This window comes from Urtica dioica, chromosome 6 (genome assembly GCF_054948205.1).
Source record: "Urtica dioica subsp. dioica isolate 48M chromosome 6, U.dioica_male_clone48M_v1_H2, whole genome shotgun sequence".
Classification (NCBI taxonomy): Eukaryota; Viridiplantae; Streptophyta; class Magnoliopsida; order Rosales; family Urticaceae; genus Urtica; species Urtica dioica.
The window spans coordinates 15,393,676-15,465,764 of record NC_142761.1 but is presented as its reverse complement, the minus strand read 5'-3'; the positions used below and the strand labels follow the sequence as shown (position 1 = coordinate 15,465,764).

The following is a 72,089-nucleotide window of genomic DNA, read 5'->3' as shown; positions in this document are numbered from 1 at the left end:
GTGAATGGCGGCGTGTCCTTTCCGGGGGCGAGTCGGGAGATCGTCAGGCAACGGTCGCAAGATCGACACGGAATCCGGAATGCCATATTGCCTCCTCATGCTCGCAAAACTAGCAATCGAGAGCGAACTCGGAATGTCAACACCCGAGCAATCGAGGACGCCACGTATTGCCGACTCTCCGGTCGGGAAAGATAGGGCCCGTGCTTCCTCCCACGTGGTTAAAGAAAGCATCGCCGCAGGTGTGGCGCGACGATCCGACGACTCGCTCGAGTGCTCGACGCCGGGGGCGGTTCTCGGCTCGGCGAGTCCCTCGTGGCGATCGCCCGAGCCGGCCGGCCGGTCCATAGCATGTGTGCCCGGCCCGGCGAGCCTTGTCTCCCCCGTGGTCGGCCCGACAGCGGGCCCGTCGCCGGCGCTCGGCCCTAAACCCGGCGGGCAACCCTCGGCAAGGGTCGTCTCGTCCGGGTCCCCATGATGGGCGCCCAAGGCCATTGGGCCCACCCCACCGGTTTCCGGCCCAGATGAGAGGCCCCCTCGCGCGTCCAGGCTCCCGCGATGAGTGTCCAAAGCCGTTGGGCCGGCCCTACCAGCGCCCGGCCCAGGCAGGAAGTCCTCTCGCGCGCCCAAGTCGCCCGGGTCCCTTGGGCTCTCGCCCGGCCCAGCGACACGCGCGCCTGGCCCGGCAGCACAGCCCGGCCCGCCAGGTGGGCTCCCCTCGCGCAGCCCTAGCCCACCGGCTCCTAGGGCTAGGGCGACTAGTGCCTCGGCCACCGCCCCCCGGCCGGCGCTGTCCGGCCGACTCTCCTCGTCTCCGGCGCCGGCGCTCTCGCCAGCGGCGCCGCCCGTCTCCAGCGGCCCCTCACCGGCGCGCCTCTCCTCGGGAAAGGCCGGGCCCAGACTGCCCGGGCCTCCTTCGCCGCCGCTCGCCTGCCAGACAGCCCCGGCGCCGCCGCCCAGGGCCGACGCGACGCTCCCGGCGCCCAACTCGACCGGCGCGACTCCTCCCGGGGCGGGCGCTCCACCAGCGCTGCTTGGGTCTCCCTCGGCGACGCCTCCAGGGCAGACAGCGTCGACGAGGGCCGGCATACCTCCGCCCGGGCACGCCTCGCCGAGCGCGGCTCCACCGGCGCCGCTTGGGTCTCCTCCGGCGACGCCTCCAGCGCAGACAACGCCGGCGGGGGCCGGCACACCTTCGCCCAGGCCCGCCTCGCCGAGCGCGACTCCACCCAGGACGCGCGCGTCCCCAGCGCCGTCTGGGTCTCCTCCGGCGGCGCTTCCGGCACAGACAACGCAAGGGAGGGCCGGCGCACCTTCGCCCGGACCCGCCTCGCCGAACGCGCCTCCACGCCGGTCGATCCAGCTCTCCCCGACGCCCGGCGCTCCTGGGCCGGCATCCCCCTGACGGCAGGGGCCGTCCCCGGTACGCGTGCCCTCCTCCTTGTCGACCAACCATGCTTCGACCGATTGAAAATTGCCCCCGGTCATCTCTGCCAATTGGTTGCTCGAAGAACGCAAAGGTGGCACGTTGTGGGAAACCAAGGGAGATGAGAATTGCGCCCAAAAGTCGTCTAGGTTCGCATCCTGGTTCCCGAGCAAATTGGAAAGGTCATCCTCGATGGACCCACACCCCGACAGGTGGTTGGTAGGGTCCATTGGCACGTGCAACGAGACAAAACAAAAAAGTGACCGGAGAAAAGAAAAAAAATAATAATTAAAAGGGGTCGAGCCAAACCTTTTCACGACGGGCTGCTCCGGTGGGCCAACGACGGCGGGAATCTTGAGTTTACCGCACGAGCTTCACTCGGCAGTAAACTCGGGGGGCTAATGTTATCGGCCCGACCCCGATCGTGGCCGAACGACGGCGAAGCGGCGTCAAACGCGTCTCGGCAGCTTGCCCCGGCCATTGGCCGGCCCAAGGGCCAGCCTCGGCCAACGGCCGGCCCAAACAGCCTCGGCCATTGGCCGGCCCAAGGGCCAGCCCCGGCCAATGGCCGAGCCAAGCTACCCCCGGCCATTGGCCGGCCCTAGGGCCAACCTCGGCTAATGGTCGGCCCAAACAGCCTCGGCCAATGGCCGATCCAAGCTGCCCCCGGCCATTGGCCGGCCCAAGGGCCAGCCTCGGCCAATGGCCGAGCCAAGCTACCCCCGGCCATTGGCCGACCCAAATAGCATCGGCCATTGGTCGGCCCAAGGGCCAGCCTCGGTCAATGGCCGAGCCGAGCTATCCCCGGCCATTGGCCGGCCCTAGGGCCAGCCTCGGCCAATGGCCGGCCAAAATAGCCTCGGCCATTGGCGGCCCAAGGGCCAGCCTCGGCCAATGGCCGAGCCAAGCTACCTCCGGCCATTGGCCGGCCCTAGAGCCAGCCTCAGCCAATGGCCGGCTCAAATAGCCTCGGCCATTGGCCGGCCCAAGGGCCAGCCTCGGCCAATGGCCGAGCCAAGGCTATCCCTCGGCCAAGGGGATGCCCAAAATGCCCCTTGGTCGCCTATAAATACCGGGGTCCCTCCCCCGGTCCAGGTAATCCGAATTTGAGTACTGAAACGCTGTCGAACTCGTACCTCGCTCGTTTCTCTCAAGTCTCGTCCTCTAAACACCTAAACCTTCTATATCCACCTCAATCCTACTAATGTTGAGCGTCGGAGAGGTAAACAGAGGCAACCCCTCTGTTTCCCCTTTGTAGTTCACACCTTTCTGCTTGCTTTTCAGGTGCTTGGACGAGACAGACACCACCTACAGCTAAGGGACGGCTTGGGATACCAAGCCCGACACACTCAAGTCAAGACGAGACCACTTGGTCCTGCCTTGGGTCTAACCGTCTTTGATTCCTAAATAGTTGTCCGAAAAACAGCGACAACACAAGTCTTCAGGAAAGGAAATGAAGCTTGACAGAGAGAGAGAGACAAGGGAAATGAGAGTGAGAATTAGAGACAAACTGTTGAGTTTACAGGCACAGAAGATACAAATGTTGTATCTTCTTGTAGTTTAGCCCTAAGTTTCTAAGCTATTTCTTCGTCTCTGTCTTTCGTTTCGACTCGTTTGAGAAGAGGTACTTTTCATATATACACAGAACTGACATAATATAGAACAACGTTTATCACTTGGGTAATCTAAAAAATTTAGGATAATACTAAAATAACAATTCACAAACATATTACTATTATTGCATTAAACTACTTTATATAATAAGAACAAATAAACATATACCATATATGTAGTACATATATACTCGCTACAAAATGATCAAAAGGCACGATAACAATACTACAAGTAATAGTGATCAAGTTCTGAAGCACGATAAGAATAGTTGCACCAAATGTTACAAGCCCAACATATAGATCTCTGTACTCTCAGCTTCAATTCATGATGCACTAAAGCAAAAGCACTCACACAGCCTTTTTTTTTCTTCTTCTTCTTATTCAGGAACAGCAAGTTGAAATAGCAATATATCAGGATGACTATACACAAATTACCTCAAGTACATCTCAGGACTCGCATATTAAGTAAAACAGGAAATCCATATACAAAGCACTTGCATAAAGAACATTTTCATAGGCTTAAATCATATGGATATGTAACATGAAGCAAGAGCTAGCCTTTCCTAAATTTAAAAAGAAATTAGGGACATTAAACTTTAATTCGTGTCTAAATCTGTAACACTTTCAGCAAGTATAAATCGAATGCTGGTCTCGGCAGACGGAAAATTTCAGCAAATAGTGAGAGCGTAACACTTTCTAACAGATATTGAGAAGTATATATCAGCAAAAATCAGGGCACTAAATTATTTAGAAAGAAATTAAAATTTGAGACTCAAATAGAACTGGACAAAGAAGAAAAAGCCTCTGTTCATGGATCGTCAAGCTCTTACTTCAAGGTGGCTACACAATCAAAGCCTCTGTTCGTGACCCAAGTAATCTTTTTTCAGGTTCTGGGTTTTATTTTATTTGGTTGTTTTGTGTGAAGCAAAACCCATTAGACTGGCTTTGGTTAGAGACGGAAGCTAATAGCCCCGACCAACGAAACCGTGGATATGGAATTGAGAGGGTGGGGTGCGTTGCAAGAGAGATAGAGAGAGAGAGAGAATGAGAAAGAGACCTGAGAGAGAGGCGGTTGAGATAGGTCTCGCAGAGGCCGTAGGCGTCATTGATAGGGTGGAGGATTCGGTAGTGGAAGAATAGGCAGACGATGACGACACGGAGGAGGATGACCTTTCTCGTACCTGTGGAAGCAGCGGAGTCAGATGGGAAGGGAAGGGAAGGGAAGGGAAGAGAGAGAGAGAGAGAGAAGGATACAGACCTAAGCGAGAGGCGGTCGAGATAGGGGGACGCTAGCGAGTTCAGAGGGCTTGCCTTCTTTCTCGTACATGTGGAAGCAGCGGAGTCAGAAGGGAAGGGAAGGCAAGGGAAGAGAGAGAGAGAGAGAGAGAGAGAGAGAGAGAGAGAGAGAGAGAGAGATACATACCGGAGCCGGAGGGGAGGCGACAGCGGCCGGCGGCAGCGGAGGAGCTGGAGAGGACGCGGCAGAAGCCGGCGGCGGCGGAGAGGAGGCCTTAGCCTTGGCCTTGGCCTTGGCTTGAGCGACCTCTTCTTGGGTCTCGGCAAGGAGGCCGATGGGGGCGCCGACGGGGGCGGTGTGGCCGATGGGTCTCACGGACGATGGGGCTTTGGTCATAGGTTGTCAGGGTGGAGGATTCGGTAATGGTTGTCAATGGCTTGACATTACTCGGAGTGAGCAAAGAAGCTAGGGTGCGTCCGTTGAAAACGTGGAGAACGTGAGTATTTGGAGAATTGGAGAAGAAGTTATTATACTCAGATTTAGGGGTTTTTTATTCTATATATGCTTAGAATTAGAAATAAACTGCCATATTTTTTACAACAAAAACTAATGATATAAAATAAATACAAATAAATTAAATTATGAAACTTACACGTGTCAAGTTATAATTGTACATTAACTTTTGACAGCGTTTGTATATAAACGCTGTCAAAACTTTTTTTTTCAAACCACGTCTTCTCCACATGGCTTCTTGTAATTCGAGGGAATAAAATGAAAGCGCTTATATATAAGCGTTGTCTTATGTTTTCCACAGCGTTTCTCTTCACAGGCCACGTGTCTTCTGTCGATTCGACAATAAAAAAAATGATGTTTTGACGGCGTTTTTTTGCCAAACGTCGTGAAAACATGTGCTGTGAAACGCATGATTTCTAGTAGTGCAATCTCGTATACACATGCGAAACAACAATCCAGGTTTGCCCTACCGTTACCGTTATCATATCGGGACTTCAATTTCATGGATAAATCGCTTACCGAAGAGGAAACTGAGGGGTATTCAAACAAAAACAAAAAAAAAACCATATCAGCAGGAAACTGTTTACCGTAGAAGAAACCAACAAAAATGTAGGAAATCGAAGGGTATTCAAAAAAATATTTTATAAAAATAAACACATTTTTCATAGTTCAAACTTCATAGTTCATACAACGAATGCATGATATCAATTCATCATCACAAATCATCATATTTGAAATCAAATCATCATATTCAACTCAAGAACATCATCCATCATCATTAAACATCATAAGCATCATATTCATCTCAAGAACGTCAACTCAAGAACATCATAATCATCATATTCATCATGTACAACATCAAAAAACTCAGATTCGGATTAAAAATCAACATTTTAATTTAAATTAAACCAAAAAATACATAGAAAACCATACAAAAATAACGAATAAACTCATATTCATCGCTTAAACCCTAGAAATCATGGATTAAAGTTAAAAACAATGATAAAAAAAAATGAAAAAAAAAACCCAAAATTTGAGAAACCCCCGAAACTTACCTACCGAAAACAAAGGAAAGTTGACAAAAAAAAAAGTTTGCGACGAATGAAAACCCCCGGAAATCACAAGAAATAATCTGAAAGCACCGATAAATTGGAACAAAAACGATAAATGTCAAACCGATACCGGTCCTCTCCGATAAACCGATTTCCGGTCAGGTTCCTCGAATAATCGATCATTGGCAATGTTGTCGGTCCGTCTCGGACCGACGAGAACTAAGGCATCGCTTAGATCCACGCGACCGGTGCGAGGCCCGCACAGCGGCTCTCGGCCGGCCAAGTGCCGTCCGGCCAGCTCCCGGCTGGCGGCCGCCCGGCGTATGACCGGCCCAAGGCCGGCTCTCCAAGGCCGGCGCTGGCCAAGGCCGGCGCTCCAAGGCCGGCCCTACACGGCCGGCCCTCCTCGGCCGGCGCTCCAAGGCCGGCCCTACTCGGCCGGCGCTCCAAGGCCGGCCCTACTCGGCCGGCGCTCCAAGGCCGGCCCTCCTCGGCCGGCGCTCCAAGGCCGGCCCTCCTCGGCCGGCGCTCCAAGGCCGGCCCTCCTCGGCCGGCGCTCCAAGACCGGCCCTCCTCGGCCGGCGCTCCAAGGCCGGCCCTCCTCGGCCGGCGCTCCAAGGCCGGCCCTCCTCGGCCGGCGCTCCAAGGCCGGCCCTCCTCAGCCGGCGCTCCAAGGCCGGCCCTCCTCGGCCGGCGCTCCAAGACCGGCCCTCCACAGCCGGCACTCCAAGGCCGGCCCTCCTCCAAGGCCGGCCCAACCTTGCTCACTCGGCCAAGGGGTTTTCAAGCCACCCCTTGGCTGCCTATAAATACAAGGGTCCTTCCCTTGACCCAGGTAATCCGAAATTTGAGTACTGAAACGCTGCCGAACTCATAACTCGCTCGTTTCTCTCAACTCTCGACCCCTAAACACTAAACCCTCTGTCAACCACCTCAATCCTACTAATGTTGGGCGTCGGAGAGGTAAACAGAGGCAACCCCTCTGTTTCCCCTTTGTAGTTCACACCTCTTCGCTTGTGTTTCAGGTGCTTGGACGAGATAGACATTACAGACAGCTAAGGGACGACTTGAGATATCAAGTCCGACACGCTCGAGCCGGAGTGAGACCACTTGGTCCGGCCTTGGGTCTAACCATTTCCGGTTCCTAAATCGTTGTCCGAAAAACTGCGACAACATTTTGGCGCTAGAAGGAGGGGATCTCTTGACCTTGAAGACGCATTCCCTCTACCAGTTTTCTCCCTTTGTAATCACGACTCTCGAGAGATGAGTCATCTACCCACTACCTCCGCGGGTACCCGAGCGACGAGCTCGAGGTACGGTCTCCGAAACCTCGCGCACCGTCTTGAAGGGCAACCTCGCGATAGCGAGAGCCAACCCCAAGACCCGGTGGACGACCCCGAGGCCGAGCTCCGAGAGGACACGGCCCGGCGGCTCGCGGAGCTCCTTGTCCGTCCCGGCGTTGACAGCTCCCTCATCGCCGGTCTCCTCGGCTACGACGTCGAGGATCGATCTGCTCAAGATTACTCCGACCCCGAGTACGTGGAGGAATCGAGGACCGACGAGTCCACCCCTAGCCTCGCTCAAACGCGATCCGAGAGGGCCAACGGTGCGTTGGCCGATCCTTTGTGCCCGGCGCGACAACAGGCACGGTCACAGTCCCGGGGACTCGCCCCCTCGGTTTCAAGAGTTGGCCGGACACGGCCCCTCGCCGAGGAGAGAGCGACTCTGGTCGACGATGGAGCCGATAGCCGAAGCGCTCGCCAGACGACCCGGCCAAGGGCGACCTCGCCCCGTCACGCACCAAGCGTGGACCTTAGAGAGCGCTTGACGGCGCAGAGAAACTCCCGAGGGGAGGATCTCCGCCAAAGGCTAAATTCTCGAAGGGACGCGCTCCCCGCCGCAACTCTTGGCCGGCCTCAGGCCAATGTCGTGGACCAAGCGTCCAATGAACGCCAACCAGTGACCCCCGTGGCCCCGACGATTGGCCCTGCCAACGGGCTTGATATGGTCACAATGATCCAGAGCCTCCAAAACCAAATCATCGAGATGAGGGAATCAGGGAGGCAAATACGTACGGAGGGATCGAGGAATCATACTCTCCCTTCGCCGCACAAGTCCTCGCGCAGCCATGCGTGGGAAACTTTAAGTTACCGTCCATTCCCCCCTATGATGGACGTACGGACCCCCACTTCCACGTCCAACACTATGAGACGTGGATGACGATGCAAGGGCAGACGGACGCCACCCTCTGCCAAGCCTTCAGCCTGACCCTCACAGGGTCGGGCTTTGAGTGGTTCCAAAGTTTGAGGCCTGGAAGCATCCCGTCCTTCCGGGCCTTGCGAGAGGCTTTCCTTGCTCGCTTTGCCACGCTTGTGGCACAAAAGAAATCGAAGACCCACCTCCTCTCCATTCGACAGGGGAGAGATGAGACGTTGAGACAATACCTCGCCCGCTTCACCGAGGAGTCTCACAAAGTCGAGGGCTTCGACGACAGGGACGCCATCACGGCGATTACCGAGGGAGTTAGCACGAGCGACTTCCTCAAGTCCATTGTCGGGCAAGTCCCGCGAGACATGGCGGAGCTGATGACGAGAGCCCGCACACATATGGGAATCGAGGACTATCTCGATGGCCGCGATGGCCGGAAGTCAGGAGGACAAGGTGGTCGCCACCGCGAAGAACGGGACGAAGATCGCCCCGACCCTCAAAGCAAGAGGAGCAAGGGAGGCCGGGCCCCTAACGGTCGCCCCCTCTCCGGTCCAAGATCGTCGCACGTTGATAACTTCCAAGCGTTATCAACGTACACCCCGCTGAACACTCCGCAAGAGCGGATCCTAGCTCTGCACCGCGACAAGCTAGGAAGTCCGGCTCCTCTAGCGAAGGATCCCGCGAAGAGGGATCGGAACAAGTTCTGTGAGTACCACCAGGATCACGGGCATCTGACGTCCGAGTGCTATCATCTTAGGCGTCAGATCGAGGCCCTGATTCAAGTCGGGAAATTAAAAGAGTATGTCCTAAGAACGGCCGGGGCGGCCACGGTGCACGAAGGCCATCCACGGCGGGGAAGGAAGGGTCCGGCGACGGTGACTGACATGAACCAGGCAGCGATTGAACAACCGGAGAGCTCACAGCTGCATGTCGTGGGCTAAGCCCGTCCCCTCTTCTCATTATGTCATTTTATTTCCAGTTTTAAGACAATCTCGAATTTCAATAAGGCCAATGGCCCAGGGATGTAATTTTTGACTATTTGTGCATGACAATTGTATCACATTTCACCTCGAAGTCTTTATCCTGCTGCATTATAATTTCTAGTCTCCTCTACGAGTACACGAGAAACTCGGGGGGCTAATGGGAAACAATGCTCAACAAAAAAAAAGAAGGAAACAAGAAAAGACGTGCAAATCGATTATGCCTTCGTTGGCAAGTCGAGAAAAGTAAGACGCGCACAACACAAAAAAAGACGTGCAAATCGATTATGCCTTCGGTGGCAAATCGAGAAAAGTAAGACGCGCACAATACGACAAAGACGTGCAAATCGATTATGCCTTCGTTGGCAAATCGAGAACATAAGACGCGCACTATACGACAAAGACGTGCTAATCGATTATGCCTTCGTTGGCAAATCGAGAAAAGTAAGACGCGCACTAAACGACGAAGACGCGCAAATCGATTATGCCTTCGGTGGCAAATCGAGAAAAGTAAGACGCGCACAAAACAAAAAAGACGTGCTAATCGATTATGCCTTCGTTGGCAAATCGAGAACATAAGACGCGCACAATACGACAAAGACGTGCTAATCGATTATGCCTTCGTTGGCAAATCGAGAAAAGTAAGACGCGCACTAAACGACGAAGACGTGCTAATCGATTGTGCCTTCGTTGGCAAATCGAGAAAAGTAAGACGCGCACAACACAAAAAAGACGTGCAAATCGATTATGCCTTCGTTGGCAAATCGAGAAAACAAGACGCGCACAATACGACAAAGACGTGCAAATCGATTATGCCTTCGTTGGCAAATCGAGAAAAGTAAGACGCGCACTAAAACGACGAAGACGTGCTAATCGATTATGCCTTCGTTGGCAAATCGAGAAAAGTAAGACGCGCACAAAACGACAAAGACGTGCAAATCGGTTATGCCTTCGTTGGCAAGTCGAGAAAATAAGACGCACACGACACGATAAAGTCGTGCTAATCGATCACGCCCTCATTGGTAGATCGAGAAAATAAGCCACGCACGATCAACCCGAAACAAAGGCCGTCCCTTGAGACGCACAAAGGCCGTCCCTCGCGACGCGCGAAGGCCAATCTTCATGACACGAACCCGAGAGCGTTCACCCCGCATCCGTATAAAGGCGTAGATTTTGAGTTTCCACTCGATCTACGCTCGACCGGAAACTCGGGGGGCTAATGTTGTCGGTCCGTCTCGGACCGACGAGAACTAAGGCATCGCTTAGATCCACGCGACCGGTGCGAGGCCCGCACAGCGGCTCCCGGCCGGCCAAGTGCCGTCCGGCCAGCTCCCGGCCGGCGGCCGCCCGGCGTATGACCGGCCCAAGGCCGGCGCTGGCCAAGGCCGGCTCTCCAAGGCCGGCGCTGGCCAAGGCCGGCGCTCCAAGGCCGGCCCTACACGGCCGGCCCTCCTCGGCCGGCGCTCCAAGGCCGGCCCTACTCGGCCGGCGCTCCAAGGCCGGCCCTCCTCGGCCGGCGCTCCAAGGCCGGCCCTACTCGGCCGGCGCTCCAAGGCCGGCCCTCCTCGGCCGGCGCTCCAAGGCCGGCCCTCCTCGGCCGGCGCTCCAAGGCCGGCCCTCCTCGGCCGGCGCTCCAAGGCCGGCCCTCCTCGGCCGGCGCTCCAAGACCGGCCCTACTCGGCCGGCGCTCCAAGACCGGCCCTCCTCGGCCGGCGCTCCAAGGCCGGCCCTCCTCGGCCGGCGCTCCAAGGCCGGCCCTCCTCGGCCGGCGCTCCAAGACCGGCCCTCCACGGCCGGCGCTCCAAGGCCGGCCCTCCTCCAAGGCCGGCCCAACCTTGCTCACTCGGCCAAGGGGTCTTCAAGCCACCCCTTGGCTGCCTATAAATACAAGGGTCCTTCCCTTGACCCAGGTAATCCGAAATTTGAGTACTGAAACGCTGCCGAACTCATAACTCGCTCGTTTCTCTCAACTCTCGACCCCTAAACACTAAACCCTCTGTCAACCACCTCAATCCTACTAATGTTGGGCGTCGGAGAGGTAAACAGAGGCAACCCCTCTGTTTCCCCTTTGTAGTTCACACCTCTTCGCTTGTGTTTCAGGTGCTTGGACGAGATAGACATTACAGACAGCTAAGGGACGACTTGAGATATCAAGTCCGACACGCTCGAGCCGGAGTGAGACCACTTGGTCCGGCCTTGGGTCTAACCATTTCCGGTTCCTAAATCGTTGTCCGAAAAACTGCGACAACAGGCAACAACAAAAACAATAAGGGCTAGCTAAAGAACTAGCCAAAATAACACCCGTACTTTAAAATTATAGCCCAACTATTAACATATTTAGGAAAATAGCCAATTTATCATGACAACATTCCAATATTCCAATAATACCCTTAGGTTAATATTATTAACTATCATAGTAAATAATATCATCCATAACAAAAAAAATTAGTAAATCTAATTAAGAATAACAAAAACTATAGTAAATTTTATTTGTCGTAACAAGAACAATAGTAAAATTTATTTACCGTAACAAGAAAATAGTAAATCTTATTTACCGTAACAAGAACAACAGTAAATCGTATTTACCGTAACAAGAACAAAAGTAAATCTTATTTACCGTAACAAAAAGAAAAGTAAATCTTATTTACCGTAACAAAAACAAAAGTAAATCTTATTTACCGTAAGAAGAACAAATGTAAATATTATTTACCGTAACAAGAACAAAAGTAAATCTTATTTACCGTAACAAAAACAAAAGTAAATCTTATTTACCATAACAAAAACAAAAGTAAATCTTATTTATCGTAACAAGAACAAAAGTAAATATTATTTACCGTAACAAGAACAACAGTAAATTATAATTTGTTTCTTATTATCATTTATTATAATAGTTTGAAAATAATTCAACGATTATAATCATCATTTAATGTGTATGTGTGTATATCAAGGACTAATGATTTTCAGGCCCAAATCAATAAGAGCCCAAACTTGCCAACAACATAAGGTCGGTGAGCGTAGTGGCATAGCTAGCGGCAATGGCAGCGAGACTGTCCACAGGCGTGACAGCAGCGGGTAGAGAGTTATCAGTCCCGTTGAAGCAAGTGCAGGGCAAAGGCACGGTGAGAGTCTGTCCCACGTCGAGGTCTCCGGAGTCGAGGGCGTTGGCGTCGTGGAGCTGGTCGGCGGAGACGAGGCCGGCGAAGACGGAGTCGGCGACGGAGGCGAGCGTGTCGGAGGGGCGGGCTCGGTACTTGGTGGCGACAGAGCGGTGGATTCCGTCGGAGCAAGCGCAGGTGACTGGGATTCGGAGGAACAACCCGTCGAGGAGGATTTCTGAGCATATTGAGATCTTCCGCATTCGAACCTCCAGCGATGATGCGATTCGCATCCGGTCGGACCGACCTCACGGTCTCACTCGACGAGAGCCTCTTCTCCGACCTCACGATCGTCACCGCCGAACCCAGCCCCACCGCCGAGCCTCTTCCTTGAGGATAGGTTACGGCCGCAACTCATCGTCCGTCGCCGTCGACGATGATCGGCCTCGTAGCAGTGAAATCGACGGTGATCGGAAAGAGGAGGAGGTAATTTCAACGATTTGTGGCGCCGGCGACGAAGGCGCCGACGAGATCGACGGCGAGAATCGGGCTCCGAGCGGTGAAATCGGCGGCGATGGCTGTGGAGACGAGGAAGAGGGAGGGTTGGGGAGGATTAAGGCACGGATCACGGCGGAGATGGAGTCGGCAAGGAGATCGGCAGCGGACGCGAGGAAGGCGGCGATTTTGGAGCGGAGGAGAGCTTCGGAGAAGTTTTGACGAGGATTGTGGGGGTATTTTGGGTAACCGAATTTCATGTTGGCTATTGCTTTAAATAAATGAATAGATTGGCTATAATTTTAAACCTCTTTTCTAAACAGGCTAGTTGTTAACAAATCTCAAACAATAATAATAATAATAATAATAATAATATCAACATTCATGTCGCCTATTATTGGAACGCTTAATCTTTGTGTTTTAGCCTTGTGTTGTTTATTCTCAAGATTACTTAGCCTTTAAGTAAAATCTGAGTTGTATTATCTTAGGCCAACTCCTACCACACGCTATATCATCATATATGGTGTGAAACCTTCTCCAACTGCACTGCAAATACAACACTATATACTATATTTTAGTGTGTGTACAATATCACGCAAAATTTGGTGTGTTACTATATCACACAACAAAATGAAAAAAAAAATAGTTTTATATTATTGTAGTTTTAATTGATACGAATTCCACTACCAAATCAACTTTATTGTACTATTTTATTGATTTTAATAATATAGTAATGGAGAATAGTACTTTTAATGTGAAATTTAGTGTTGTGATTGTAATTAAAAGAAAATTTGGTGCTAAAAAAAAAACCAAGGATCGAATTATCATTACCGTTACCGTTCTGAGGTTCAGAATTTACTAATAACCACTGGTATTCGAAGGGAATACCGTAAAAATCAGAAAAGGAAAAGGAAAATTGTACCGTTGAATATATTGTTATCGTCGAGGAATGCCATCAAATACCGTACTTACCGAGCAGAATGTAGTGAATAAATATTTTTTTAAAAAAATCATACATAACATAAGATAAAAATGGAAAAAATCTACAATAATAGCTCAACAAAAATCCAACACAAACTTAATGACATAGTTCAATACAAAGTATAAAAAAAAATAGAAATAATGATGATATTCATGTTAAAAATCAACTAATTATACATATATTTCATATTCTACAATTAATTTAAAAAAAAAAGTCAAAAACACATTCAAATCTAAATGTTATTTTCAAATATAACCAAAAAATTGAAAAAAAAAAGGGATACAAACTCTAATTAAACATAATACTGAAGTTAGAAACTAAGAATTTGAACTAAATCATAAAAAACTAACAACAACTTTTGTGAAGAACACCAAATATCATCATATTTTAAGAATTATCGATATTTGTCCACTCACCGGTAAGTTTCCGTCGGAAAGTGTAAAAATTTAACTCAAGACAACCGGAAAGTGGACGGATTCCCCGAAATACTCTGGAAACCGGAACGGTTTCCTCGGAATCCAAGAAAAAACGGAAAGTGAACTGTTTTATATATATCAGAACCGGGACTTTGAAAAAAAAAATGATTTCCAGACTGATTTCCGTCCGCTTTCTCCGGAATTTCGAATCTTACACAAAAATGGTGTGATTTCAACACAAAACTTAGCGTTAGGGTTGACGTTGCCCTTAGCCGGTATTAGGTTTTATTAGATTACTAGAATGCCCCTTTTTAATTCAAGTTTAGTAAGGGCTTTATTGTAATTCCGCCGGCCTCCTTCTTTGGTCGTATACACTCTAAATTCCCAATTTCAAAATTAGTGAAGCATAATCCTTTTTCTTCAATTCTTGCCTCTTCTCTTTGAATTCTCTCTCCGAGATTCGATTGTGAACCCTATGGAAAATAATCTTCATTGATTACTGATCGGGATGAATGTTGATTTATAAAACAGAAATAATATTTATGAATGATAACAATGGTATTCGCCATATTTATTTAATTCTAGCAGTATTACAAAGGATGCTTTCTAGCTAGTTTCTAGTTAACATCTTGAGCTAAGCTTGCCAACCATAGAAAGACCCTATCTTAAAGTTCCAAAGAGGAATGGAAAAAATAGTCCTTATAATAAATAGGGGATTGAATTTATCTCCCACGACTTGCCGTACACTACTTGCTCCGATATCCTCTTTTAATTGCATCCCTTTACAAAAGATTGTCCTCTAAATACTATAATTAAGGACTTCTGATGAAGATAAGAAGAAGAAAATAGAGAGAGAGAGAGAGAGAGAGAGAGAGAGAGAGAGAGAGAGAGAGAGAGAGAGGGGTACGAAACGAACAAAAAAATTAAAGTAATAAATACAATATCCAAGTTGCCAACAACGTTCTCATACGACGGAGGAGTTGGTCAAAAGCTCCTCCAAGTACTCAGCACCCAGGTCCTCAAAAACGACAAGGCGATCATTGTCGTTTCTGGGGTCCTTACTCCTGCGTCGGCGCATGGAGTGCCTTCTCTTGAGCGCGACCACAGGGGAACACCCGTCCTCGTTGCGGTGGTCCATCTGGCGCAGCGACTCCGCCACCGTCTCCACCGGAAAGTTGAGCACCGCCGCAGAGCCGCGCGTGGAGAGCGCGGCCTGGTCGTACGCCAGCGCCGCGGCCTCCGCGCTCTCGAACGTCCCCAGCCACACCCGAGCCCCTCTCCGAGTCGAGTCTCTGATCTCCGCCGCGAACTTTCCCCACGGCCGACGCCGGACCCCCCTGTATGCTCGGCCTGGAGCTGACGTGGAATCCTTCCGGCTCTCTCCCGACGAGAGGAGGCCCAAGAGGAGCATCTCCTCTGAGTCGTTCTCGTCGAAGGGAAGGTGGTCCAACGATGAGTCTGATGACGAGAAGCTGTTGGATGAGCAGTACTCCATTTCCTCTGTTTTTCTTTTTGGGCTGGTTTGGGTTTAGTGAAGCACAGAGAGCTTGAGAGGGTGTCTAAATATATATAGTGTGTGTAATAGTAAAAGAGAGGGTAAATGGGTCAATTAAATCAGGTTGCAGCTACACCTATAACTGTTTTAGGCCGTGAGTTCGAATTACATCTCCCATTAAATTTCATTAAAAGAAAAACCTATAAAACTATACCGCTTAGTAACCCTTATATTGTATGGATGTTAAATTTTGAGATTTATAAATAACTAGAATTATAGTCGAATTATCTTTTTATTTAGGGAAATAGCCCATATTTTTCATACTTCCAAAACTTTCCTTGGTTTCATAAAATTTCGTTTTTATGTGTTTGTTAATTCCAGATTTTTTTTCCAGTTATTCATCATCCGATTTGAATCATGGAATCGTTCGCCAAATCGGAGACATGTATTTTGTTTTTTCGAATGGTAAATAATATTTACTATCGAATAGTCCGACAGTAAATATTACTTACCGTTAAAATTATCCTAGATTTGCAACCAGGATATTCAACGACTCATTTGGAATAGATGCTTAGGATCGTCGATTTCGTAGATGTTCTTCTATTGTTCTTATATTATTTGTTCGTCTAGGTTAGTCATTTAATCATTCTTAGTTTATGTTTGTCTAGTGTATGTGTTTAGGTTCTTTGGTTTCTTAAAACTTCGTTCTTATTTGTTTGTCAATTCCAAATTTTTTCCAGTTATTCATCATCAGATTTGAATCATGGAATCGTTCGCCAAATCGGAAACAAGTATTTTGCTTTTTCGAATGGTAAATAATACTTATTATCGAATGGTCCGACTGTAAATATTATTTACCATTAAAGTTCTAGAGTTTCGGTTATGGTGTTCTATGGGTTAATCGAATTGGAAATATTATTTACCATATTTTATAGTTAATCTAACAGAGAATTGATCGGAGATGCGGGGTAGGGTTTCGATTATGGTGTTTTATGGGTTAATCGAATTGGAAATTATATTTACTTACCATTTTTTCCAAGTTTGAGAACGGAGACGCTTCGTCGGCTTCGGAAGTGGCTAAATCAGAAAATTGGTGACGGAAAATAAGGTCGGACGCAATATCAAATGATTGAAGGATTCGAAATCGACGGAGAGTTCGGAGGCAATATCGGAAGATTGAAGGATTTGGAGTTGGATGCGAAAATTTGGTGTGTATTTGATGAGGTGTAAGATAGGAATATAATATTGTTTGGTAGTGGATTGAGCTAGTTACCTAATTTAAGTAATAGTTTGGCTAGAATTTTAAAATAGGTGACCAATTTGGACTAGATATCTAACCGGCCCATTAAAATTTTCTCTCTTATTTAATATGGTTGTTCTTAAAAACTAAATAAATTAATATGGTTGTTAACTTTGTGCATATAAATTTACAAAAAAAAAAAAAAAAACACATAACAAAACTGGATATCACCATTGTAAATTGGGTTCTATAATTACATGCCCATACAATGACGGAGCTAAAAATTATAGTTGTACAATTGTAATTTTGATTAATTAATTTATTTATTTTTTCTAAAATCTCTAAGTGGTGTATAAGAAAAAAAAATTCAAGAGTGATAAATATGGAAAAATATATAATTTTGAGCTATAAATATAAATTTAGAGGTAAAAGTTATAAAGTTGTAAGGATCATGTGTAAGGAAGAAAAATATTCTAGAAGGCCAAATATGGAAAAATAATATAATTTTTTTACTAAAAATATAAAATGTTATGATAAAAATTTATTATTTTAAAAATTAATTTTTAAAAGTTTAAAGGGCAATGACCCACTCTGAGCCTAAGCTGTTACCTGTAATGTTAATGCGATTTCTCGGATAACATTTACGGGACACGTGTCGGGGTGCGAGCTTGCGACGTGTCTCGATCTTTTGTTGTCAGGGTCACGTTTCCTCGGCTCTCAAGAGGATTTCTGTTTTTTGAGGAGCGAGTAGGGTGAATGGGGGGTGTGACCATGCTCTTCGTGAGCTGCCTACGTACCCGCTTTGCGGGATCAGGTCATGACGTAGTTCAGGGCGAGTGTGTTTGCTATGTGAGTGGATTCTTGGATTTTTGTTTTTCTTCCTCCCGTCGAGAGGTGGCTCTCGGTCTTTGTTTATGATCCGGGATAATTTTGAAGTTGGGAGAGTATTTGGCTGAGAGAATTCTAGGGTTGAGAGAAAAACTGAAAGTTCAGAGGATTCTCAGTTGTGAATTGAATTTTGATTTGTGTGAGTGAGCTATTTATAGGGAAAACATGTCGCTTGTCGCTTGTCGCAAATCCGCTTGTCGCTTGTCTCAAATTCGCTTGTCGCTTGTCGCTTGTCTCAAATTCGCTTGTCGCGTGTTACAAATTCGCTTGTCGCTTGTCGCAAATTCGCTTGTCGCAAATCCGCTTGTCGCTTGTCTCAAATTCGCTTGTCGCTTGTCCCAAATTCGCTTGTCGCTTGTCTCAAATTCGCTTGGTTTTAGTAATGCGTATTTTTAGCATTTGACTAAGTTGTCCTTTTATATTGTAACGTCGTTTTAGCAATTGAGATGTCATTTTTACCATAAGAAAAATGACGGTATAACATTAACCCCCCAGTTTCTTGTGCGACTTGTCGTGCGAGAAATTTAATTGCTCTGATGGAGTATGGAAGGTGCTCGTCTAGACCGCAAGGGGTCTAACTTTGAGTTTTCGTTTATTTCGGAGCCATAGGGGCTATTAGCGATCCCGAGAATCAGGCGACCCTAATCCATGGGGGTTGGGATTTTCAGAGCCACAGAGGCTTTAAGCAACTCGATCACGGGGATCGAACGACCCTAAACCACGGGGGTCGGGATTTTCGGAGCCACGGGGGCCTTAAGCGACTCGATCACGGGGATCGAGCGACCCTGAACCACGGGGGTCGGGATTTTCGGAGCCACGGGGGCCTTAAGCGACTCGATCACGGGGATCGAGCGACCCTGAACCACGAGGGTCGGGATTTTCAGAGCCACGGAGACCTTAAGCGACAGGATCACGGGGATCGAGCGACCCTAAACCACGGGGGTCGGGATATTCGGAGCCACGGGGGCCTTAAGCGACTCGATCACGGGGATCGAGCGACCCTAAACCACGGGGGACGGGATTTTCGAAGCCACGGGGGCCTTAAGCGACTCGATCACGGGGATCAAGCGACCCTAAACCACGGGGGTCGGGATTTTCGGAGCCACGGGGGCCTTAAGCGACTCGATCACGGGGATCGAGCGACCCTGAACCACGGGGGTCTGGATTTTCGGAGCCACGTGGGCCTTAAGCGACTCGATCACGGGGATCAAACAACCCTAAACCACGGGGGTTGGGATTTTCGGAGCCACGGGGGCTAAGTGTTGTCAATGGTGCCCACAAGAAGAGTTGTAGTCTTTATTTTGTACATTTGATGTAATAAAGTCTCATGAAGACTCTTGCTTGTAATTGCCTATCTATTCATTAATAAAATTGAAACGTTCATTCATTCTTTCTTTGTTTGAAGCTTTATGATAAAACCTTAGTCTTTTAGTCCATAAACAAACTTAACAACTTACGAAGAGACAAATGTAGATTTGCATGAACAAACTCTTCGTAGTTTGCTTAAAACGTTATATTCGCAATCTTAGGGTCAAAGGACTATTGACCTCAGTATGATTGTTAGAAGAATCTATGATGTCTGGTTATGAGGCATTGAGAGTTGGGGACTCTATAGTTCTTCTAGGTATCTTCCGAAGATACTGAATTGACCAGTGCACTTCTAGAGACAATATAAGAACAAACCATTTAACCTCTTATGTCTCGAAGTCACTATGTATGAATTGCATCATGCTTACCTTAATCCTGAAATGAGACATGCCATTTCACACCTTAGTATTCTCATTTGAGAAAGTCAAAGTTCGGACTCACTATGTGATTCCGAACAAGGCCTATTGGTGAAGTACTAAGTTGTGAGTCTGTCATGAGTAACTTTGTGAAGTTCTCATAGATATGGAATTCATGTACAAGATTGCTGAAATGCAATGTATGTCACCTCATGCTTTGTTTCTTGGAGTGTGAATAAATGAACTGGCCAGTGTCCAAATTGAGTCCTGACTCTTTTGGATGAAACAATGTGACTTGTTAGCTCCTCGTCAATACATTGTTTCTAACTTATTCACAAGCGACAAAGGAGTTGAGGAAATAACAGCTAGAAGGGTAAAATGGTAATTTAGTAAATCCCGACTAGCTGATGACATTCATGAAGGGTAAACATAGATAATATTCAGTGGATCCGCTCATCATAATTAGGTCGAATTCTTGAGTAGAAAATAAATTCATTTGAACCGAGAGATTTTCAGTGTCAGCTCTTTAGTGGAGTCAGTTGGCATTAAGCTAAACTTGGAAAAGGTTTGTGAACTTTTGAGTCCAAGTGTTTAGCTCAAGCTTTGTTCATTTGGGTCCATGAGGTCACTGTCACGAATCACATCGATAGGAATTGTTAAACTGGAAGCTAAGTCAAAACAAGAACGAAAATTGTCGAAAGGGTATTTTTCTCTTTTGAGACATAACGATGAAATGGATGTCAATAAATTTTGACAAGTTCATTTGATGACTTAATGTCACTCGGCCATAATATGATTAATTGGGCCTTGTGAATTAATTTCGTTTCATAAGAATTTTATTGAAAATTCTTAATGGGCTTTTCTCATATTGTTATGAACAAATGAAGAAGCTTCTAGAAGCCCCTTCTAGATGAGGATAGGCGCCCAAGTACCCAAGGAAAAGAGAGATTATTTTGTGCATAAATGTATCAAGATACTTGCCAAAAGAAAAAGAGGAAACAAATCTCCTCTATGAGGAAAGTAGATGTTCGGCCAAAAAAGCCAAGAGAAAGTCAAAGGCAAGGCATGGAATAAAAGAGGAAACTAATCCCTTGGGGATGTGTTTGATGTAGGCGCCCATTTAGGGGATTTGGGCAATAAAAGATTGCTCAAAAAGGCTTGGAAAATAAGAGGAAACTACTTCCTTCCAAGGCCAACCCTTCTCCTATAAATAGGACCCTCATTCCTCTCATTCCATTCATCCCACACAAGTTAGAGATTGAGAGACTCTCTCTCTAGACATTGTGGCCGAAATCCTCTCTCTCTCTCTTTTTAGTTTATTTTCGATTTTTCTTGTTTTGGCACCTAGGTCCTCACTCGACCTAGTGTTTAGCTCTGCGACTTCGAGACTCGTTCTTAAGTCGTAGCGTTTCAAAGTGCCCACTCACTGATTCCTTCTTTTCGAGTGATTTAGTGATAGAAACTTTCGTGGTTGCTCGAGGTGCCGAGGAAAGAAAGAGAGACGTGCTGCGAGGGGAGACGAGCGTTGCGAACTTTCCAAAAGCTTCTTCAAAGTTCAAGCTTCAAGAAAGGTTAGTAAACTTCTAGCTCATATTGGTTTTTAATTACATGTACTTGCACTTGTCTAGGTTAGTAAAAACTGTTTTACTTATAAAAGAAAATTTTTAAAATTCCGCCGCTTACCGAAGCGTTAATTATTTTCTTAAACCCTAGATCGATTCCAACACTAAGTTCATGCTAGAGGCAACAAAATGGATCATTTTATCATTGATATAAGCATTTCCACTGGGTGGATTACAAAAGGTTTCACTTCGAGGGGATTACATGTGATGGGACACAAAAAGATGGTGATAAAAAAGTAGATTAAGTGGAGTCCGATCGTTTACGCGGGTCTTGCTCTTGCCTGGACGGCTTCTAACTTTTAGGTGACAACGTTGAGAGGAGCTCTTGCCCTTTGAGCTCCGTTCTCATTGTTTCCCTTGTCGACTGCTTTGCCGTGTCGGCTTGTCGAGGCTTCAGAGTTGTTGACCATTTTAAGAACAAACTCTTTTAGTTCTCCTCCTCGGATTAAGGACTCGATTTGTCTCTTCAAATCGATGCATCCTGAGGTCACATGTCCGTAACACTGGTGAAACTCGCAGTACTTGGACCGGTCTCGTTTAGCGGGATCGCTTTTTAGAGGCGCGGGGTCGGTAAACTTGTCGCGAGCTAACGCGAGGATCCTCTCAGGCGGGGCGTTCAGCGGAGTGAAATTCGAGTGGTCTCGAAATTTTTCCACCAACAGACTCTTTGAATTAGTATGAGGTCGTCCGGAATTGTCGGCACGCGCCTTTTTCCTTTTCCAGTCGTCGGACTCTTCGTCCTCCCTTCGGCGATTTCCTTGGTCGTTTGTCCTTCGGATCTGGACAAACTCTTCTAGAGTGATGTATTTCCCGGCTCGGGCCGTGAGCTCGGTCATTGTCTTTGGCTCTTTCTTGATCAAGGAATTGAGGAAGTCGCCAAGTAGGAGTCCGTCGAGAATCGCCGAAATGCCGTCGCCATCTTCGAACTTGTCAACTCTGTTAGACTCCTCAGTGAAACGTGACAAGTATTCGCGCAGAGATTCGCTTCTCCTCTGCCTGACTGTTCGGAGGTGGCTCTTCCCCAGCTTTCTCTCTCTAGAGCCGCTGAAGCGGGCAAGAAAGTTTTGTTGCAGCTCCTCGAAAGATCGAATGGTTCCGGGCCTTAGCTTGAGGAACCATTGGTAGGCAGGGCCGCTCAAAGTGAGGCAAAAAGCCTGACACATGATCGCCATTGAGTGTCTCCCCACTTTCATCCACATCTGGTACTGTTGTATGTGACAAAGTGGGTCAGCCTTTCCATCGTAAGCAGGGATGCGCGGTAGAATGAAGTCGTGCTTGAAATCCTCTGCGAGGATATTCGTGGTGAATGGAGACGCAGCGTCTTCCATCATGTTGCGGACGTCTGGCGTCAATGTTTGGGTTGCTCTTATGCCTTGCACTTCGTCCCTCAACTTTTGGAAGAGTGTCATCACGTCCGTATTGTTAGTGGGGGTTGCCGCGGGGGCAAGTCTCGTCGTGCGTCCTCTCTTGTTATACGCCTGGTCGAGAGGCGCAATGTGTGGTGGAGTTGGATCGGTCGGGATCGGTCCCGTTGCCGCTCCGGGGTTCGCCGGGGGGTGGGGATTCCATGGAATCTCTCATCGAGCGTTTAGCTGTTGCCTTTGGTATTGGCCATGGCGGGTCCCGGGTCTCGGGTTATGGACACGTCTTGGTGGCACGAACCTTCGAGTATCGCCGCTATCCGCCATGTCCTCTTCGTGGCCTCGGCGATCGAAGGTGGACGGACGCGACCGATCTGTTCTAGCCTCGACGAAGGAGCGAGAGCTTTGTGAGGTGGCCGGGTGGTTTCGTGGCCTTGGCTCGACCATCGCTCGGCCAGCCTGACGGCGTCGATGATGGTAATGAACTCCTCTTGCTCCTTCGAGGTGGTTGTGGCCGATGTCCTGAATGCTCGGATCGGGGACGTCATCGCTTTCTCCTTGAAGGGGCACGGGTGCTTCGCCTTCGGGGTTGTCGTCGGGGACTTGCTCCGAGTTTTCAATTTCCGATCCCAACGGGATATACTCCGGTACGTCTTGCTCGTCGAAGACGTCGTTGATGAGGGTGTCTTGGCCTCCGAGTCTTGCGACAACGCCGGCGAGACGAAAGATACCCGTCTCGATTCGCTCCATTCTTGCGTCTCGGTCGCCTTGAACGAGTGCGGGGAAAGATTCCTCTCAGGGGGCGTCGTTCTCTTGGGCTTAGCGGGCTCGGGCCCGAGTGTTGAATGCGATGCTTCCCGCCGGAGGGGCGCCGCCCTCGGAGATAGCTAGGTGGCTAGCCATTTGTTATACGTGAGTTTTATGGTCTTCCGTAGAGGAAGTGAGTTTGCTGGTGGAGAGCTCGTGGTTGTTCTCGAGATCCCCTCCTTCTAGCGCCAAAATGTTAATGTGATTTCTCGGATAACATTTACGGGACACGTGTCGGGGTGCGAGCTTGCGACGTGTCTCGATCTTTTGTTGTCAGGGTCACGTTTCCTCGGCTCTCAAGAGGATTTGTGTTTTTTGAGGAGCGAGTAGGGTGAATGGGGGGTGTGACCGTGCTCTTCGTGAGCTGCCTACGTACCCGCTTTGCGGGATCAGGTCATGACGTAGTTCAGGGCGAGTGTGTTTGCTATGTGAGTGGATTCTTGGATTTTTATTTTTCTTCCTCCCGTCGAGAGGTGGCTCTCGGTCTTTGTTTATGATCCGGGATAATTTTGAAGTTGGGAGAGTATTTGGCTGAGAGAATTCTAGGGTTGAGAGAAAAACTGAAAGTTCAGAGGATTCTCAGTTGTGAATTGAATTTTGATTTGTGTGAGTGAGCTATTTATAGGAAAAACATGTCGCTTGTCGCAAATTCGCTTGTCGCTTGTCGCAAATCCGCTTGTCGCTTGTCTCAAATTCGCTTGTCGCGTGTTACAAATTCGCTTGTCGCTTGTCGCAAATTCGCTTGTCGCTTGTCGCTTGTCTCAATGTCGCTTGTCGCTTGTCCCAAATTCGCTTGTCGCTTGTCTCAAATTCGCTTGGTTTTAGTCATGCGTATTTTTAGCATTTGACTAAGTTGTCCTTTTATATTGTAACGTCGTTTTAGCAATTGAGATGTCATTTTTACCATAAGAAAAATGACGGTATAACATGTAACATTAATTGACAATTTTTCATAAATAACTTCCTCTTATTAACAATTAATAAGCAAAAATTATTTGAGAAAAAATGTCAATTAAATTGTTAATAAAATTAGTGGTTAATTAATTATATTAATCAAATATTAATTATTTAATAAATAATACATTTGATGGGACTTAATTGTTTATCCAAAGTGTTTAGCGTTCATATTTTATTAATGATAATCGGAGAGTATAGGAGTGTGATACACCTGAAAATAGGATCGAAAACGGGACAATGATAATATTTGACCGAACCTAATGAGATGTAACTAAATTTTATATATATATATATATATATATATATATATATATATATTACACATATATAATATATATATTATAATAATAAATAAATAAAGTTGCGGTGGCTAATATAGAGATTTGTAACTAACTAGACCACTTTAAACATGTGATTTTAGATTTAGTCTATGTTTGACAATTTTTAGGGATATAGCCAAGTGGCTTATGTGGCAATAATTAAGGTCTAATTTGCCTTTAATTATTTATTAACAAATTCGTTTGTTTCTCTATCCTATTTTTTTCAAATATTTTTTTTACATCAAAACTTCAAAAACTCGTATCTTTCTCATACGAACTCGAAATTGAGTGATTTCAGATCCTAAAAATTTGTGGCATCGAGATCTTCAAAAATAAACCCATTGTGTTTGATGAAAAATTATATTTATGTCGATAATTTCAAAAAAATTCAGTTATTTCCATATTTAAGGTAGTAACGTGATTTTTCTACATCTATGGTATTAAACATGATATTTCATCAAATACAATGGATCTATTTTTGAAGATCTCGGCGTCACGAATCCGTAGGATTAGGAATCACTCAATTTCGAGTTCATATGAGATAGATATGGTTTTTTGAAGTTTTTATGTAAAAAAAGTGTAGGAAAAAAATAGGAGAGAGAAGATGACGAATTTGTTAATAAATAAGGGCAAATCAGATCTTAATTATTGCCACATAAGCGACTTGGCTATATCCCTAAAAATTGTCAAACATAAGCTATAAATAAATTTCATAATTTCATTTTGGTTATTTTGCTCGACTGCCCTAATTCTATTATGTATTAGGCTTTGGTGGTGTGTTGTTACTTGTTAGTGTTGTGCGTGTGTGGGTCCAATTGATATTGGCGATGGATAATTAAGGTTACAATTGAAATTTTATTTTACTTTCTCGTTTTGTTGTACACATGGTCAATTAATCCGGTGGTGGCGGCCAGGTCAGATAACAGCGACGTCATTATTAGTTCTTTTTATAGTATTATTGTCTTACGTGGCCGGCAAGGCTGAAATGTGGTGCAATACACGTGGCATTATGATGAGGACCAGAACAGAGAGCTACTTGCTTCAAGTTGCATGCTTTTGCTTCTTAGTTGAAACCTGAAACGACCATTGAAGATGTCAATGCTCTTAACATTTCGTTCGTTTTTTTTCTCTTTGGCGGGGAAATCGTGACTTATTTTTTAATTTTTTACGTTACTACTATTTCCGGTAATTGTAGAACTATTATTTAGTTACTTTTTTTTCCCTCTATTTTTGTTCTTAAAAATATGAGTTCACAAGAACTTTAGCAAGGATTAAAATTCCGGGGGAACCGGACGGGAACCGGTCCGGTTCCCCCTTTTTTGAACTACCCGGCACCGGAACCACCAAAACCGGAGTTTTCCGGTGGTTCCGGGGGAACCGGACCGGGATCCGGGTAGGAACCCGGTTCCCATTTCCCGGTCCGGTTCAGTTAAAAAAAATTAAAAAACCGGATATAAAAGGCCGGATCCCCTTTCAAAACCCTCATTTCGTTCGGTTTTTTCTCCTCCCTCTCCCGACGCGGCTCAGCACATTTTCTCCCAGATCCCGGTCGGATCCCGCCGACCCGTCCCTTTCCCGACGCCAGAACAACTATTTCTCCCCATTTCCCGCCGGATCCCGCCATTACCGGTGAGGTTCCCGTCCTTTATGAGTTATTTTATGATTTTGAGTTTAAATCTTGAAATTTGTTGATGATTCTTGAAGATTAACTATAAATTGATAGTTGTGAGTCATTAGTGAGCATGAAAGTAGTTTTTATTTAAATTTTGGGTTGATGTTTGAAATTTTTTTGTATTTAATGATTTAATCCGAATTATTTATTAATGTTGTGGTTAGTTAGTGATGATTAAGGTTATGTAAACTTGTTTATTGATTTATGAAGAAATTATTATGAATTGTTTTTAATTTTAGAGCATTTGTGGTGATGTTTATAATTTTTTTGGTATTTAATCCGAATTATTTAGTAATTTTGTGAGTAGTTAGTATGATTAAAGTTATGTTAAACTTGTTTATTGATTTATGAAGAAATTGTTATGAATTGTTTATAATTTTAGAGTTTGTGTTGATGTTTATAATTTTTTTGGTAATTAATCCGAATTATTTAGTAATTTTGTGACTAGTTAGTGATGATTAAGGTTATGTAAACTTGTTTATTGATTTATGAAGAAATTTTGTGACTTGTTTTTCATTTTACAGTTTCTGTATATTACAAGTTGATAATTAGTTAGTGATATTGTGTAAATGTTATTTGTTAATTTGTAGATTACAAGTTGCAAGAATGTCGACCCCCGACCCAGCTAGGAAGTATTGCACACCCATTCCCGGAAAAAGTAGCGGCCACCAGTGCATATTTTGCGGGCACATTATGGGAGGTGGCGGCATCACGAGAGTGAAAAACCACCTAGCCCATGTAGACCCAACGAGGAGTGTCAAATTCTGTGAGAAAGTCCCTCCTGAAGTGAAAGTAGAGATGGAAACTTTACTTCAAGGCAATGTCGTAAAAAAGAAGAACAAACAGTCGTTGGATACTACGCTGCGCAAGACATTGACTAAGAATGTCGGCGTGGAAGAATCAGACGAAGAAGACTACGAAGCGCAATTACGAGCAGCTATGAAGAGGTCAAGACAAGAGGCGGCTAAGACGGAATGGGAGGCTCGGATGATGTCGAGGCCCGGCAGTGGTTCTACGGCAAAATCTCCACCAGCTGCTCCGTCATTATATAAGTCAGCGAGTGCGAAGCAAACAAAAATTGATGAGATAGTTGATCCGAAGAAGAGAACGTGGCTCGGAAGACACATAACAAAATTCTTTGTTCACCAACATGTGCCGGCGAGTAAGGCCGCCTCGCATGAGTTCAAAAACATGATAGCGTCCGCTCAAGATCTAGGTAATCCTCAATTCGTGATAAGTAATTGTATTTTCATATTGTCGAATCGCATGTGTTCTTGAAACGTTGACATGATGTATATTGGCATATTGCAGGTCCAGGCGTTCCTATACCAACTCCGTATGAAATTCGTAACAAGTACCTCGATATGGAGGTTGCAGACGCGGAGAACTACCTTGAAGAACAAAAGAAGCGGTGGGTAAAATACGGCTGCACTATACTCACTAATGGTTGGACGGGGCCGACCAGACTGAGCATCATAAACATTATGGTTTATTGTGCTGGTGCAACAGTGTTCTTAAAGTCAGTTGATGCGTCAAAGCATACGAAGACAGAGGAGTACATCTACGGAATATTGAGGTCAGTGGTCAAAGAAATCGGAAAACAGAATGTCGTCCAAGTTGTGACCGACAATGGTTCGAACTACAGGAGTGCCGGGTTGAAATTACAACGCAAGTACCATGTGTACTGGACACCTTGCGCCGCACATTGTCTAGATCCGATGTTTGAAGATATTGGGAAGAGAGATAATGTTAAGCAAACTATCAAAGCTGCGAGGGATGCGACGAAGTTCATCTACAACCACGGCACTGTGTTGTCCAAGTTAGTGGACACTGAGGTGCATCCCACGATGGGATTACTATACTACGTCTTCCACGAGATGAGAAAGAAGTTGGAGACGATGAGTGGGAAGAAATGGGTTGTCGACATCGTGAACCACAGATGGAGTACTCAAATGGAACATCCACTACACATTGCAACTTTCTTCCTAAATCCAAAGTTGCTGTTTAACCCGGATATCCACATGGACAATACCCACATGGCCGCTGTCACAAGGGTGTTCGACTTCTTGCATTCGGATGTTGATGGGTCAACTCTTGGGAGAGAGGTATAAAACTATAAATTATTACAACCTATATCACATTATGAATATATGAGTCTTATTTGATTTTCTAATTACAGTTAATCGCATTTCGAGACGCTCGAGGGGACTTCTCACAAAGAAGTGTTGTTTCGGCACGAGGCACCATTTGTGCAAGTAAGCTTGTGAGATGAATTGTATGCATTAACTATGTCATGGAATGGTAAGAAATTACATAATATGATTTATGTCACATGATTGCAGGTGAGTGGTGGGAGCTTTACGGAAATTGGACCCCGACTTTACAGACGTTGGCCATTCGAATTTTGTCACAAACTGCATCCGCCTCCGCTTGTGAGCAAAATTGGAGTACATTTGCCCTCGTCCACACAAAACAAAGGAACCGTCTAGCGTACAGCAGACTCGAGAAGCTTGTTTTCTGCTCATACAACATGAAGTTGCAGCTCCGTGAAGCAACTCGGATTCACGACAACAACCTCAACCCGATGGATCCTTTGGATATCATCGAACGAGCTTTCGAACGCTCGGGGAATGACAATGAGGGAGACGACGAAATGCTCCGCTGGATTGACGAAGTTCACATGGACGACGTCAACCAGAACCCGGATCCGGCAGTAGCTGAAGCGGCTCGAGAGCATGGAGTTGATCCGGAGCGAATGCTGAACGAGGACGTCCAACCTCAACGCGGATCCGGAGACAGTTCGGATTCAGATGGCGGAGGTTCAAGCCGTAGATCAAGCGGAGCAGGTGGAGGAGCAGGTGACGGTGGATCAGGAGCAGGTGCTGGAGGTTCCTATCGGTCTGGGGGTTCCTTTACTGCTGGAGGCACTTCAGTTGGTGATGTCGGCGGTGCTCAACTCGGATACGCACCATCGCAAGAAGATTTCGATCGTCTTCATCACCCTGCCTTTTTTGATTCAGGATACGGGCGCGGAGGTCAGGGCGGAGGTATGAATGATGCCATGTCATTTACGTCTAGCAATGACGTTGACGACTTGTCCTACAACTTTGGATCGGTATCAATTGGTCCTCAAGGCACAGAGTCATCTTATGATGACGGATCTTCCAGTTACAACTACCAGGACTCCTTTGCATCAAGTTACGCTCCCGAAACGGTGCAACCAGTTCCAGGTTATCCCCTCCACTCCATGTCTGTTGGTGCATCTCAGTATGAGTACGACTATCACTTGGACAGGTACTTTAGTGCATATGCTCATTATATGACTTGGTATGATTACTGTATGACCGCTGCATACGGGCGCTTTGAGTAGTCATTTGTATCCCTCTTATGTTGAATTTTTTGAACAATAGTATTTGGTGGATTGTGTTGAACTTTGTCATTTTGGTAATTAAACTTACTTTTTGTTGTGTTTGTAATTTGATATTGTGTTGAAACATTCTACACTATTTTTAATTTTATGAATTTTATCCTACGTACTTTGTATGTTTTTATGTATATTTCTTTCCTGAATTCCCCTCGGTAAATACGGTATTTGACGGTATTCCTCTACGGTAACGGTAAGTTCACCGGTACCGGTTTCTTTTTTTTTTCTTGCTTCCCCCGGTATTCCTTTACGGTACGGGGGGTTCCCTGTAAATTCGAAGGCTCGGAACGGTAACGGTAACGGTATTTCAATCCTTGAACTTTAAACACTAGCTGGTAATATAATATAATTATTATTGCTCAAACTGCTGTGGGAAGAAACTTTTGGATTTTGTACTCAAGACGTTATTATATCTGTTTAGTACGCCTTCATCTTATAGAATAATACAAGACATCGTCTGAAGAAAAAAAAACAAAAAATTAGAAAAATAATTAACTTAAACATTTGACATTGCTAAATAACTAACGTTTGATAAATTTATAGTAAATAGTAACTTTCAGATGTAAATCTAAGATAAATAATCAACGTTTGATAAATCTTATTTAAATAGTCACTTTCAGACGTAAATCTTAGATAAATAATCAACGTTTCGTATATGAAAGTGACTATTTATCTAAGATTTACGTTTGAAAAATAACTATTTACCGAAGATTTACCAAACATTGGCGCTACTAATTAAGCAATGTTAAACATTTAAATTAGCTATTTTTATGATAAATCCGGAAAAAATAGATATGAAAAAATTGATCTTTTGTCCTTTGCATGGATTAGAAGAAACACTTAACCATAAGAGTTTTGCATGGAAACTTCCCTCCCACCTAATCGATTGTGTATTGTATATTGCAGTTGAAAATAATACAATTAATTATTGGTTTGACCAGAATCTACTTCCTCCCTAGATATCATTTATATCTTGTTTATGTCTGAATATTCAGAATCTACTAGCTCATTATGGTTTATTTGGTAATTTGTAGTTTGCTAGGTATATCAAAGTTAAATACATACTTCATAGCATAATAAAAATTTATCAAGATTTAACTGTGGGGGATTTAAGCGTATATATATATATATATATATATATATATATATATATATATATATATATATATATATATATATATATATATCTATCTATATCCCATTCAAACTCCTGCGTAAAGTTTTTAGCCAAATTATTTAAAAAAAAAAAAATAGTCAAAATTAAAACATGACACGTACTATATATAATAAAAACATAAGCATATATTGAGCTATTTCTTTATTTATTTAAATAGATTGATTATAATTTTAATGATTTATATATATATATATATATATATATATATATATATATCCATTCAAATTCCTATGTAAAGTTTTTAGCCAAATTATTTAAAAAAAAAAAAATAGTCAAAATTAAAACATGACACGTACTATATAATAAAAACATAAACATATATTGAGCTATTTTTTTATTTATTTAAATAGATTGATTATAATTTTAATGAAAGGTAAATATTTAAGTAGTTGATATAATTTCTTCTTTAATATTAATGATTGACAAAAAAAAAATGCAACAATTGTAAAAGAAAAAAAAAATCTATTATGATTAACTATTTTTGCCTCTTATCTTGTAATTCCTGTTATTAAAATAAATTTGACTGCTTTCCCATGGAGAGCTCTTATACAACATTTGGAACATGAGGAAACATCTATTTCAAAACTCAAAAATTTAGATTTGTACAAAGTGAATATAGTGCAACACTATTCATATGTGTCCTTTGTTAAAAATCACCAAAAACAATGTGAAATCACTACTACAAAACAAGGATTCTACAACGCTTAAAAACAGTTGTGGAATGATTCTACAACGCTTGTCAAGCATTGTAGAAGCTTCTACAACGCTTAAATATCCGTTGTAGAATCCAAGAGGTTTCTACAACACTTCAACATCCGTTGTAGAATCCAAGAGGTTTCTACAACGCTTAAATATCCGCTGTAGAATCCAACTTTCTACAACGGATAACTAAGCGTTGTGGAATCTCCTACAACTGTATACATCCATTGTGAAATTTCTAAATAATTAAAAAATCCCCGCCGCGGCGACATATAATTTTCGCCGCGGCGAGATTATTACACAACGGATATTATATCCGTTGTAGAATCAACTTGCCGCGGCGAATATTACACGTCGCCGCGGCGGGGATTTCGCCGCGGCGACGTCAAATCTTAGCCGCGGCGACATGATTCTACAACGGATAATCCAACATTTGTAGTAGTTAATATAATTTTTCTTAACTTATTTGTACACAATTAAATCTAATACAGAAAACCAATCAACTTAAACACAAAGTAAAGTAAATACTCAACAACAATCAGACAACCAATTTTAATGTGGAAAACCCTCAAAGACAACCTGTAGGCCGCTTAAGAAACCTTCCACTAACAATATAAAGGGTATACAAAATTTCCCAAACACATATAGAGGTACATCATCATCAACAACATCATCATCATGAATAACATGACATAAAAGAGGAACAATCTCACCAAGTGATTGTTGTCCGTCCATTTCGGGCCCTTGGAATGGCTCAACGGACCGTCGAAATCGGGACCGAATGAGCATGTCATGTCGGCCCGTCGGCCACCAGGCGTTCTGCCAATCGACCATCACACGCTCGGCCGGTCGGCCCGTCGACAACTAGGCGCTTGGCCAGTCGGCCTCTCGGCCATTTGCGCTCGACCGGTCGGCCACTCGGCCATGGCACACGTCTGGCAGGCTTCCTCGCCCATGTAAGGCTCTCCCGAATCTATAAATAGGGTCCTTGATTCAAAGACGAGGGTAATTCGATTTTAAGCCTTGAAACACTGCCGAACCTGTGAGACGCTCGTTTCACTCATCGTCGACCCCCAAACACTAAACCTCTATTCTTTCACCTCAAAGATCCTTGTAATGTTGAACGTCAGAGATGTAAACAGAGGCAACCCCTCTGTTTTTCCTTTGTAGTTCACTTTTTTTCCCCTTTGTCTGAGATCCTTGATGGACGTGGAAGATCACTCACAATTAGGGAATTACTCGGGATACCGAGTTTGAGATGCTTAGGCTCGAGCGGGACCACTTGGTCCGGCCTTGGGTTGATGCGCAAGTCTCTAAATAGTTGTCCAAAAACAAGCGACAACACTGGTAGAATAATAAAAACGGATATCTAGAGAGCAAATATGAAAGGTCAACACCATTAGAAACGACGAGAGTTACCGGTCGTTTTCGGGAAACCGAAAAAACAAAAACAATATCGCGCCGATCGGGCTTCGCCGGCCGGACCACCTGCCGGGCCCTGGCCCGTGCACATGCCAGCCCGCTCGCGCAATGCGTCGCCGGGCCCTAGGCCCGCGCACACGCCCAGCGCCCCCGGCCCATGGGCCCGAGCGTGCCCAGCGCCCCTGGCCCATAGGACCGCGCGCGCCCAGCACCCCCGCCCCTCAGCGCCCTCGCGCCCCCGGCCCTCCGGCCCGCGCGCGCCCTGCTCCCTCGCCTGCGCGCGCCCTGCTGCCTCGGCCGTGCGCCCCAGCGCTGGCCGGGCCTCCTTCGGCCGTGCGTCCCAGCGTTGACCGGACCTCCCTCGGCGAGCGCCGGCACGCCCCTGGCGAGATGTCGGCCCAATCGCGCTCCCGACCGGGCTCCAGGCCCCGGTGAGCCCCGCACCCGGCAGGGCCTCACGCCCGTGCGCGCCCCGCACTTGGCCGGGCGTCACGCCTCGCACCCTGGCCGAGGATGCCTCCCGCACGCATGCCGTGCCCCGCGCCCTACCATCCGATGGGCCTCCAGGGGACCAGTCCAAGGCTTCCTCCAAGCCTATAAATACGCCCCCCCTCCCTCTTCACTTGAGGGGGACCTTGATTTTGAGATTTTTGGGAGAATTCTCTCTTCTCTCACCAATCTCTTGTGACATTCCAAGAGACCTCTCCTCCTTTCCCGGTTCGGCTCAGAAATCCGAGAACCCCCCTCGACGAGAGGGAGCGCGTTCCAATTTTGCAACCTGAGTCTTCACAACGCACAAGCTGCGCCTCAGCTTCTTGGCCCTTTGTGTTAGAACTCTGAGCTTCGAGTCAAGTGACCACTCTAAAGTCTTCACTAGAAGCTACGATCAGGGTCCTTCTCTAAAGTCTTAGATTCTCAACCTCCGAGTCCAAGATAGCCACCTCACCTACATTGAACTACGTTATGACCTGATCCCGGACTACGGGTACGTAGGCAGCCAACATTTGGCACGATCACACCCTCCAACACACACCTCAGGGTCTGGAGGGTGCAACTCGGTCTCCGAGTTCACATTTTTTTGCTCAGGTGCGATCACTTGGTCCGGCCTTGGATCGAACTGCCCGTAGTTTTTAATCGTTGTTCATTTTCGTGCGACAACATTTTGACGCTAGAAGGAGGGGACTTCCCGACTTATACAGCTCGAAATCCCTCCTACAACTCGACCCCTTCTTTCTCAACTTCAAAAAGACATGAGCGGTCAGCCACCCGTTCGTTCTGAGGGCGTGAATAACCCCGAGAATGCAATCGGAGTGAAGAAATACTTCTTGCGCTCCCGATTGCATGGCGACGAGGAGTCTCTCAATGAGGAGAGTCACACTCTCTCAAGGGCGGCTAACGCGAGGTACCAATGCCAACTGGCGGGCAAGGGACCTATGCAAGATGTTCCTCAAGGGGAACCCGAAGACCTCGTAGATGAAGAATATGACTATGATCCTGACTACGAGGGCTTGGAGATTTCGGAGGATATCGAGACTTCTCTCACTAAAGACGGGGAGCTCCCTGTAGAGATCGAAGTCGGTCTTTCAAATCCGCCGCCTAAGACAAAGGCGATACCCATCTCCTGCCAAGATGAGACTTCCCGACGATCAGCCCATGACCGACTTGGTCAGAGAAGAAATGTCAGGGAAGGTCAAACGACTCGGCGAGTGAGGCGTGTGGCTCGAAGCTCACGCCCCCATGCCACTGACCAAGACCTAAGGGATCGGCTTACCGCCCATCGGAACAACCGTGGCGAAGACCTACGAGAGAGGTTGAGTGCCCGCCAGGGTCACAAAACCTGTGGCCCCAATCAATGAGGACCCCCGCACGGCTCAAGGGTCGAATGAAAAGCCCCAGGTGACTCCTCCGGAACTGGGAGTGACCCCCAACACTGGCCTTGATGTCGTCACCATGATTCACAACATTCACAATGAAGTACATGATCTACGTGAAGGCGGCTTGGCCGGTGATACATATGGGGTCGTAGAAGAACACTCCTCGCCATTCACTGCCCAAATCCTTGATGAGGTCTGCACGGGAAACTTCAAACTCCTGAATCTCCCTCTCTACAGTGGGAAAACCAACCCCACTTATCACATCCAACACTACGAAACTTGGATGAAGATGCAGGACGTCTCACCTCGGTCTCTATGCCAGGCTTTTAGTCTTACCCTTACGGGACCCGGCTTCGAGTGGTTTATGAATTTAAGACCAGGGAGCGTCCAATCGTTCAAAGACCTGAAGGACATGTTCCTAGCATGATTTCCTACATCGATGGTTCAAAAGAAAACCAAGATGTACCTATGGTCAATCAGGCACGAGAATAACGAGTCCTTGAGACAGTATCTCACTCGGTTCACCGCAGAATCGAACAAGATTGACCGCTTCGATGACAGTGACGCGATAATAGCCATCATCGAGGGCTTGCGCACTAGGGACTTCTTAAAGTCCCTCGTTGGCAGAGTCCCTTCTACAATTACCGAGTTAATGAACCGAGCCAAGACTTTCATGGGGGTTGAAGATTACCTCGACGACCGTAGGAGCAATAATCAAAGCTCCCGCCGTCGAGACGAGTCCGGCAACAAGCAGGGCAACCCCCGAAAGAAAGTGAATAAGGGAGGTCAAGCTTCCTATGGCCGAGACCCCTTACATCTCAAAAGCTGCGTCTTGCGAACAACTTCAGAGACTATTCACAATTCACACCTTTGAACTCCTCAGTAGATTGAATCTATGTTGTGACGCGTGACAAATCCACCACTCTAGCTCCAATGAAAGGCGACCCCGCCTCTCGCGATCGGTCTCGTTATTGTGAGTTCCACTAGGATTATGGTCATATGACCGTTCAATGCTTCGCGCTCAAGCGACAGATTGAGACATTGATCCAAAGTGCCGAGCTCAAAGATTTTATTCTCCGAACCTGAGAAGGGTGGAGGAACCAACACTAACACCGACCATACCACGGTCGCGGCTATGGCCGACACACAACTCCATGTCGTCACCACCATACTAGGTGGCTTGCAAGACAGGGATTTAGCCCGGCAAAGAAAAAAGCTCCTTAGGGCTGCCTCTTAAGAAGGCCTTGCTGGGCAAGTTAACCTCACATATGAGGAACCTCCGTCTGTACCATATGAGACGATACATTCACCAATGAGGAGGCTAAGCGAGTTGTACATCCGCACAATGACACAATAGTCCTCAAAGCCCAAGTGGCTAATTACTTGGTGAAAAGGGTCCTTATTGATAATGGCAGCGCAACCGATATAATCTTTAAGACCACCCTAGAGTGCATGAAGCTCTGGGGGCTCCGCCCGGTCCCGACCCAGACACCTTTGTTTGAGTTCACGAGAGAAAAGGTCATGACTGAAGGAATCATTGATTTACGGTCACCTTTGGAACTACCAGAGGTATCGAAGTCGTTCACATGGTCCCCTTTCTTGTGGTTGACCAGGAGTCGCCCTACAATGTCATCATTGGGCGACCCACGTGGAACAGACTAAGGGCCATCACATCCACATATCACCTACTGGTGAAATTCCCCACGAATGAGGGAATTGGCGTCATGGTTGGTGATCAGACCCAAGCGAGGATATGCTATGTCCAAGGTGTGGACGGCAAGCCCACTGATAAAAGGGTTAACAAGATCTACCCGCTAGAAGACGACTACCCGTGTGATAAAAAAGACGCACGGCAGCTCGGGGAACTAGATCCCCGTGATGAGACCGAGAGGTTAAAGGTTGACACCCCCGATGATCTCACTTCGATCATTCTCGACGAAGCCAAACGTGACCAGGTTGTGAAGATCGGTACACAACTCTCTCTCGCCATCAAAAGTCAACTCGCGTCCTTCCTTCGGAAGTTCAAGGATGTCTTTGCGTGGACTCATGCATACATGCTTGGAATAGACCCCGATGTGATTGTGCACCGGTTGAATGATGACAAAAACATCGCCGAAAAATTACAAGCTAGATGCGCATTCAATCCTGAACGATACCTAGCGATAAACGAAGAAGTTAAAAAGCTTCTCTCCACTGGCTTCAAACGAGAAGCCAAGTACCCCAAGTGGGTGGCCAACGTGGTCATGGTAAAAAAGCCTAATGGGAAACGGCGCATTTGTATAGACTACAAAGATCTTAACAAAGCCTGCCCAAAAGACTGCTTTCTGCTTCCACGTATCGAACAACTGGTCGACGCCACGGCCGGACATGAGCTACTAAGTTTCAGGACGCCTACTCGGGCTATAACCAGATACGGATGCACGAGCCCGATCAGATAACGACAACCTTCGTCACTAATCGAGGCCTCTACTGCTATAAGGTCATGCCTTTTGGCCTTAAGAATGCAGGAGCTACTTACCAACGATTGGTAAATAGGATCTTCGCTGATCAAATCAGCAAGACTATGGAAGTATACGTGGACGACATGCTCATTAAAAGCCTACTGGCTACTAATCACGTAGACAACCTAAGGGAGATGTTCTTAATCCTCCGCCGCTACAAAATGAAGTTCAATCCCAACAAATGCGTGTTTGGGGTTGAGTCTGGGAAGTTCCTAAGCTACATCGTTAGCCGGCGAGGAATTGAAGCGAACCCCGAAAAAATCAAGGCACTCCTTGACATGAGATCTCCTCAACGAGTTAAGGAATTCCAAAGTCTGACCAGTCGAATTACCGCCCTCTCGCGTTTTGTGGCTAAGGCAACCGACAAGTGTAAATCGTTCTTCAAAGCTATAAAAAAGACGGACGACTTCGTATGGATGGACGAGTGCGAAAAAGCCTTCCAAGAAATGAAGGCCTACTTCGGAACACCTCAATTCCTCTCCAAACCGAAGGAAGGCGAGACGCTCTACGTCTACCTCGCGGTCTCTGAACGGGCAGTAAGCGTTGTTTTAGTCCGCGAAGAAGAGAAGATTCAATGGCCTATCTTCTACGTGAGCAAAGCCTTACTCGACGCCGAAACGCATTATACAGAGATAGAGAAACTCTCTCTCGCTCTCCTCGTAGCCACCAAAAAGCTACGCCCCTACTTCCAGGCTCATCCTATCGCGGTCCGAACAGGATACCCCATCGGTAAAGCTCTTCAAAAGGGAACATCGACTCGCATGGCGATCTGATCCCAATAATTGAGCGAGTACGCAATCGAGTTCCACCCGAGACCGACAATAAAGGCTCAAGCCCTAGCCGATTTCGTGGCAGAATTCTCCTATACTCCCGACATGGGAAGAGCGAAAGATTACTCGACCGACGACTTGTCGGCTCGAAAGAGAAAGGTTGACCCTACGGGTCCCATCTGGTAATTACATGTAGACGGAGCATCCAATGCTTAGGGAGCCGGCGTCGGTGTTATTTTAACCAATCCCGAACGGTAGAAGTTACGCTATGCCCTCCTCTACGGATTCCAATCCTCCAACAACGAGGCCGAGTAAGAAGCCCTCATTGTGGAACTAGAGCTCGCTCAAAAGCTCAACGTACAAAATTTACGAATACACTGTGACTCGCAGTTGATCGTAAATCAGGTTAAGGGCGACTACATCGCCAAAGAGCCTAACATGATCGCCTACCTGGAAAAAACAAATACCAAGCTAGATGCCTTCTCTTGGTTTGAGATCATCCAGATCCCAAGAGAAGAGAACGCCGAGGCTGATGCTCTCCTCGCCTCAACTCCGGTATCACGTAAGACGAGTTAGGAACTATTCTGGTCGAGTCTCTCTCGCGACCTTCCGTCTCACGCGACAAGGTTGGAACGATCGCGAGTACCGCTCATCCAACTTGGATGACTCAGTTTAAGAACTTCTTACGAGGAGGGATACTCCCCGAAGACCGCAAAGAAGCCGAAAGGTTGAAGGCCCTCGCATCTAAGTATGTGTTACAAGGCAAAGCTCTATACAAGCGCGGGTACTCGACACCGCTGCTCCGATGCCTTGATAGCGTTGAGTTGACTAAGGTCCTCCGCGAAATCCACGAGGGCAATTTTGGGAACCATTCCTCTGGGAGATCCCTCGCGCTAAAAGCGCTCCGACAAGGCTATTTCTGGCCCACGATGAAGAAAGACGCCTACAACAGGGTGAGAAAGTGCGACAAGTGTCAACGTGTCTCTACCGTTCCACGGCAACCCTCATCTCCCCTGGGTAGCATCGTCGTACAACGTCCCTTTGCAAAATGGGGCGTAGACATCATCGGCAAGCTTCCTAAAGCTCCGAGACAGTACGAATACTCCATCGTCGCTATCGACTACTTCACTAAGTGGGTCGAAGCCGAGCCTTTAGCCAGAATCACCGAGGCCAACATAACAAACTTCATCTGGAAGTCCATCGGATGCCGCCACGATGTCCCAGTGTCAATTGTGACCGCCAATGGTGCACAATTCGACAACGCCCGGGTTAGAGAAATCTGCACCCAACTAGGGATCATCAAGACATTTTCATCCCCGCGACATCCACATGCTAACGGCCAAGTGGAAGCCGTCAACAAGACGATGAAAAGCAACCTCAAGAAACACCTTGAAGCCAAGAAGGGTGCATGGGCTGAGGAGCTACCGTTCATCCTATGGGCCTACCGAACGACTGTTCGAAACATCACCGGAGAGACCCCCTTCTTCCTAGCTTTCGGGATTGAGGCGGTGGTCCCCGTGGAAACCGAGGTCCCCACTTACCGAGTCGACACTTTCAACGAGAAAGAAAACGACGAGGCCATGCGCCTTGAGCTGGATCTAATCGACGAGAAAAGATCTGAGGGTTTCACCCGACTCGCCGCACAAAAGCGCAAAGTCGAGAAGTACTACAACGCTAAAGTCAAAAGATGAATCTTCGCCGTCGGTAGCCTTGTACTCAGGCGCGCGTTCCAAAACACCCAAGTGCAAGGCCCCAGTGTCCTAGGCCCGAATTGGGAAGGACCATATAGAGTTCGCCAAGTCATACATGACGGAACCTATTACATCGAATACACGGACGAGACCCCGATCTAACATCCTTAGAATGCCGAACACTTGAGGCAGTACTACCAGTGACAAACAGTTCCCCAATTTATTGCTTTGATTTCCCTAATTCAATAAGGCCCATGTGCCAATGTTTGAGGATGTTATCTTTTTGCAATAATAATAAAGTATGAGGTTTTTCTCTTTTCAAAAATCCCCTTTATTAAGTTTTTAGTCATCAAGACACGACATGTACACTAAAAACTTGGGGGTCTAGTGAATCCCGCGACGTATACCCAAAAATAAACGACCCAAGAAACAAAACCTTAAGCCCCCTGCACACACACGGGAATACGGGCTTAGGAAGCTCAAACCCCGATGGCCCTTCGAGCATACGGGTTTGAGTAAAGTCGTTGACCTAGCTCGATGCACCTTCGGTCGCCAACTTGCACGAAGTGAGATCGCCAGATACACGCTTAAGTCCCCCGCACACACATGAGGATACATGCTTAAGAAGAATCGCCAAATACATGCATAATCCTTTCCTGCCATTTCACGGATAATATTTAGAAACGACTTTAGAAGCCTATTGTCACTGCTAAAAGTAATATATTTTTTTTAAATATTATATTTTTCTGTTTCTAATTTAAATTTGGACATTTCATTTTTGAAAACATGAAATTAAAAGTTTCATTTATACCAAAATACGTAGTAATATAACTAATTAAAAGTTTAAACAAAATAAAAATGAAATATAATGTGTCTGAACATAATAAAATGTCTAAATAAGAACTAGGCTTAACGTCGTCCGCCTGAGGCGCGTCGTCCGCCTGAGGCGCGTCTTCCACCTGGTCCATATCCAGGCTCATCAGGGTCGGGGCCACGACTTCCTCTACTTGTTCGAGCCGATGATGATGGAGGATCCTCAGGTGATCCTCGACATCGTGCCTCTGGGGTGTGCTCAGATGTATGTGGGGAGCTCGATGCCGGTAACTCGTAACGGCTCGCAATCTGACTCTAAATCAATGCAACCTTTGGGTCGAACGGTCCTCTAGACAATGCGTCGTAAGCACCAGCTAGGTCTCTCACTGCTTCCTGGAGCGTAGACCTCTCTTCCTCTCGCGCAAGGTCCCTCTGAACTTGAGCTGATGAAGGTCCAGTCCGATATCATGAGCTTGGGCTTCTAGCAGATCTGAACAAGGGATTAATGGACCTATCCATTTAAGTCCAATCACGTCGTGTGCCGAGAACAATAGTCATGGCAGCCTCCTACGTAGCGTCTTGGCTCGGGGATTCCCCGCGCACCTTAGCTTGTCGTCGTATATCAGCTACCTGATCTACGATCCGGGCCTCCATACAATAGTTATAAATTTTACATTACTTGAAAACATGAAGCGTTACTGAAAATTATTAAACCTACATAGTATTGTCCAGCAGCAGGCATAGTATTGATGGAGTCTCTCCCACACAACGAACGGACTCAACATAATACCATTAGCCTACCTCTGCAAAAGTAGATAACGAATTAGTATACTTGTTAAATAAGTTATACTTTAATTAAAACTTACGGTCATCCATCAATACTATGCCTACTGATGGACAAAATTAGCGTACACCTTGGGAAGGGAATTCAAATTCATTATTGCTTGATCTTCATCTTCAATTTTCACGCCAATACTCTCAAGATCGATAAACATCTTTGAGAAGTCATCAACGTAGTCTTCAATTGGCTTATCTTCTCCCATGGAGAAATCGAACATACGCCCTTTTAGATAAACTCTATTTGTTACAACCTTTGTCATGTACAACCACTCAAACTTGAGCCAGACATTTGTGGCAGTTTTCTCCTTCAAACTTTCTCTGAGAACCTTGTCTCCGAGATACAGCACGATTGTGCTATACGCTAAGTCGAGCGCATTTTCTTTCTCTTCCTCCGACATCGTTGCTGGAAGATCTTTCTCTCCGCCGACAGCCTTCGCCACCTTCATCTGAACAAGAATGACTCTCATCCTCTGTCGCCATAGAGCGAAATCTCCTTTTTCCCTCAAAGCAGTCAATCTCTATCTTTGCAAAACCAATTGCGTTAATTCGAAGGCTCTGATACCAATTGTTGACCTTCTAACACGAAATATTGACAACAATGAATCAAACGCAAAGCATGCACACAACGACACCAATAATTTCACCCTCATTCGGTAAAAAATACGACCTAATCCAGCCTTGCTCTACTAACCAACAATGCTATGAGAATTGGTCAGAGAAATAGAAGAACAACGATTTGTTTCTAATTGTACAACACAACAAAGAAGATCACTCAAACAATCGATTAAAGATTGATTCGATTGCTTCCTCTCTTTTCTCTTTGTGTTTTCTAATCCCTAATTATCAAAATGAATTAAAATTAACCTAACTACTTTTGTTGACTGCCTTTGTAAACACAAATAAGCTAAATTAAAATAGTCTCTAACTAATAAAACTAGCCGTTGAAGCTTTTCTGTACACGTCAGCCTTTATCTCACCGAGCTTTACATCAACTACTTTCACTGCATTTTATGCTTAATACCATGAAAAAGTAATCGCCAGCTCAAATATATTTACGTTTGTAGGGTTGTTTTTGAGCTTATGGGCTAATGCCCGCGTAAATTATAAGATCCGCAGTTGCCCATAAGCTTTTTTCAAGTGGTACAAAAGTTGTACCAATTTTATATAAAACTTACACTAATTTGCTGTATGAGATGCCCAAGTACTTAAATCATATACACTGACATTAAATATGCACTTTAATAATTTAGGGTGAATATATGGGCATATACTTAAATTACACATGAACTCGATCGGTTTAGACATCTTGTAAAGATTTTAGGACAAATATGTATCTTTTGGGTAGGTACGTAATAAATAATAAGGAACATGATATATATATATATATATATATAAATCATGTGTTTTATGTTTGAGTGAAATATCGACTTTAATTTTTTATTTTCAAAAATATCGAGTTTATATCTTCTGTTTAATTAAAATTATACCTTAAAATAGATAACAGTATCACAAATCTTCTTTTTGTTGAGTTTTCATTGATGTTGACTCAAATATTTATATGTAAATCTCATTTTACCCTTATTCATTCGCACTCTATATGTAATTTATTAAAAATAATGAAAAAAACAACAATTTTTGAATCATGGAAAACGCATACAGAAATTAGGGATAAAAATCGACAGTCGATAGTCATCAAAATCACTGTTTCGAGCATGAAATTCAAGATTTAGAGTTGCAAGTCGAATGGGAAATTCTTGGGAGGTATGAATATTATTAGTCTATGATTTAAGGGTTTTTTTTTTTTTTTTTAATTGGGAGTTAAGGGATTAATTTGGGATTTAGTTCGGTTTCTTATATTAGAGACAACATCAGTGAAAGTCAATGAAATGTAGATTTGTAGCACTATTATCTAATTTAAGGTATAATTTCGTGATTTTAATTAAACAAAAAATATAAACTCGATATTTTTTAAAATAGAGAATTAAACCCGACATTTCACTATAACACAATATATATATATATATATATATATTATATGTATATATATATACGCTATTTTCCCTAAATAATATACTATATGTATATATATGCGCTATTTTTCCCTAAATAATACAACGACGGTCGCTATTTATATTATCACCATGTGTTTCTAAAACAGTGACTTGAGCGACAATTCATCTTAGCCATAACTGTGAATCCCATATATTTTTATTACGTCTCTGCACTTGCACGATATGTATATATACTTTTGCCATATTCATCTGAAACCGGTTTCTTCTATATATTAAACTTTCTTGCGATCTCACTGTATATGTACAACTTTCTAATTATCACTTTTTTCCACCATATTTTATGCTTTTGCTTGTAAGCGATCGAGGCTCGTATTAAAATATTAGAACCCCGTAACAAAATCTTATCACTATCACAAGTAGACAAGTTTGATAAGGTTTGTACGGTCTAGATACAAACCCCCCTTCAAGCTATTGGCTCATAAAAATGTTTCTTCAAAGTCATTGAAACTAATAGATCTTCTCTATGTTCGTTCAACTTTGAAAGTCATTCTAAAAGAATGGATTACGACCCATCACTCGTTTAAATTTTTTTAGGTTCGGTGTATTAACCATTTATTTCTAAAAACGAGCTTCCTTTATGTGTTGCTTCTAGGAAATACCATCTTCATGATGATTTTCTCTCTCGCAAGTCTCTTTCTCCATAAAAGACAAAGAAATGTCAACAAAAATAATGGTACCGATTTCACTTCAAACATACACACACACGCGCGACACGAATATATAGCATATCCTTTTCTTTCTTTATTTAACTATATTGACACTTTAATACGTTTGCATTTAACAGTTTTTACAAAAAAAAATGTGGCTAATAATTTAATTGAACTAATTATGTGTATGATTGGGTCTTTTGTAGAAGATTGCGCTATATTACCTTATTTGACTCTTTTGTAGTGAAATCCTATGAGTTTTATGCTATGATAGATTACATACATAGAATATTTCTACAACTTTGCACGTATGATATATATATATATATATATATATATATATATATATATATATATATATTGACCTGTAAAATTAGTACAATAATATCTTACGAAAATAAACAGACTCCGAGTACAGTGACTCCGAGTACAGAGATGATTTAGATAAGACTCTCTCTTTATACAGACGAATCTAATACAAGAGAGCAATGTTTTCTAGAGGTTCTAAGTGAAAGAAAGTAAGTAAAAAACTTCGTCCTTAGTTCTGTGCCGCAGCCTCTATTTATACTCGTCTGGTGTAGCCTCGTGGTCGTGTCTCTGACGGTTATTCTGGGGAACGTGGGGTGATCAATCCCACGTTCTGGACGGTTTTGGGTAACTGCCTCTTCCCTCTCGCTGAGGTGGACGGTTATTACTCTTCGTATGGTTCCTGAACAGTGAAGGTGTGCGTTTTAGGGTTTGAAACATGTTTTCTTTTGGTTTTGACTAGTCTTTGACCCACGTTCTTCTCTTCTCTCCGAAGTTTTGATCGATGGGTTTCGTTCTTGACTTATGAACGGTTCGTTCCTTTTCAATGGATGGCCCTTGAGTTTACTTAACCTGAGCTCGGTGCTGGATTCTTCTCGCTGCTCGGGAGTCCGATTATCCTGCTCGGTGTCTGACTAATTTATCCCGTAACAGCTGCCCTCCAGTTTCTTAGTATTATTAGCAAAAATGGTAAGGAACTATTTCGGTTTAATTGATGACCATGTTCATCTTTGCTTATTTGTCTCGGGACGATCCAAGTAGATTTCTATATTCTTTTCTTTTTTGCAGGACATCGTACGACGTCGTTTGTCTTTGGCATTGCCGAATCGTCGCGTCTTTCGCTTCGACGGTCAGATGTGTTTGGCTTCTTGGACAAGCTTAATCCTTGTCGTTCGTGTGGTCTTTATATAAGGCCTTTTCTCAACATTTGACTTCATTCTGCTTTTTCTTCTAAATTTTACTCTCGGAGCGTTCTCGGCTTGATCTGCCTATTCAGACTATGCTCTCAGCTCTCTCGTTTTTTGCTCGGATCTTCCGATCTTCAAACTCGCGGGTAAGGCTTCTTCATCATTAATCCGATACATTTCTTTTGTTTTGAAATCTTTATTCGGTGATCTGTATTTTACTTCTCGTATTCGGACCCTCCGGACTTTAGGGATCATAGTTCCTCAACTTCCTTAGGGCTATGGGAGGACTTGCGCGTCCTGATCTGAGTTTTGACCCTCGCGTCGTTCGACGATCGGAGCCTGATCCCGATAGCGTTATCTTGTCGGATGGGTCCACGTTTCCTTTCCTCAGGAGTCGCGTTTGGTATCATGTCCCAGAGATCGGATGGGACCGCCCCGTAATGGCTTTTGATGAATCATGTGTGTATCCCAGTCCTGAGTCCGAGGGGGTTGATAACGAGAAAAAGGTTTTTGATTCGTCTTCCCTGTCGTGTAGGGATACCATGGTTTTGGAGATATCGTCTTCGTCCGCTTCTTCGAGGGGGAGCGAGTCGGAATCTCGTGATACGACGAGCCTTTCTCTTTCGCAAGACCGAGGAGAGGGCTATTCTCAAGGCACTCCGGGTCCGAGTGGGAGGACATTTGGGGTCGATCTCCCAGAGGAAGAGGATGAGGTCTTGGTTTTTGAACGGAAAGAAGACCAGTTTTCGGCCAAGGTTTGGACTTCTCGGGTTACCGAGAAATATATACAAGAGCTGAGGGAGGAATTTGAGATAGCAGAGGGAATTATCATCTCGGCACCTTTGGAACATGAGAGGGCCGATCAGCCTCCTGCCGGGAAGACAGCGTTCAATAAGGCTATTTTGAACGTGATCGGAGGGTTACCGATGCATCCTCTCATTTCCCAGTTCGTTTCTGACCTGGGTTGTTCTCCTACCCAGCTCGTCCCCAACGTGTATATGATTTTTGTTGGGATGGCCGTGCTAGGGGCGAAAGTTTATGATCGCCCCGTCACTTTACAAGACTTTTCGCAATATTACTCGTTTAAGTCGGCTCCAGGGCAACATGGTTACTATTATGCTCGGGCCAATGATGACCAGTCTAAGGTGATCACTCGCCTTCCGACCAGCCAAAAAAATTGGAAGGACTATTTCTTTTGGGTTGAAGGGAACGCCTCTTATGAAAGGTGCCCCATAAGAGCTTCGTTCTCGGAACTGGGTGTGACTCTGGTTCAGAATTCTTATTTGATAAACTGGGCCAGGTTTTTGTTCTGGTTTCCTCATATGTTTTATGTTTGGTTCCAGGTTCCCTTCCACAGTATCCCGAGGACGAGCGACCACTCCACTCAGAGATCTTTGATATTTCGGAGGCTGATCGGTCGACGTTTGTGTTGTCGGACCCAGACTTACTCGAGGAATACTATTATTATCCCTACTCGAGTGAGCATTTTATTCGTCTCTTATCAAGTCGCATATGTTCAAATTTTCCTCGTTCTTACTTTTTGTTTCTTAACAGAGATTGCACAGATGGCGAAGAAGAGACCCGCTCCCGAACAGGTTCCTCCTAACCCGAAACGTACTAAGGCTTCCAAGGCTTCGGCTGCTAGTAAGCGGGGGACCGTGTCTGCTTCAAAGGTTTCGGAACTTCCGAGTTCTTCTGCGGTGAAAAGCCTGACCGAACCTTCTTCTGCATCCGACCACCTGAATCCGATCGTCACCTTCCTTCGCGAGCATCTTCCTGCCGAGAAGGTCCAAGCGGTTCTCGGGTCTTAGCCTTAGAGAGGCTTAACCAGGTCACCGACTCCGCGGTTTCGGTACGTTTTACTCACCTAGTCGGTATCTCTTTTCTTTCCTTGACAACTTTTGTAACTGACCTTTTGATTACCACAGGTTTTCGTTGGTGTGGTCGGCCTTGTCGGACTACTAGGCTCCGAGCTCACATCATTGAGACAACGGAACGATCGTTTTCTCAAGGAGAGGGATGCGGCCAGGGACGAAACGGTGAAGACCCGATCGGAGCTCACGGAGCTCCGATCGAAAATTCCAAGCAGATCTTGAGGCTGCTCGTTTAGCTGCGGTGGAAGAGTACAAGGCTTCCGAGGATTATCACAACATGCGCGATGACCTTTATGCCGCTGGGATAAACAAGGCCGTTCGGATCCTCGGCCCGAAGAATCCTACTCTGGATTCTACGGATCTCGATGAGGATTCGGAATCAAGAGCTAGCGATGATGTGGATGGAGGCGGCCGGGAGTAGAATTTTTATTTTTTTTTTGCATTCTAATTTCTGTTAACCCGCTTGGGTTTTGAATAATTGATCCGTGGTCGGATCTTTTATTATGTAATTTTTGTTAACCCGCTCGGATTTTGAACAATTGATCCTTGGTCGGATCTATAATTCATGTTAATTTATTTGTGTTTCTGACTTTGGCGAAAAAGAGTAAAAAGTATTTCTGAATTTTGGCAACATAAAGTATAACTAAGTATATTTCCTTTAAGTTTTCTAAACAACTGTTTGCTAATTACCCTGCCGCTTAGTTTATTTTGTAAAGAATGATAAAAATTATGTGATCAGACACCGAGCATAGAAACAAAAGATAATTGACTTCTGAAAATCGAAAGTACGTGCGACCAAGCCGCTTTTTGAAATTGTAAAAACAACACTTGCGACCAAGCCGCTTTTTGAAATTGTAAGTACAACATATGCGACCAAGCCGCTTTTTGAATGTTTGAAAGAGGAAATACTTAAACGTAGAATCGGCGAAGGTGCTCAGCATTCCAGGGGTTTTTTTCCATATCACCGCTCAACTGTTGTAGTCGGTATGCCCCGTTTCCGAAGTCTTCTCGGATGATGTAGGGTCCTTCCCAGTTTGCGTTGAATGCTCCCTCCTGGTGGATTTTGGTGTGGAGAAAAACTCTTCTGAGGACTTTTTCGCCGACTTTGAAAGATCTTGGTCGGACTTTCCTGTTGAAATACCAAGTAACCTTTTGTTGGTTAGCGAGATTTCTTAATCTGGATTTTTCTCTTTTTTCTTCTAGCAGGTCTAGGCTAATTTTTAGAATGTCGTTGTTTACCTCTGTTGAGTAGTTTTCTCTCCTCACTGTTGGTATCATGACGTCGGTCGGGATAGCCGCGTCGGAACCGTATGCGAGGGAGAAAGGCGTTTCGCCAGTTGTGGAGTGCTCGGTGGTTCTGTACGACCAGAGAACTTCTTGGAGCATATCCACCCACTCTGACTTCTGTTCGCCTAACTTTGTTTTTAAGCCGTGTTTTATTGTTTTGTTGACTGCCTCCACCAATCCGTTGGACTGTGGTCTGACTGGAGTAGAAAAAACCTTGTTAATGCCATATTTTTCGCAAAAACTTTTGAAGGAATCGCAGTCGAACTGAGTTCCGTGGTCGGATACAATTTTGACTGGTATTCCAAACCGAGTAATAATATTTTTCCATACAAATTTCTCAATTGCATGGGCTGTTATTTTATTTAAGGGCTCGGCTTCAACCCATTCTGAAAAGTAGTCGATGGCTACAATTGCGTACCTGCATCCGCCTCGGCCTGTTGGCAAAGCTCCGATTAGGTCTATTCCCCATTCTGCGAATGGGATCGGGCATGAGAGGGAGATGAGTGGATTAGGTGGAAGCCTCGGGATGTTAGAAAACTTTTGACATTTGACGCATTTTTGTGTCATGCGCCGAGCATCGGCTTTTACTGTTGGCCAGTAGAGTCCTTGCCGGATGATCTTTTGTGCCAATGCTTCGCATCCGATGTGACTTCCGCATATCCCTTCATGGATCTCTTTGAGAGTGTACTTGGCTTCGTCTTCGTCTAGACATTTGAGTAGAGCCTGAGTAAATCCTCTTTTGTAGAGATTCTGACCTTTTAGGAAATATCGAGCAGCTCTGAACTTCAAGCTTCTAGCCTCATTTTTCTCTTTGGGAAGAGCTCCGTGCTGCAAGTATTCCCTGATCGGAGTTTGCCATGACTTTCGTTGATCGACCTGAAGCACATGGGGAGCTTGCTCAATGCTAGGTTGCCCAATCTTGATAATTGGGATTGATTCCGAGTCGGATCCTCGAGTGGCAAGCTTCGCTAATGCATCAACTTCTTCGTTCATGGCTCTGGGGACTTGGGTGATTTCGCAAAGTTCGAATTTGCTTGCCAGGTTTCTGGCTTTCTCGGCATATAGCGACATCTTTTCGCCTTTTGCCTGAAATTCACATTTCATTTGATTAACAATTAACTGAGAATCCGAATATACTTTGAGCTTTTTGATTTCTAAATCTTTTGCTATTTGTAGCCCATGTATCATAGCTTCGTACTCAGCTTCATTGTTTGAAGCATTGAAATCGAATTTTAAAGCGAATTTTACCTTGTCTCCTTCTGGGCTGGATAGCGCGATCCCGACCCCGGACCCCTTTTCGTTGACCGCTCCGTCTACGTACATGTCCCAAATTGGGAAATCAACTGGTTTGTACGTGAATTCTGCAATGAAGTCAGCAACTGCGTGTCCTTTGATTGCTGGTCGGTGGCTGAAGCGTATATCATATTGTGTTAGCTCAATCGACCATTTCATTAGCCTTCCGGACACGTCAGGTTTTTGCAGCACCTGGCGCAGCGGGAAATTGGTGAGGACTGTAATCGGGTGCGCGAGGAAGTAGTGTTTTAGCTTCCAAGAAGCGGTGATGAGGGCGAAAGCTAGCGTTTCGAGTTCCGGGTATCTTCCTTCCACCTCGTTAAGGCGCCGCGAAGTATAATAAACCGGGACCTGGTGTTTTCCCTCATTCTTGATCAACGCTGAACTCACTGCATGCTCCGATACGGCTAGGTAAATTTCCAGGGGCTCTCCTTCCTGTACTTTTCTTAAAGTCGGAGGCCATGCCAAGTGCTCTTTTAGGGACTCGAAACTCTCATCGCATTGCTTGGTCCATTCAAATTCCTTGGAGCCTCTGAGTACATTGAAGAAGTGAATGCTTCGATCGGTAGACCTTGAGATAAAACGACCTAATGCAGCTATGCATCCTGTCAATTTTTGCACTTCTTTGATGTTTCGTGGTGGTCTCATGTTCCATAGGGCTGTGATCTTCTCTGGATTCACTTCGATGCCTCGTTCATGAACGATGAAACCTAAGAATTTACCTGCAGAGACACCAAACGTACATTTTAGAGGATTTAGTTTCACGCGATATTGCCTTAGAAGTTCGAATGATCTTCTAAGATCATTCGTATGTTCATCTATTTTTCGGCTTTTAACCAGCAAATCATCGATTTATGCTTCCATCGTAATCTCGAGTAATTCAGCGAACATTCGATTTACTAATCTTTGATATGTTGCTCCAACATTTTTTTAACCCAAAGGGCATTACTGTGTAGCAGTATAGCCCTCGATCAGTTATGAATGCCGTGTGATCCTGGTCGGGACCATACATAGGGATTTGATTGTAGCCAGAGTAGGCATCCATAAAGCTTAGAATTTCATGGCCTGCTGTGGCGTCTACTAACTGATCTATTCTCAGCATAGGGAAACTATCTTTAGGGCAAGCCTTGTTCAGATCTGTAAAATCCACACAAGTTCTCCATTTCCCGTTAGGTTTCTTGACCCGGACAGGATTGGCTACCCATTTAGGATATTTAGTTTCTTTTATTGATCCATTAGAAATCAATTTATCTACTTCTTCTTTTAAGGTTGTATACCTTTCGGAGTTTAAAGCCCTTCTCTTTTGTCTGATAGGTTTTTCTTTAGGATCTATATTTAACCTATGACGTGTTATTTGAGGATCTATCCCCGTCATGTCGGACTGTGACCAGGCAAATATATCTAAGCTATTAGATAGGAGAGTAATTAAGTTACTTTTGGTACCTGATTCAAGATATTTTCCAATCTTGAGCTTCTTCTCAGGTTGTTTTAGATCCGGAGCGACTTCCTCGACTTCATCTCCAGGGCCAATTTCTTCTCGGCTCGGAAGGCGTGGGTCAAAGTCCGAGTCGATCATCATAACTTTGTGGACATCTTTGTCCTGACTCTCTTTGAGATAATTTGCATAGCAGCTCCTTGCGATAGCCTGTGTGCCGACTACTTCACCTACCCCGTGCTCGGTAGGAAACTTCATTTTCAAATATTCCACAGAAGCGATAGCTCCAAGGGACTGCAAGGTTGGCCTGCCAATGATCGCGTTGAACGAAGATTTTCCGGGGACCACCACCCATGTTGTGCTAGTGGTTTTACTTCTCGGGCTCTCTCCTACGGTTATAGGGAGCGAGACTATTCCCTTAGGCTGGATTGAGTCTCCTGTGAAACCATAGAGATTTTCAGGGGAAGGAGCTAATGCATCTTGCTTAAGACCCATCTTGTTGAACGTGTCTTCATAGAGCACGCCGACAACACTCCCAGTGTCCACCAATATTTGGTGTACATTCCTGTTACCGATGAGAGCTGATATGACCAATGGATCGTTGTGAGGAAACATCACCCACCGAGCATCTTCTGCTGTAAAGGTGATAGGCTCCGAGCTAGGTTTGGCTATCTTGTTAGGCCTTTGCTCGGCTGTAAACAAGATTTGTCGGGGTCCCGCGTAGGCCTTTCTTACATAGCTCTTTTGAGCGTTCCTTGAAGTTCCTCCCACATGTGGTCCTCCGACTATGAGTGAGATTTCAGCATACGCCTCACCTTTCTGTTCCTCATGATCCCCTTGTTCGGCCTTGAATTTCTTCAACGCTCCTCTTCGGATTAGAGCTTCCATAGCTTCTTTGAGGTTGAAGCAGTCAGCAGTGCGATGACCGATGTCCGCGTGGAAAGCACAATATTTTGTTTTATCTCTCCTTGAGATATCTTTCTTGATCGGTCTTGGCTTAGGGAAATCTTCTTTGTCATGTGTAAGACTAAATATCTCCTCTATCGGGGCATTGAGCTTATGATATTTATCGAACTTACTGGAAAAAGGCTTCAGAGGTCCTGCTCCTGACCGGCTCTTCTTCGGTGGGCGGTTGTCCTCGGAATGTCGTTCCCTGTGCTCTTCTCGGTAGCTCTTTGGTGGCTTTGCTTTTCTTGCCGCTAGCCTTGCTTCCTCCGTGTTGATATACTTCTGAGCTCTCTTCAGAAAATCGTTGTAATCCCTTGGACTAGTCTTCTGTTCGGACGCCGGAGGAGATCCCGAAGAGCTTAAAGTCTTCGTTCAGATCGTCAACTTGAAGAGCTTGCTCCGAGTAGCGATTAATAAAATATTTTAGAGATTCTTCATGGGCTTGTCTCACCGCTAGCAGTCTTTCTTTGGGAGTTTTTCCCGAGCTGGAGCCGACAAACTGTTCCATGAATTTTCTGGATAACTGCTTCCAGGACCCTATGGAGTTTGGCTTTAGCTTTCTATACCACCTTTTGGCTGAGCCAGTTAAAGTGATAGAGAATGCTCTGCACATAACTTCTGGTCCGGCCCCTTGCAACAGCATCCAAGAAGAAAATGTGTCTAGATGGTCTCCTGGGTCGGTCTTTCCATCGTATACTGGGATGCTCGGCATCCTGAAACGATCAGGCAGCGGGTGTTCTAACACGCGTGCTGTGAAAGGGGAGACAGCTTCTCCAACCTTCGGGATAGACTCCTTCTGACCTAGGGCCACTTCTTCGATTCGACGCTCCAATCTTCTAAAATTTGTTTTGTTGGTGCTCGCGCTGTCTTCAGTTTCCGAGCTTACCATGCTATTTCTAAAAGTGTTTGAATGACCTCTGTCCACAGTGGGCTGGTACCGATCAGGAATCTTTTCCTGACTGGACTGCTCTTTCTCGGATTCAGAGTCATCTTCCATCATCTCGTACCGATCTTTATCATGTTTCCGAGATTTCTTAACCTGCGGATCCTGCCCGACGGGTTCTTTCCCTGATCGGTGTGAGGGTTCTTCATCTGGGATCACTATCGCGCTTCATGGTGTGACTTTCTTTGCCTGCAGCCTTCTCTTCAGCTCCCTGTTATTCGCCTCTAAGACCGAAAGACGCTCTTGCATCTGTCTGAATTGTTCTTCGAGACTAGGTTCTGGGAGAAGTTCAGCTATTTTCTCCAGGGTGAGAGGCAATGTGCGATTGTGATGTTCTATCTCCGTCTCCTGGTTGGGGACAGTGATCGGGGTGGATGAGCTAGCCATATTCTTCAGCTGTGCCCCGTCCTTCTAGCGCCAACTGTTGACCTGTAAAATTAGTACAACAATATCTTACGAAAATACACAGACTCCGAGTACAGTGACTCCGAGTACAGAGATGATTTAGATAAGACTTTCTATTTATACAGACGAATCTAATACAAGAGAGCAATGTTTTCTAGAGGTTCTAAGTGAAAGAAAGTAAGTAAAAAACTCCGTCCTTAGTTCTGTGTCGCAGCCTCTATTTATACTCGTCTGGTGTAGCCTCGTGGTCGTGTCTCTAACGGTTATTCTGGGGAACGTGGGGTGATCAATCCCACGTTCTGGACGGTTTTGGGTAACTGCCTCTTCCCTCTCGCTGAGGTGGACGGTTATTACTCTTCGTATGGTTCCTGAACCGTGAAGGTGTGCGTTTTAGGGTTTGAAACATGTTTTCTTTTGGTTTTGACTAGTCTTTGACCCACGTTCTTCTCTTCTCTCCGAAGTTCTGATCGATGGGTTTCGTTCTTGACTTATGAACGGTTCGTTCCTTTTCAATGGATGGCCCTTGGGTTTACTTAACCTGAGCTCGGTGCTGGATTCTTCTCGCTGCTCGGGAGTCCGATTATCCTGCTCGGTGTCTGAATAATTTATCCCGTAACAATATATATATATATATATATATATATATATATTATATCTGTAATCATATGCTTGCGCTATATATGTTATCTGTTAAGGGGCTTCCACACTCAGTTTATTTAATGTATGACATCAGCATATGGTGTGTGAGCGAAGTCTCGTTTTGTTTTATTTTTGGCCCACCAACTCTTATCTGCCACTAAATTATGGTGTGTGTCGCTTTGTCCCATGATTTATAAACAAAATCGTCCTAAATTGTTTCTATGAGTTATAAACCAAATTTGATATATACAAAAAAAGAGTTATAAACCAAATTAATTTAGTGCTTCTGTCAGAACAAATAGCTGAAATTTGTATCCATGTAAGGCTTTTGGCTAAAACTTTATCGTCGATCGAGTCTTAGACTTTGTGGCTTATAACTGTTAATGTTTTTTGTTATGTTTTGAGAGCTAATTGAATTTATTAATTTTATTAAGTGTTGACGTTACATCTTTCCTCAATATTTAATAAATAGACGATTATTTTAAACTGGTTTGAGTTAGAGCATATTTTAAAGAATTATCATAGAATGGGAAAATAGACGATTAATTATCCTAATTAATTTAGAAAAATGCTCCAACTTAAATATTAACAATCATTGTAATTGTAAGCGAGGTTTCAACTTTGTTATCACCCATGCACGCACGCACAATCGATACTACCATATGTAATAGATATTATAGAAGTTTTTTTCTACCCACAATTTTTATTTTTGAAGATTGCACAAAGCTTTCTATTACAAAAAGGAGCTAATATCATTCCAATTGCCATTACAAAAATAATAAGGATTTTGGACATAAAAAGATATATTTGGCCAGTAAGTATTCCAAAAAATACTATCAATTCTGCAACAAAACCGCTCATTCCCGGTAATGCAAGGGAGGCCATTGATAAAATATAGAACATCAACATAAACTTAAGTCATGATCTAATGTTAACACCTAATATAACTATTTGCTCAATTTGTGCTGAATTCAAAGGGATGGAAATAACAAGCAAGTAGTTCCTAACATAACCTAGTTGGTAATTCCACACCACTTCAAAGTGGAGGTCATGGGTTCAATCATCACTCGAGCAAAATATTCCTTAAAAAAAAGAAAAGAAATAAGAAGCACACTACTCATAGAGAATCATTTGTCTCTTTAAATATAAACTGCTACCCGTTGACCATGACAAAAAGCTTAGACCAAATTGCATAACTCGGAAGTGAATAGGATATGTGTGAGAAGGGTGCACCTCTCCTCCCTGCTTCATGACATTAAATTTCCGATTGGTGACCTTAAGGAAAAAGAAGAAGAAAAAAGACCACGAGGACCTCGGTGCTTATAGAAACTTGTATTTTTTTCGTTTCTTTATTTTTCAGTATTATTTTAGCTCTGTTTAATTGTCAATCAATACATTTTTACTTCTTCGTTTTCCCTCTGTGGTAAAGAAGGGGAGTAATTAGGTTAGTTTCTATTTGTTTTCCGGTTGTAATAGCTAGTTAAACAATTGTTTTTACTTACATTAGATACTTGTTTTGCTTAGTCCCTCTATTTCTATAAGCATTATGCATACTGCTTTGTATTATTTCGCCAAAAATGTAAAGGGGGAGAATGTAAGTCATATGTGGCATAATTTTTGTTATGACAAGATATTGAGTTATTTAAGACTCTACGCAACTACTTGTTCAAGACAACGAGATCAGATGGTCAACATATTGTTTCCTGCGTGAATCAAACTAAAATATTCTATTTTTAATTCCTAGATCTGTTGAGATATGACCAGATTTTTTTCTCGATATACTGATCGATGAAAGATTTTGTGTTGGCCTTTAACAAAATTCGCTAAGGATTTTTGTTTAGTCACTCAATTCTTTTAGTCTCACACGGCAGACTTATTTTTTTTACTCGTCTCTCTACATTGGAGATCTTCATTGACATTGAAATTAAAAATTACTTTCAATCGCTGTACTTTAGTTGTTACTAACACGTGTTTGCGTTTATTTTCTGAGACGTTCTTCGGGAGATAGTCGCGTGGAAGAGAGTGGTCTCTAATTTTAGGAAAGCTTAGATTTTAGTTCATTGGACAATTGGAGGAGACTATTGTTTTAGAGGGAATGTACAAACCAGAGTCCTTGTACTTCTGATTTGTTAGTTAATTGCTTTCCACCAATGATATTCCATCTCCGTCTAGATTAGGTGCCTTGTCAATGAACCGAGTTAACATTTCTCTGTGTCCTAAAATATTTTTCTATTTGTTGATTGCTAGCTTAAATTATCTTGTATAAGTAATTAGTTATACAACTAGTTGTTTCACCTTTTAGTATAATAAACCATTGTCTGCTTCCCTATCATTCCGACTCCTTTGAAATTTTGTTATTACGAAAATAATGATAAATTTATACTAATACTAGATAAAAATAGGAGAAAGAAAAAGAGAGATTCTACATTTATAAAAGTATAAAAAAATTTTGATTGCAAAGAATTAGGCTCACTGAAAAATTAAAAAAATTCTTAATGAAAATATGAGAAGTGGATCACTAAGACAATCAATGTATTACTCTGAGAACACTTATCTTTTTCAGGTAATATGTACGAGCACTTGTTGCAAATTTTGTTTAACCTTGTGTATGAATGAGATCCATACCCACACAAAAAGAAACCACATCTCATATATAAGGTTAAGATCTAAAGAATGCAGTACTGAAAATTCTCATTGATATATATTACGTAGTACAAAATCCATATCCATGTTATTTCAGAATTATTGAAACACAAACACACGAGATTAAAACTCGGCCTTGATGGTGTAGTAAACTGACATTAATGCGCATGACGTAGATGGGCTCAAAGTGGTGAGGATGATGATGACTCCGAGTTTTGGACGACGACCGCAACGATTCAAGAAGTTCTCGTTAACGATGAGCTCTGCAAAAACTTAAGAAGACTTGAGAGAAAATAAATACATCCCCCAAGCCGATATATAGTCCTCCTTTTATTAAGACCATAGGCACTTCATACCCCAATATGATAGCAACTTTGAAAACCTTAGTTTTATGGAGATAGAAACCAGCTAGTGTTGGATCTTTAATCCAATATGTTGGATCCTTAATCCAACGTTGGGCTTATATGTTAAATAATTATGTGTTGTGAACTGTCAATAAAGATGGCCCGTTAAAAGTGATCTAATTTGGTGTACGGTTATTGGGCTTTAATGTATCTAACAGGTCGTGGGCCTTTAATGTGTAGACTCATTATAGGCTTCTATTTCAGTGATGGGTTGAAATAGGAAGCCCACTAGGGTAACCTAGGGTTTCTCTATAAATACGGCTGGTCCCCAGGTCACACGTAACATTCTTGTCATTCCTGATATCCCGTCGTCAGAGTGAGCCAGAGAGAACTGAAGGGACTCTCAAAGAAATACGTGTTGATCTGGAAGACCAACCGTCATGGATTCATCAGGTACGCTTCCGCTATTTAGTTTATGATTCTCTAATGTTCAACATGATACGGTCATGGAATTAGGTGATGGATTTCACCCGTGATATTCGGTTCTAACAATTGGTATCAGAGCCTATCATGTTTGAATTTTTTGGGGAAATTCGGAATTATTATTTTGGTCGTGTTCAGTTTCAATTTTGGTATAAGATATTCGTAAGGTTTTCTTCTGATCATATATGAAGCTTTATGAAGCTTGATCGTTGAGAAGCTTGTGGAGGTTGAATCGCTCGTCTCCCCACGCAGCTCGTCTTTCTTCGTTCTTCGAGAACTCGAGTAACAACGAAAGTTTCGGACACGGGGGCCTGCTCGTCCGGCGCGCCTCCTCGGTGCCGGGAGCAAAGGGCGGGAACCACCCGGTAAGCGCCATCAGCTCGGGAGAATGGAACCGCTCGCCTGCCTTGCGGGCTTCCGACATCCCCGATATCTCTCTCACAAAAGGGAGCTCCGCCGCCCCCTCATCCGCTGAGAAGTCTGCCAGACGATCGAAGCGAAGGGGCGCTCCACCAAAGGCGTCTGTTGAGACCCACACCCACGACCGGCGGCTAGGCGGGTCGCTATCTGTTGGAATTGATCTAGGGTTTAAGAAAAAGTTTAACGCTTCGGTAAGCGGCGGAATTTTAAAAATTTTCTTTTAACTAGTAAAATGTTTTTACTAACCTAGACAAAGAGCAAGCACATGTAAATAAAAACTATTATGAGCATAAATAATTTACTAACCTTTTTAGAAGCTTGAATGTTGATGAGCCTTCGGAAGGTTGAAAACATTCGTCCCCCTCGCAGCACGTCTCTCTTCTTTCCTCGCCAACTCGAGCAACCACGAAAGTTTCTATCACTATAATCACTCGAGAAAAATAGGAATTAGTGTGTGGGCACTTTTAAACACTACGACTCAAGAACTAGTCTCAAAGTCGAAGAGCTAAACTCGCTAGGTCAAATGAGGACCTAAGTGCCAAAACAAAAACGAAAAGAACCTAGAGAGAGAAGGAGAGAGGGGCGGCCAAGAGGTTCTAGAGAGAGAAGCTCTCAATCTCTTAAACTTTGGAATGAATAAAATGTGAAGAATGAGGCTCCTATTTATAGGAGAGGCTTTACCTTCAATAAGGTAGTTTCCTCTTCTATATTGAATATCACATATTCATGAACAAATCCCTTGTTTCCCTTTTTCATTTTCGGCGTGTAAGGCATTACTCATGCCACCTGGGTTTGTTTCCTCATTTATTTTCTCCTTCTTTGGCCGAATTCCTCTATGCCATGCATAGGAAATTTGTTTCCTCTTTTTCTTTTGGCAAATATCTTGATACATTTATGCACAAAATATTCTCTCTCTCTTTGGGTGATGGGCGGCCAAGAAGACTAGAAGGAGCTTCTAGAAGCCTCTTCATTTGTTCATGACAACATAAGAAAAGCCCATTAAGAATTTTCAATAAAATTCATATGAAATGAAATTAGTCCACAAGGCCCAATTAAACTAACTTGGCCGAGTTGGTTTAAGTCATCAAATGACCTTGTCAAAAAATTTATTAACATTTATTTCATCTTATGTCCAAAAAGACAAAAATACCCTTTTGACAATTTTCGCAAAAAGAGGGCTTCAACCTCGGCGCCTCCCGATGAGCGTTCCGAACCCAAGAGGATGAACTCGGTGGTGGAGCTGGAGGCGATAGAGTCTCGAGGTGACTGCTTTCGACATCTCGAGGAGTCCCCACTGTCTTGGTGGAAGAACGTGGTGTCGAAGAGCGACATTGCCTTCTTTCAAGCAGGGGTTACTGACGCTCAAAGGGTCAGTATTCCTATCCATTCTTTTGTAAGTATCGGTTCAGTTTTAACCCTTGCTTTTTGTCGTCGCAGGCGTATGTAAGGGCCGTGCGGAGCGACATGATTTTGCATGACTTCATCCGGCACTTGGGGGCTGCCCAGGAAGAGCTTGCTCGGACGAGGGCTAGGCTTGCTCAGGTCGAGCGAGGTTCGCACCCGGGGGCGGAAACCGAGACACTTCGAGACCAGCATCGCGAGGCAAAGGTGGAACTCCAGATCGCCAGAGACCAGGGCGATGGAGCCCAGATGTCGGTGGCCAAGATGGCGGGGGAGCTGACCGAAGAACGGCGAGCTTGCGAGGTGGCGTCCCGATCGGCGAAGGTTTTTCGCACCGAGGTTGCCGACCTCCGGAGACAGCTGGATGCCCAGTCCGACGCTTTGGAGACGTCGCACCGTCAACTCACTTCGAGCGAAGCGGCATGTGTTCGGGCGGAGCGCGAGCGCGACTCTCTGGCGGAGGAGAATGCTCGCCTCTCATCCCAACTTGCTGAAGCGGAGCAAAGAGCGTCCGACTTGCAAGATGACTACGACATAGGGACCGAGGAAGCCCGTCGTGCCGGAGCGGTGGAGTGTCGGGAGGCAACCGCGGCCGAGAACGAGGCCCGGGGGGTCACTTTTGACTTCTTCGACACCTTGTTTCCCCTACTAGACGAGGGTGCTGCGTGAGCCATGTGGCTCTCTTTATAGCGCATATGTTTGGGCGCTTTGTTTTTCCCTTTTTCAGGATTTAATTTATTTTTCGCACACTTTTTATTTAGCACGTGTTTATTGGATTCAGAGCAGTGACTCTTTTTCATTTATGAGATATTTTGTCGCTTTCATGTTGAATGCTTATCTCGTATTGAGCAGTTTTGCTCGTATATGCCTTCTTTGTGGGCTAGCGTGGCCCGAAGGGCTTGTGTCCTTACCAATAGTTTTGGCAGGTTTTACGTCCCCAGTTGGGATTCGTCCTCCGCTCATTTAGGACTTGTCGTCGTTTAACATTTGAGGTGAGGGGGCGTCCGTGCCCAGTTAGGTGATTGACCGACCCGTGTTGAACGGTGACATCGGCATGTTGGGTTAGGCCGACGATTTAGTGTGCCTAATGTAGCTGTGGCCCAACGACTTCGCTTCATGCCAATTGGCGATTGAAGAGGTCACACCGGGTAGCCATGCTTCGATCGAGGAAAAGTCGTCCCCAACCATGTCTACTGTGTTATTGTTTGAAGATGACGAATGTGGTGCGTTGTACGTGACTGAGGGGGATGAAAATCGAGCCCAAAAACTCTCAAAGTCCACGTATTGATCCCCGAGTAGATGGAAAAGATCGTCCTCGATGGCCCCAAATCCCGACAGGTGGTTGGTAGGGTCCATAGGCACGTGCAACGAGACAAAAAGATGTGGAAAATAATGCGACGTAAGAGAAAATAATAGTTAAAGAAAATCGAGACGTACCTTTTGACGATGGGTCACTCCGGTGGGCTGACGACGACGGAGAGCTTGAGTTTACCGCACGAGTTTCACTCGATGATAAACTTGGGGGGCTAATGTTACCGACCCGACCCCAATCGCAGCCGAATGAAGGCGAGACGGCATCAATCGCGCCCAAGGGCCAGCCTCGGCCAATGGCCGGCCCTAGATACCCTCGGCCATTAGCCGCCCCAAGGGCTTGCCCCGGCCAATGGCCGACTTAAAGCTATCCTCGACCATTGGCCGGCCCAAGGGCCTGCCTCAGCCAATGGCCGACTCAAAACTATCCCCGGCCATTGGCCGGCCCAAGGGCCTGCCTCGGCCAATGGCCGACTCAAAGCTATCCCCGGCCATTGGCCGACCCAAGGGCCAGCCTCAGCCAAGGGCCGGCCCAAGATACCCTCGGCCATTGGCCGCCCCAAGGGCCTGCCTCGGCCAATGGCCGACTCAAGACTATCCCCGGCCATTGGCCGGGCCAAGGGCCACAGCCTCGGCCAATGGCCGACCCAAGACATCCTCGGCCATTGGCCGGCCCAAGGGCCTGCCTCGGCCAATGGCCGACTCGAAGCTATCCCCGGCCATTGGCCGGCCCAAGGGCTTGCCTCGGCCAATGGCCGAACAAAGGGTGTCCATTCGGTTTAGGGGTTTCCCAAAACGCCCCTTAGTCGCCTATAAATACAGAGGTCCGCCCTCTCCCAAATGTAATCCGAAATTGAGTACCGAAACGCTGCTAAACTCATAACTCACTCGTTTCTCTCAAGCTTCGACTCTCTAAACACCTAACCTCTTTTACCCACCTCAATCCTACTAATGTTGAGCGTCAGAGAGGTAAACAGAGGTACCCCCTCTGTTTCCCCGTTGTAGTTCACACGTTCTTTCCTGCTTTTTAGGTGTTGAAACAGGGCAAGTATCATCGACAGCTAAGGGACGACTTGGGATACCAAGTCCGACACGCTCGAGCCAAAGCGAGATCACATGGTCCGGCCTTGGGTCTAACCGCTTTAGGCTTCTAAATAGTTGTCCGAAAATGAGCGACAACAGCGGCCAAGAAGCTACGTCGCTACATCCAGGCTTACCCTATCGCTGTCCGAATAGAGCACCCCATCGGTAAAGCTCTTCAAAAGGGAACATCGACTCGCACGGCGATCTGGTCCCAAGAATTGAGCAAGTACGGAATCGAGTTCCACCCTAGACCGACAATAAAGGCTCAAGCCCTAGCCGATCTCGTGGCAGAATTCTCTTATACTCCCGACATAGGAAGAGCAGAAGATGACTAGACCAACGACTTGTCGACACAAAAGAGAAAGGTCGACCCTACGGGTCCCATCTGGGAATTACACGTAGACGTAGCATCCATTGCTCAAGGAGACGGCGCCGATGATTTTAACCAATCCCGATCGGCAAAAGTTAGGCTACGCCCTCCACTACGGATTCCAAGCCTCCAACAACGAGGCCGAGTATGAAGCCCTCATTGTGGGGCCAGAGCTCGCTCATCGAAATGAGTTATGACTCAATTTGGACACTCGCCAGTTCATTTATTCACATTCCAAGGAACAAAGCATGAGGTGATATACATTGCATTTCAGCAATCTTGTACATGAATTCCATATCTATGATATCTTCACAAAGTTACTCATGACATCTTCACAACCAAGTACTTCACCAATAGGTCCTGTTTAGAATCACATAAAGAGTCCGAACTCTGACTTTCTCAAATGAGAATACGTAAGCTGTGAAATGGCATGTCTCATTTCAGGATTAAGGTAAGCATGATGTAATTCATACGTAGTGACTTCGAGACATAAGAGGTTAAATGGTTTGTTCTTATATTGTCTCTAGAAGTGCACTGGTCAATTCAATACCTTCGGAAGATACCTAGAAGAACTATAGAGTCTCCAATGTTGTCGGTCGTTTTCGGAAAACCCGAAACGTCAAGAAAAATGCACCGCTTGAAGGGCCGATGGTCAGGCCGGAGGTCCTGGAAAGTGGCAAGCCCTCCATCACGGGTCGACCGGCTAGCACTCGCGCCAAACTCTCAGCTCGTTGAGTCGAGCCTCGCTCCTCGAGTCGAGACTTGAATTAGCTCCTTGAGTCGAGCCTCGGTCCTCGATTCGAGACTTGAGTCAGTCTCCTCGAGTCGAGCCTCGCTCCTCGGGTCGAGGTTTGAGTCAGTCTCCTCGAGTCGAGCCTTGAGTCAGTCTCCTCGAGTCGAGCCTCGCTCCTCGAGTCGAGCCTTGAGTTATTCTCCTCGAATCGAGCCTCGCTCCTCGAGTCAAGACCGGAGTCGGTCTCCTCGAGATGAGCCTCGAGTCGTATCCCACCCGTCAAATAGGTACATTCATGTCGCAAACACGGGATGCGAAACCCAAGACGGCTTGACGGGCCCGGTAGAACGACGGCCGCGAAAAGCCCACGAAGACACGGCCCAGCGCGCGCCGTGCCCGGACAGGGTCGCGCCGCGCGCGGTGCGGCGCATCCCGCGCGCCGCGGGTCGTGCGCCGCGCATGGCGTGCTGCACACTCCTTGTGCGCCTCCACTTGATGAGATGCGCGCCCCTAGTCCCACATGGACAATGAAGGACCTTCTTAAGGCCCTCAAAAACCTATAAAAACCCCCTTTCACTGAAGGGGAAGCCATCCCATTTTTTCCTATGGATGCGCTCGAATTCTCGCTCTCCTCTGCTTCTCTTGATGCCAACTTTGTCCTGAAGCACTCCCACAAGTCTCTCTCGTTCTCAGAGGTTCTGAAGCACTCTTGGGGACTCCCGGACGTCGCTCCCTATGATCGAATGCCCTCTGGTGCCCAGGCACGCTCCAAGGGTTCTCGACTAGAGTCCCCTACGCGTCTAACACGCTAACACGTTGAGACGTCACCGAGGACTCCTCCGCGCACCGTCTCCTTCGTTGAGCACGCTTCTCCATCAAGGCTCCGCGCCTCACGCTGCGTCACACACGCCCTGAACTATGTTCTGACCTGATCCCACACACGGGTACGTAGGCAGCCTACACCACAAAGGCACGGTCACTCCTCCTCCTAACCCATTCCCTCTTCCGAGAGGCGGGTTGATCGGAGAAAACCTAGCTCGAGACTTTCGAGTTCACATTTTTGGCCCGGGTGCGATCACTTGATCCGGCCTTGGATCGAACCGCCCGAGGTATACAATAGTTGTTCATTTTCGTGCGACAACATTTTGGCGCTAGAAGGAGGGGACTTCCCGACCTGTTCAGCCCGAAATCCCTTCTATCTATCTTCTTCTTTTCTTCTGAAAACTCGACTTTCTCGGACTTGAGAAAAGATGAGTAGTCAGCCACCCGTACGTTCTGAGGGCGTTAACAACCCCGATAACGTCACTGGAATCAAAAAGTACTTCTTGTGCTCCCGAGCGCATGGTGACGAAGAGTCGCTCCATGAAGAGAGCTCGACCCGCTCACCATCTCCATCTCCAGATAGCAGGGACAACTGCATCATGGAATTGGATGAGAATATCCGCCAACTAAAGGCGAAGAACGTGAGGTACCACAGCCGACTGGATGCAAAGCGACCTACGCATGATAGGTGACCCCCAACGGGGATCCTGAGAACCTCAACGAGGAAAGTCGCGACCACGACCCTGATTACGAGGATACTGGCGGATATCGAGACTTCTCTCACAAAGGATGGGGGACTCCCCGCCGTGTTTGAAGCCGGTCCTTCGAACCCCTTACCCAGGATAGGCGACGCACCGGCAGCTTCTCAAGAGGGGAATTCCCGACGTTCAGCCCTCGACCGACTAGGTCAAAGGGAGAATGTTGCGGAAAGTCAAGGCACGTGGAGAGCGCGCCGTCGCAGACGAAGCCTGCGCCTCTGTACGACCAGCCCTGATCTTAGGGACCACCTCACTGCTCAACGCATTGGGCGTGGCAATGATCTGAGAGAGCAACTAGGCTCTAGACCCAACATCCCATTGGCAGCCCCAACTAACGGGAACCGCCGCGCAGGTCAAGGGTCTAACGAACGGCGACAGGTGACTCCTCCCGAACAGGGGGTTACTCCAACGACCGGTCTCGATGTGGTCACTATGATCCACAATCTTCGAAATGAGGTACGAGATCTCCAAGAATACGGAATAGGCGGAAGCACCTATGGAGTCGTTTCCTCGCCTTTCACGGCTCAAATATTGGCTGAGGTTTGTACGGGGAATTTCAAACTCCCAAACCTCACTACCTATGATGGAAAAGCAGATCCTGCTTACCACATCCAGCACTATGAAACCTGGATGACGATGCAGGGTGTCTCTCCTAGCGCTATGTGCCAAGCTTTTAGTCTTACCATCGCCGGACCCGGTTTCGAGTGGTTCAAGAACTTAAGGCCAGGAAGCACCAACTCGTTCAAAGACCTGAAGGACATGTTCCTAGCACGGTTTGCCACATCTATGGTCCAAAAGAAGACAAAGATTTGTTGTCAATGGTGCCCACAAGAAGAGTTGTAATCTTTATATTCTACATTTGATGTAATAAAGTCTCATGAAGACTCTTGCTTGTAATTGCTTATTCATTAATAAAAAGTTGAAACGTTCATTCAATCTTCCTTGTCTGAAGCTTTATGATAAAACATTAGTATTTAGTCCATAAACAAACTAAATAACTTACGAAGAGACAAATGTAGATTTGCATGAACAAACTCTTCGTAGTTTGCTTAAAACGATATATTCGCAATCTAAGGGTCAAAGGACTATTGACCTCAGTATGATTGTTAGAAGAATCTATGATGTCTGGTTATGAGCCATTGAGAGTTGGAGACTCTATAGTTCTTCTAGGTATCTTCCGAAGGTACTGAATTGACCAGTGCACTTCTAGAGACAAGATAAGAACAAACCATTTAACCTCTTATGTCTCGAAGTCACTATGTATGAATTGCATCGTGCTTACCTTAATCCTGAAAAGAGACATGTCATTTCACACCTTAGTATTCTCATTTGAGAAAGTCAGAGTTCGGACTCACTATGTGATTCCGAACAAGGCCTATTGGTGAAGTACTAAGTTGTGAGAATGTCATGAGTAACTTTGTGAAGTTCTCATAGATATGGAATTCATGTACAAGATTGCTGAAATGCAATGTATATCACCTCATGCTTTGTTCCTTGGAGTGTGAATAAATGAACTGGCCAGTGTCCAAATTGAGTCTTGACTCTTTTGGATGAAACAATGTGACTTGTTAGCTCCTCGTCAATACATTGTTTCTAACTTATTCACAAGCGACAAAGGAGTTGAGGAAATAACAGCTAGAAGGGTAAAATGGTAATTTTGTAAATCCCGACTAGCTGATGATATTCATGAAGGGTAAACACAGATAATATTCAGTGGATCCGCACATCATAATTAGGTTGAATTCTTGAGTAGAAAATAAATTCATTTGAACCGAGAGATTTTCAGTGTCAACTCTTTAGTGGAGTCAGTTGGCATTAAGCTAAACTTGGAAAAGGTTTGTGAACTTTTGAGTCCAAGTGTTAAGCTCAAGCTTTGTTCATTTGGGTCCATGAGGTCTCTGTCACGAATCACATCGATTAGGAATAGTTAAACTGGAAGCTAAGTCAAAACAATAACGAAAATTGTCGAAAGGGTAATTTTGTCTTTTTGGACATGGCATGAAATGAATGTCAATAATTTTTTTGACAATGTCATATGATGACATATTATATCACACGGCCATAACATGTTTATTGGGCCTTGTGAATTAATTTCATTTCATAGAATTTTACTAGAAAATTCTTAATGGGCTTTTCTTATGTTGTCATGAACAATTAAAAGAAAACCTAGAAAGCCTTTCTAGAAGGCTTTTGGCCGTCCAACCCAATGAATGGGAGACCAAATTTCGTGCACCTCTTAGTGTGAAAGAGAGTTTATTTTGTGCATTAATGTATGAAGATACTTGCCAAAAGAAAAAGAGGAAATAAATTTCCTCTAGGAGAGTATGACAGGGCGGCCAAGGCAAGCAAAATAGGAAACAAATTTGCTTCTAGATGGCAAGGCTTACACGCCCAAAATGAGAAAAGGAAATAAGGAATATTTCCTCATGAATATGTGATATTCTAAAGAAGATGAAACTACCTTATTGAAGGTAAAGCCTCTCCTATAAATAGGAGCCTTATTCTTCTCATTTCATTCATTCCACATAAGTTAGAGATTGAGAGTCTCTCTCTCTAGAACTTGTGGCCGCCCCTCTCCTCTCTCTCTCTAGTCAATTTCATTTTATTGTTTTGGCACCTAGGTCCTCATTTGACCTAGAGTTTAGCTCTGCGACTTCAAGACTCGTTCTTAAGTCATAGTGTTTAAAAGTGCCCACTCACTGATTCCTTTATTTCGAGTGATTTAGTGATAGAAACTTTCGTGGTTGCTCGAGGTGCCGAGGAAAGAAAGAGAGACGTGCTGCAAGGGGAGACGAGCGTTGCAAACTTTCCTAAAGCTTCTCAAAGTTCAAGCTTCAAGAAAGGTTAGTAAACTTCTTAGCTCATAATAGTTTTTATTTATATGTACTTTCTCTTTGTCTAGGTTAGTAAAAACTGTTTTACTTGTAAAAGAAAATTTTTAAAATTCCGCCGCTTACCGAAGCGTTAATTATTTTCTTAAACCCTAGATCGATTCCAAGAAATGGTATCAGAGCTATGGTCAAAGATTAGCATGTACATGTATTTAAAATTATGAGCTTGAAAATCGTTTTCGAAAGTTTACTAATTTTGTGACAAGTTAGAATTGTAATCTTAGAATTTTTTTAATTTATTGCTCTTGCCTTTAAATTAAAAAGCATGTTGTTTTTCTATGATTTTGGGATGTTTTTAAAACACATTAGAATCAGTTCTAAAAGTTTTTAATTTTTTATATTGAAAAACGTGTTTTAAAGGTTTGAGAAATTTCGAGTAAAATTTTGTGACTAGTTTTGTTATCTTGCTAGTTTCTTATTTTTACTTGAATCGTTTTATGCTTGTTGTTGTTTCTTTTATTCTATGTTATTACCCTGCTAATAAAACACAAATAAAAGCTTTAAACAACATCTTAAAACGTTCCGTTACACTCGATTCTTTTTCGCACCTAAAAAGGACCAAGCTTTAATTTATTTCTTTTTCTTCGAGCTGGAGTAAACCCGCATTAAAAGTGGCATAACTCTCTATTCAGAAATCTAAATTTAATGATTCTTAAATCAAATTAAAGCTCTGTCTGTCCTCTGTCCAATGCCACCGGTTTCGGCTCAAAAGGACATCGGAGCCGCCAGATATGGCGATTTTACTCCGAGGTGCGCGGCTGTCTGAAACTCCAGTTTTTTAGAAATCCGGATTTTCAAACCCCACCACCATGAGTTATAGAACTCTAATGAGAAAATTTTCTTGAGCAAAAATGTTTTTCATATGATTATAAACATGATGTGTAAGATTAAAATGTTTTGATTTTTGAAAGTTTAATTGAAATTGAATTTTTACAAAACTAGTTTGAATTTTGAAAAACCGTTTTCACTTTCAAACTTGAAAATATTTTGTCATCCAAATCAAATAAATTTTCAAAATGTTTTCAAAACTATATCTATATCACATATGTTCAAAATCTATATGCTCTTGAAAATTTGAGTGGGAGGTCTCCTTGTAGACAAGCCGAAAAATAAAAAATGTGTAATCTCAAACTTTCAAGTGTTCGAGTGAGTTGAAGTTCACACTTCCCTCACGCACTTTCCCGAAATAGAAAATAGGAAAAGATCGAGTATGTACCTTGTACCTTTACGCACTAATACTGCTCTGAACATGTCGATCTAGGATTCTCTTCTAGTTGTCCGCTCTGTCGCTCTCTAACTAGGAAATCTGTTTCCGAACTTATAAGAGTCGATGAACCAACTCCAAAAACTAAGTGGGAGGGTTATACTTGTTGTTTGTAACCCACGATCCCCAACACTAATGAAAAGTGCAAGTGTCGCCAGACTAAGAGTCACCCTCGTGGCCCTCTCTTAAATGAGAGTACTCAAGGGCGCTTTGCACTGATCATTGCTCAATGAGCTACGTCCGAGAGTGAGACGATGATGACAAGACCTCCCCTCGGCGGATTGTTTTTCAAAGTCAATCTTTTGGACTAAGTGGTTGGTTACACACTTAGACTCAATCCCTAGTAATCCTCCCTCGAGGCCCTGCGAAAGGATGTGAGTGATCAAACCAATTTACAAGGTGGCTAGTCAAAATTGATGTATTGACATCTTGGCTATGCATTAATGATGAGTCATTTACTTATGAAAGGAGACTCGTTGCGGCCTTCCCTCGAAGGAGTAAAGTGTCATTTCGTTCATAACACCTTTGGATTTTATAAAGTCTTAAACAAACTTAAATCCTAAACCAAAGACTAATCATAAACTTGTTTCAACTTTTATAGGCAATATGTCTCCCAACTCTCTCTCTTTCATTCTTTCCTCGAACAAACTCGAAAACGAAAACTACATAGACTCGAAACGTAACCTCGACATAATACCTACCGTTAACAAGCACAAATGGGTACTCACCACCCCATGTCCTCCTCTGACGAATGATGATTCAACTCAAGAGGACAATGACGCCTTAGCGGCCTGGATTCGATCCGATGAGATTGTGAGGTGCTATATCTTGGCATCTATGAACAATATGCTGAAAGAGCAACATCATGACTTCGAGACTGCCGCTGACATGCTCTACAATCTCCTTGAGATGTTTGGAGGGCAAAGGCGTCAAACAAGGCTACAAGCAGTCCGACAGTTTATGAACTGTCATATGCAGGCTAGGACTCCTGTTGGAGACTTTATGATATTGATCATTAGTCATCTGAGTAAAATGGAAATCCTAGGATCTGAGATTGATGGGAAGAATGTCATAGATGTGATCTTAGAAACTCTCCCCGCATCTCTTAATACCTTCAAGATGAACTACTCCATTAACAAGCTAGAGTACACTGTTACCAAGCTTATGGAGGAACTTCACACTGCTGTAGGTTTCACTAAGAGAAAGAGGAATCAAGGAGAGGCACATGCTACTGAGCAAAAAGCCTCCGCCTCTGGAACTGTGAAGAGACCTTACAAGGCCGATAAAAAGAACTGTCTCGCCTATCTCAAAGCAAAGGAACATAGTATTGTACTAGTTACCGAAGCATGCTTAGTAGCTGATAATGTATCATCGTGGATTATTGACTCCGCTGCTACTAACCATATTTGTTGTTCCTTGAATGGTTTCAAGAAAACCAAAAGCTTAGAGGAAGGCGAGTTCTGTTTCAAATAGGGTGATGGGAGCCTGGTGTCTGCAAAGGCTGTGGGATCCGTGACGCTATCTTTTGAAGACCGCACTTTAAACTTGAATAATGTTTATTTTGTTCCTACCTTTGGGAAGAACTTAATATCCGTTGCTCGTCTTCGTGAGCAAGATTATTGTTTAAAGTTCATTAAGAATGGAATTCGTATTTCGTTTCCTGATAATTCTTTTGTCACTGTTGCATGTATGGAGAATGCTCTTTTCTACATCTATCCCACTCAACCTTCCATTTTAGACACCGAAATAGATAATGATCTAATTAGGGAGCCAAAGAGGATCAAACTTTCTGAATCCTCCGATCTAACAAAATCAACACACCTATGGCACTTAAGACTTGGTCATATCAGTCTAGAAAGGATTAAGAGACTTGTGAGGGATGGTCCACTCCAAGCCTCTGCAATAGGTTCACTACCTACTTGTGAATCCTGCATAGAAGGAAAAATGACTAAGCGACCTTTCTCTGATAAAGGTCGAAGAGCCACTGAGTTGCTGGAACTAATACATTCTGATGTATGTGGTCCGCTCAGCCAACATGCACGTGGAGGATACGAATACTTCGTTACCTTCACTGATGCTTACTCACGATATGGGTTTGTCTATTTTCTCAAACACAAATCCGAGACTTTTAACGTATTTAAGGTCTTTAGGGCTTTAGTGGAAAAGCAAACTGGCAAAGTGATCAAAACCCTTCGATCCGATCGAGGTGGTGAGTATATGTCTGGAGAGTTCGATGACTTTCTTAAAGAAGAAGGTATCGCTTCTCAGCTTACCGCACCTGGGACACCTCAACAAAATGGAGTGTCAGAGAGAAGAAACCGAACTCTTATGGAGATGGTTAGATCGATGATGAGTTACTCATCACTCCCGCTTTCCTTTTGGGGATATGCCCTCGAAACAACCGCTTACATTCTGAACCAAGTTCCGTCTAAAATGGTTCTTGGTACTCCTTATGAAAGATGGACTGGCCGTAAAGTAAGTTTGGGCCACATCCGAATTTGGGGTTGCCCTAAACATGTGCTAAGGCAAAAGACTAGCAAGTTGGCTAGTAGGTCAGAATTGTGCCTGTTTGTGGGATATCCAAAGAAAACCTAAGGTTTCATTTTCTATAGTCCCGAGGACGATAAGACTTTCGTTAGCACGAATGCTCGTTTCCTTGAGGAGGACTTCATGAAGGATGCGAAACCTAGAAGCAAAATTATGCTTGAAGAAAAGTTGGGTGAGGAAGCTTCTACCTCATCTGTAAGAACTGTTCTTACCCCAACTGAAACACAACCTGACTCATCAGAATCTCGTCAAGTAGTACTTCGACGTAGTGGGAGGGCTACTCAAAAGCCTGACAGGTACATGTCTTATGGAGACTCTCTTGTAGCCGTCTCCGACATGGATGACCCTGTTTCCTATAGCCAAGCGATGGTTTGTTCTGAATCAAACCTTTGGCTTGACGCCATGAAAGTTGAAATGCACTCGATGTATGTCAACAATGTCTGGAAACTTGTAGACCTTCTTGAAGGGATTAAACCCGTAGGGTGTAAGTGGATATACAAGAAGAAAAGGGGTCCTGATGGGAACGTTGAGACGTTCAAAGCACGACTTGTGGCGAAGGGTTATACCCAACAAGAAGGGATTGACTATGAAGAAACCTTCTCGCCAGTCGCGATGCTTAAATCCATCCACATACTCCTATCCATAGCTGCAGCTCTCGACTATGAGATCTGGCAAATGGATGTCAAGACAGCCTTTCTGAATGGCAATCTTGACGAGCGTATTTACATGGCTCAACCAGACGGTTTCGTGGATAAAGGTCAAGAGACCAAGGTTTGTGAGTTGCTTAAATCCATTTATGGACTAAAGCAAGCATCTAGGTCATGGAATATTAGATTCGATGAAACTGTAAAAAGCTTTGGCTTTGAACAGTCGATAGATGAGCCTTGTGTTTACAAGTTAATACACGAAGGTAAAGTTGTGTTTCTGGTACTATATGTCGATGATATACTA

At 44.9% G+C, this 72,089-nt stretch overlaps 2 protein-coding genes across 2 annotated transcripts; both read right to left on the bottom strand.

The window, feature by feature from the left end:
- Positions 1-14,883: 14,883 nt before the first annotated feature.
- ERF1 (ethylene response factor 1) lies at positions 14,884-15,574 on the bottom strand. The gene has a single exon (XM_089617299.1). The coding sequence runs from the start codon at positions 15,507-15,509 to the stop codon at positions 14,979-14,981; it is 531 nt and encodes a 176-aa protein (XP_089473425.1). The 5' UTR covers positions 15,510-15,574; the 3' UTR covers positions 14,884-14,978.
- Positions 15,575-21,282: 5,708 nt separating this feature from the next.
- Positions 21,283-22,392, bottom strand: LOC149393433 (uncharacterized). The gene has a single exon (XM_089618027.1). The coding sequence runs from the start codon at positions 22,390-22,392 to the stop codon at positions 21,283-21,285; it is 1,110 nt and encodes a 369-aa protein (XP_089474153.1).
- Between the last annotated feature and the right edge of the window lie 49,697 nt (positions 22,393-72,089).

Coding starts and splice junctions, on each gene's coding strand:
- ERF1 (XM_089617299.1), bottom strand. CDS start 15,509: ATGGAGTACTGCTCATCCAACAGCTTCTCGTCATCAGACTCATCGTTG.
- LOC149393433 (XM_089618027.1), bottom strand. CDS start 22,392: ATGACACTCTTCCAAAAGTTGAGGGACGAAGTGCAAGGCATAAGAGCA.